Below are 60476 nucleotides of genomic sequence, written 5' to 3'. Positions count from 1 at the left end.
ATTATTATGGTTAGGAAGTGCCGCATCACCAGTGTCAACACTGCACCTGTCTCCTCCACCTGTGAGCAGACAGAGGGCTTGTCTACACTAGGCAGCGATTGATCCAGGGAATGTCGATTTATCGTGTCTAGTATAGAAGCGATAAATCGACCGCTGAGCACTCTCCTGTCGACTCCGGTACTCCACCAGAACAAGGAGCGCAAGCGGAGTCGACAGGAGAGGGTCAGCTGTTGACTTACCGCAGTGAAGACACCGCGGTAAGTAGATCTAAGTACGTCAACTTCAGCTACGCTATTCACGTAGCTGAAGTTGTGTATCTAGATCGACCCTGTGCGGTAGTGTAGACAAGCCCAGAGAACCTGACCATGGAGGCCTCTACCCAGATCCAGGTGTGGATTTGCAAAGACTGTGGCCTACATCTCCCACTCTCAGAAAGCCAGGCTGGGGAGACGATCAAGTGCAAAGAGGTGCCTACTGGTGGAATTTCTGAGGAAGCAGCTGGGAGAGCTACAGGAGGAGGTGACTAGGCTGAAGAGCATCTGTGCCCAAGAGGAATTCATTGAGAGTATTCATATGGAGACATCCAAGGCTGAGGAAGCTATCCACCTAGAGAGGACTGCTATCACACCACCGGGGCAGGAGGATATGGCTCTGTCACAGGGAGGACACTGGCCTCTGGTTACTTCTGGCAGCAGGTGCTCAACTCCTACTCCCAACCCACCCACCACAGTGATAAATCATAGAATAGAATATCAGGGTTGGAAGGGACCTCAGGAGGTCATCTAGTCCAACCCCCTGCTCAAAGCAGGACCAATCCCCAACTAAATCATCCCAGCCAGGGCTTTGTCAAGCCTGACCTTAAAAACCTCGAAGGAAGGAGATTCCACCACCTCCCTAGGTAACCCATTCCAGTGCTTCACCACCCTCCTAGTGAAAAAGTTTTTCCTAATAACCAACCTAAACCTCCCCCACTGCAACTTGAGACCATTACTCCTTGTTCTGTCATCTGCTACCATTGAGAACAGTCTAGAGCCATCCTCTTTGGAACCCCCTTTCAGGTAGTTGAAAGCAGCTATCAAATCCCCCCTCATTCTTCTCTTCTGCAGGCTAAACAATCCCAGCTCCCTCAGCCTCTCCTCATAAGTCATGTGTTCTAGACCCCTAATCATTTTTGTTGCCCTTCGCTGGACTCTCCAATTTCTCCACATCCTTCTTGTAGTGTGGGGCCCAAAACTGGACACAGTACTCCAGATGAGGCCTCACCAATGTCGAATAGAGGGGAACGATCACGTCCCTCGATCTGCTCGCTATGCCCCTACTTATACATCCCAAAATGCCATTGGCCTTCTTGGCAACAAGGGCACACTGCTGACTCATATCCAGCTTCTCGTCCACTGTCACCCCTAGGTCCTTTTCCGCAGAACTGCTGCCTAACCATTCGGTCCCTAGTCTGTAGCGGTGCATTGGATTCTTCCATCCTAAGTGCAGGACCCTGCACTTATCCTTATTGAATCTCATCAGATTTCTTTTGGCCCAATCCTCTAATTTGTCTAGGGCCTCTATATCCTATCCCTACCTCCCAATGTGTCTCCCTCTCCTCCCAGTTTAGTGTCATCTGCAAACTTGCTGAGGGTGCAATCCACACCATCCTCCAGATCATTTATGAAGATATTGAACAAAACCGGCCCGAGGGCTGACCCTTTCTTTTCCCAACACCACCGTGAGAGGATGGTGTACTACTGTCCCCATTATACAGGTGGGGCACTGAGGCCCATGAGATTAAGGCCAAAAGTATCCACTAACTTTGGGTGTTCAATCTGTGATGCCTCGGACCTGGTTTTTCAGAGTACTCAGCATTCTATAGCGCTTTCTATTTGCACAGCACAGCTCCCATTGACTTTAGTTGCAGCTGTGAGTGCTCAGCACTTCTGCAAAGCAGGTCCCAGGTCTCACATCAGGCCCCCAGAAAATGAGGAACACACAATTGGTGAGCACTTGTGAAAAGTCTTGGCTAAGTGACGTGCCCAGCATAACACAGGAAATCTGTGTCAGAGAGGGGAGGACCCAGTTCTCCAGGGCAGCATTCAACTGCCATCACCATGGCACCCTCCTTTCTCTTCCTGCAGTCTGTCTGCCTCGTTCACGATGTGCCTTCCAGGGAGGTAATGGTCAGCACTCAGGGCTTGGAACACCAGGCCTTCGGTAGGGCCCCAAGATTCATAGATTCATAGATATTTAGGTCAGAAGGGACCATTATGATCATCTAGTCTGACCTCCTGCACAACACAGGCCACAGAATTTCACCCACCCACTCCTGCAAAAAATCTCTCACCTATGTCTGAGTTATTGAAGTCCTCAAATCGTGGTTTAAAGACTTCAAAGAGCAGAGAATCCTCCAGCAAGTGACCTGCTATGCTGCCCTGGCAACGAGCAATGAGGAATCACCCCCAAAAGTGAGGAGGAGAAGCCATGTACTTCCAAGGCTGGGAAGACGCAGCCACCACTCCCAGGAGGAAACGTAGGATAGTGGTGGTTGGTGATTCCTTTCTGAAGAGGACAGAAGCACCCATCTGTCACCCTGACGTGGCATCCCAGGAGACTTGCTGCCTGCCAGGGCCTGTATCTAGAAGTTATGGAGGGATTGTTGAGGATCATGCTACTCATCCATGCAGGCACTAATGATACTGGATGAAAGCGTCCAGCGGAGGGCAACAAAAATGATTAGGGGACTGGAACACATGACTTCTGAGGCGAGGCTGAGGGAACTGGGATTGTTTAGTCTGCGGAAGAAAAGAATGAGGGGGGATTTGATAGCTGCTTTCAACTACCTGAAAGGGGGTTCCAAAGAGGATGGATCTAGACTGTTCTCAGTGGTAGCAGATGACAGAACAAGGAGTAATGGTCTCAAGTTGCAGTGGGGAGGTTTCGGTTGGATATTAGGAAAAACTTTTTCACTAGGAGGGAGGTGAAGCACTGGAATGGGTTACCTCGGGAGGTGGTGGAATCTCCTTCCTTCGAGGTTTTTAAGGTCAGGCTTGACAAAACCCTTGCTGGGAAGATTTAGCTGGGGATTAGCCCTGCTTTGAGCAGGGGTTTGGACTAGATGACCTCCTGAGGTCCCTTCCACCCCTGATATTCTATGATTCTATGATTAGGAAAAAATTCCTGTCAGCGTAGTTAAGCATGGGAACAAATTTCCTCGGGAGGTTGTGGAACATCCATCATTGGAGGTTTTTAAGAACAGGCTAGACAAACACCTGTCAGGAATGGTCTACTTATTACTTAGACCTGCCTTGAGTGCAGGGGACTGGACTAGATGACCTTCTGAGGTCCTTTCCAGGCCTACACTTCTATGATCGTATGCTTGTGCCTTGGTTTCCGCAGCAGACACAAGGGGCTAAGGCTGACTTCCTTTGCAAAGCACTACGAGATCTACTGATAACAAGCACTGGAGATGAGCTAGGTAGGCTGCTGATGATTGTTGTTTGTCATCTGTATTATCATAGTACCAGGAGGTACAGGCAGGTGATTGCCCTTAGAAAGGCAGCACTTGTCACCAGGAACCCTCCCACAGCTCTGATTCGAAGTAGAGGGAGTAAACTGGTTAATCACCAGGGCTGAATGGGCTGAATGGCATGTGGGAGAGTAGTTGGGTAATATGGACCCCAGAGACTAGCAGCCAGGGCACGTGGGGCACTGAACAGCGTGTGGGACTGCTTTGGAACTAGTGACCAGAGGTTCCAATGGCACTTGGAGGAGCTTGTGGCTGCAGGTCCCTGCTGGGAGGCTCAGGGGGAGCCACGTCCATGGATTGCAAGGGGACAGGGCTGAAAGAAAGAACCTGATGCTACTTGGTGCCATGGGAACTCCCACAGGGAGCTGTTGGGGGCAGAGGGAGGGCCAGCAGCTGCAGGGCAGCGAGCAGCAGGAGAAGGTTGGTGGCAGAAGTTCAACAGCGGGGCAGCAATTCCTAAAGAGAGCCTGTCACATCACACCCAGCAGCCTGGACCATTCAGGCAGTGGCTAGCGAGGCACTAGCCCAATCTTGCCTGAGGGGTGGAGGCTGAGCCCCAGTGCGAGGAAGCCAGAGGGGGATGGGCTGTCAAAGGTCATGTGCTCACCTCAGCAGACTGCTCAGCCACTCCCCCGGGAAATCATGCCAGCGACTCCATTGCCTAAACCAGGATTTCAGAGCCTGACTTGAGGCCCCCATTTCTGACAGTCCTGGCCAGGCTTTAGCCAACAGCAGCAAGGCCGGTGTTGCCGGCACCCAGTGCCGAGAGGCTGAACAACAGCTTGAGTTGGTTCGTTACCCGGTGTGCTACACCCAATAATCACAACGGGGTGGAGAAGCAGAAAAGTTTATTTGAAGCTTCAAAAAGGTACAGGGAGATTTGAATTTCAAATCCTGTACAACAGAGCAGGAAGTTACACAGGCTTTTATACATTCTTTTTTTCAGCATACTTATCCAATAGCAAGCTGCTCCAAGTATCCATATAGCCAGCCAATCCAGTTTCCAGCTAGTTTCCTGATTCTCTGTATCATTTGTTAAACTATACATAAAGCTGCTTTATTCAGCATTGTTCTTCCATATCTCCCCTGTTTGGCCTTGCTTAGTTTCAGGCAGTCTGACTCTGCAACATACTGTTGCAGATTCTCAGCATAACTGCTGTGTGTGCCTCCAGGCGGGGGGGCCAAGGACACTTCGGCCTACTACGCAGAGCTGCTGCGAGTGCCTCCAGGCGGCGGGGGGGGGGCAAGGACACCGGGGCCTAGTGCAAGGGGGCTTCATCGACACTCGTGGTCTTCCATCCCCTCGAGTTACCTAGTGGCCATGCCCCAGTGTTCCCAACAACTCCCCCCTTTGAGAACACTCAACAGCCTTGGCTCTGAGTTTTCTCACTTGGGCTTGCTACATTGGAGATATTAACTGGACGGCAAGTTACATTTTCAAACCCCCTTTTTGTGGTAAGATTATTTGTAAGTGTTTCCCTAAAAGGGGAGGAACCATTACACCCACACCGTTGGCCTCCCCTGTTGGTCTTTATTCAATACCCATCAGCCCACTGTGTAATAACACAGGAGCTCTTTTCCACAGGATGCCCATAGGGATCAGACTGGTTTCGGGTAAAACATAACACTCCCTCGGTGAGTACTGCAACTGAATACTCCTGGTCCTGATAGGTGGCTTGCTGTAAAGAGGTCTTGTTCCAGAATGGTGAGTTTGTTCTTTTCTGCTCTTTGGTGGCGGCTAATTCTGCTAGGGTCAGGGGCAGCATGTCAAGGGGCATTCCCGTTTTGGGGGGCAGTGGAGCCGGAGCACACACCCAGCAATCAGTCTGGTTTGTTAAAGTAGCAACATGGTGCGCAAGCAAAACAAAGGAGTTATGCTCCCGATATGCACAATTTGGAAATACCAATACAAAGAATAACAATGTTACCCAATTAATTATTACCAGAGTCTTTCCAACCCAGGGTCTCCAGTACCTGGGTGGGCCCATTTTAGCATTAAGGTGCCCGCTATTTGTGTTTTTTAAACAGTAGCTTTAGCCCGAGATTGTCACTAGATGAGGAGTCAGCAGGTTGGACGGTCCACTGTTCTGCTGACGAGGGGGCGGTTACTGCCTTCAGACGAGAGTGATGGATCCAGTTCTTGTGTCCCTCGATCTTTGCCGCTGTATGGGAGATCAGCAGGACGGTATAGGGTTCTTTCCACTTTTCCTGGAGAGGCTCGTCTTTCCAGGTGCGAACAAGCACAGAGTCACCGGGCTGTAAGGAGTGAACGGGAGAGTCCAAGGGGAGAGGCTGGGAATCCTTGGTATACCTGTGAAGAGACAAGAGAACAGCAGACAGGGAACACATATACTGTGACAAAAAAACATTACCCAACTTCCATTCCCCTGACAGAACCGGGGTGCCATTCATAGGCCATGCCCTTCCAAACATAATTTCAAAGGGACTGAGCCCTAATCTACCCTTTGGGAGAACGCGGATACGGAGTAGGACGAGGGGCAAAGCATCAGGCCATCGCAGTGAGGCTTCTTGGCACACTTTTGAGAGATGCCGTTTAAGGGTCTGATTGGTCCGCTCCACTACCCCACTGGCTTGCGGTCTCCAGGGCGTATGGAGTTTCCAGGGGATCTGTAAGGCATGTGAGATGCTTTGAATGATTTTTGACATGAAGTGTGTCCCGTTGTCAGATTCCATCCACAGGGGGAGTCCAAAGCGAGGAATGATCTCCTTAACAACCTTGAGGGCCACTGTCCTGGCAGTGCAGTTACGGCATGGGAAGGCTTCTGGCCATCCGCTGAACCGATCCACTGTAACAAGGAGATATTTGAACCTTTGGGTCCGGGGAAACTCAGTAAAGTCTATTTGCCACACTTGTCCGGGGCCCGGAGTGGGTTCTAGGGCAGCTGGTGGCACAGGATGTCCCGGTCGGGGGTTATTCTTTTGGCAGACTAAGCAGTCCGCTTGTACCTGGGCAGCCAGGGGTTGGAGTCCGGAAGTGATAAAGTATTTTCCCATTAGCTGGATAAGTGCTTCCCTGCCAGCATGAGTGGTTTGATGTAGTTTTTGCAGCACTGGCCGGATTAGGCCCTTTGGTAAGAGGACCTTCCCTTCTGGGGAATGGAGCCATCCCTCCTTTTCCCGGAGACCGAGTTTGTTAGTTAGCTGTCTCTCCTCCCCAGAGTACTGAGGGGTTGGAAGCTTCTCTACTGATGGGTAAAGGGCATGCATATGGGCGTTCTCAGCCTGAGGGGATGGCAGGGTGGCAGCATGCTTAGCCTCTCTATCTGCCCGGGCGTTACCTCTGGCCACATCTTGATCCTTCCTTTGCTGGGCTTTACAGTGTACCACCGCCACTTCCGAGGGGAGTTGTACGGCTTCTAGGAGCCGGAGGATTTGGGGCCCGTACTTGACTGGGGAGCCTTGGGCTGTCAGCATTCCCCTTTGCTTCCATAGGCCAGCAGGAGCATGCAGCACACCAAAAGCATACTTTGAATCAGTAAAAATGTTGACCCGCTTTCCTTTTGACAGTTCAAGTGCACGGGTCAGGGCTATTAGTTCGGCAAGCTGGGCAGAGGTCCCAGCAGGCAAACCTTCAGCTTTCACAGTGTCATGGAGGGTCACAACAGCATAACCCGCCCTCCTTTGCCCATCTATTACAGTACTGCTACCATCAGTGTACCACTTATAATCTGCATTTGGGAGAGGTACATCCTTTAAATCCGGACGGCTGGAGTACTGGACATCTATGATCTCTAAACAGTCATGTTTCTGTTCCTCTGTTTCTGGCAAGAGAGTGGCTGGGTTAAGGGAGGGGCAAGGCTGTAGGGTGACTTCAGAGTTCTCTAACAGCTTAGCCTGGTACCGAGCAATCCGAGCCTGGGTGAGCCAAAGCCCTCCCTTTGCATCCAATAAGGCTCGGACCATATGGGGAGTATAGATTTGCATAACCCCTCCCAATGTTAGCTTCTCGGCTTCCTCAAGCAATAGGGCAGTAGCTGCGACCGCCCGTAAACATGCCGGCCAACCCTTTGCAACGTGATCCAATTGCTTAGAAAAATAAGCCACAGGACGCTTCCATGCTCCTAACAGCTGTGTAAGCACTCCTAGCGCAACCCCCCTTTGTTCATGTACATACAACTGAAACGGCTTAGAGAGATCTGGCAAGCCCAGAGCCGGGGCTTCCATCAATTTTCTTTTCAGGATTTTAAATGCCCTGTCAGCCTCTGGGGTCCAATAGAAGGGGTCATGATCCGCTCCTTTTACACAGTCGTACGGGGGTTTAGCCCACAGTCCAAATTCTGGGATTCATATTCTGCAAAAGCCTGCCATACCCAGAAATGCCCTGAGCTGCTTACGGTTACTTGGGGTAGGAACTTGACATATAGCTTCCTTTCTTTTTTTTTTTCGCTTGAAAGCTGACGCTCCCCTTGCCTTAGCTGTAACCTGATCCCTCTCCACCTCAGACAACAGGGTTCTCAGGAGGATATTACAGTCGTCTCAATCGGCTTGTGACTACTGAGGCACCCCTCAAAGACTGAAATAAACCTGCTTGGGTTCGTTATTCCCCAGCCTGTGTTTTAAAAGCTGCTAAGTCTATTGGATTGAATGGCACATGGATGTAAACTTGCATAGTTGTGGCAGGACGCCTGTCTGATCCAGACCGGGCAACTTTAGTTTCGGTGATTAAGGGGTATAGGCCAACCATTGTGGACTTACAAGGTGTGGGTGTAGGGGCCGAAGGGGACACCGGCTCTGCCATTACAGTGGGGGTGGGGGTCTGGGGACTAACATTAGCTGCTACCGAACCAGTTGGAGTCAGATTACAGCGCTGTAAAATATCTGGTCGAGTACATAAAGTCAGAAACAAATGCGCATACATATGTTCATTCCATTTCCTTGTTCTCTGACAGAACAGGAGTAACTGAAGGATCGTGTTGTAATTAATTGACCCTCCTGGTGGCCACCACTCCTGGTCCTCTAGTTGATATTGAGGCCAGTCAACTGTACAGAATCGTTTTAATTGGCTCTTAGTCATCGGATCCGCACCAAATACCTTCCAGTTTGCTAGAATGCACTCTAGGGGCGTACACCGTGCCCTAACCTCTGAGCTCTGTCCCTGTCCCATACCTACAGGGTAACTCTGGGCATCCCCAGGTTCCAACAGAGCATATAATCCGGATTTTAAAAGGTTCCTACCTTATCCAAGGGACCGGTTCTTCACCGCCGTCCTGCAGCTGCTCCTCCCCCACGTCTAAGGGACCGGTTCTTCACCGCCGTCCACAACTGCTTCTCCACTATATGAGTGCGTTGCACCGTTGTGCCCTCTGGGGTCGATCAAATCGCGTCTCCTCCGAGGCCCCCGATGAACTCACCGGTGCGCGCTGGGCGTCGGTTCTCGCCGCAATCCTCGACCTCCAGGAGGGGTCCGGGCAAGGCTAAATTGCAGCCTCGAGCCCACCCAGGGACGCCAAAAGCTGTTGCCGGCACCCAGTGCCGAGAGGCTGAACAACAGCTTGAGTTGGTTCGTTACCCGGTGTGCTACACCCAATAATCACAACGGGGTGGAGAAGCAGAACAGTTTATTTGCAGCTGCAAAAAGGTACAGGGAGAATAAAATCTCAAATCCTGCACAACAGAGCAGGAAGTTACACAGGCTTTTATACATCCTTTTTCCCAGCATACTTATCCAATAGCAAGCTGCTCCAAGTATCCATATAGCCAGCCAATCCAGTTCCCAGCTAGTTCCCTGATTCTCTGTATCATTTGTTAAACTATACATAAAGCTGCTTTATTCAGCATTGTTCTTCCATATCTCCCCTGTTTGGCCTTGCTTAGTTTCAGGCAGTCTGACTCTGCAACATACTGTTGCAGATTCTCAGCATAACTGCTGTGTGTGCCTCCAGGCGGGGGGGCCAAGGACACTTGGGCCTAGCACGCAGAGCTGCTGCGAGTGCCTCCAGGCGGGGGGGGGGGGCAAGGACACCGGGGCCTAGTGCAAGGGGGCTTCATCGACACTCGTGGTCTTCCATCCCCTCGAGTTACCTAGTGGCCATGCCCCAGTGTCCCCAACACCGGGAAGCCCCTTGCATGTGCACAGAGCCCCTGGCAGACTCAGGGACGGAGGGGCAGACCGTGTTCAGTGTCTCGGCTACAGCTTTCTCTGGGATCGTGGGGGACGTGCACTCTGGCCCCTTCCCCGAAGTGCCTGCATGCTGGACAGTGGAGGAGATGGCCGCCGTGGCAATGGCCTCACCCTGGCTCCTCAGCACAGATAGCACCACTGCCTAGGGCACTCTGTGCAGCGGGAGCGCAGATTCCAGGGCTGGCTGGCCCTTGTGTGAAGTGGGGGCTCTTAACAGGGCCTGTGTGGGCCCGGCCCCAAACATATTTGTGGGCCCTATGACGGGGTGAATGCACCCTGCATTAGATGGGAAGGGTTAACTCCTCACTGTGTGTAGAGGAAGCCACGCCCCCACATCCCTACTGGGCATGCTCCAGATGTGGCAGCAGTATAAGAGGGAGCAGCCCGGCGCAGCTGGGCTGACTGCCAGAGTGGGAGGGCACTCTCAGGGCCTGGAGATCAAGGGCAGCTTGAAGAATGGGGTGAACTCACCCTACACTGGACAGGGTCTCTCCCCCTCTTTCCCCCAATCACAGCCCCCATGGAGGAAATGGAACATGGCACGGGAACGTCAGTCCCCCAGAGTGAGGGGCCAGCTGGGAGCAATGGGGCATGGCTAAGCCCAGCACCCCCCCACAAATGCAGAGCACCCTGCACAACACCACCCTTGCCCACAGTCCCACCACAACCACCCAGCACCCCTCCCCCAAATCCCCACTCCCTAGTGCCCCCAACACAGACTATCTTTCCTGCCACCTCACAGCCCAGCATCCACCCAGAGATCCACTCCCCACCCCCTGCCTTCCAGCCCTGCTGGGAGGTGACTGTGTCTGCTAGGCTGAGCCAGCAACACAGCCAGTCCCGGGGCCGGGAATCACTCCGACCCCTCAAGAATGGGGTGATCAGCTAGACCAGGGCCTGCCCCAGCCAGGCGCTCTTAAGATGCACTTGCCTGGAGGGGCCAAGCAAGCCCCTCACACTGTCACTCCCCCACCCCACCTGGCTGAGACTGGCCAGGCTTCTGCACCAGTCCCAGGCAGCTCAGCTCCGAGGGGCCGGGTGGGCCCCGACAGGTGGTGGGAAGCAGAGACTGCCTGGAGCCGGAGGCGCGCTGGAGTCCAGCCAGGAGGGAGAGAGGAGTAGGGGGGTGGGGCCAAGGGGCCGAGAGGAGCAAGTGATGGGCAGCAGGGAGCCAGTGGGGTCTGAGAACGCAGTGCAAGCAGAGCAGGCTGGTGCCCCTTCTGACCATGGGTGGGAGCTTTACATAACTCACCATCACAAAACTCCTGTGCACTTTGATTTTTATTGGCTTCTGTGCGGTAACATTCAGTGCAGTGATGGAACAAACAAGGAATCTATAAAACTTCTTCTGTTTGTATTTGCTATGTAAAAAGTGCCAGAAGATCCGCTAAGTAGGTTACAGTAACACACATCCCGCCTTTCAGGTGAGACTAACAGGTAACACAGGAGATGCCACACTCCCTGCTACAGTAACATTTATTAGCCTAACAAGAATTGCCACCAGCACAGACACTTAAACTTTACTTTAAAATAATGTAGAAAAAGACAAAGTGCAGTACAGTAGTTCCTCGTCCTTTACAAACCAGCCTTAGCGCAGACTGTGGTAGCACGTCTGAAAGGGCATGAAGAGGCCATTTCCATTTTGTGCCTCTTCTACAGAAGTGACACACAAGTGAGGAGGTGTCTCTTACACCGGAGTCAAAAACACATGATCATTCAGAGCATGTGGGTGGAGTTTAGGCAAACACATCCCTGGAGGAAAGATACACTCCCGCTCTCCATGAGAGGCTCACAGAGAGCATAATTCAATGAAGGGGCACACACCAAAACTAAGGATACAATAAAACTGAGCTCAAGAGGCACCGAGCACCAGCAGCTCGTCTAATGTCAGTGTCACATTCAGGATCGGGATCATAAGAACACACTGACTGATCCTGCCAGCTCCTGGTCTACAGCCAGCTCACTCAGAGTGCACATCTTTGCTGGATGCTGGTGCAGGAAGAGCTAAAGCGATGGGAAAGGGCTGAAATTCAGCAAAACAACATTGTGGTCTAATGTATGAAGGAGACAGGGAGCTCAGTGAGCTAAAACACAGGGTGGGGTGTGTGTGTGGGGGAAATGAGCCATGGCAAAGGAAGGAGTTAGTGCCCAGCACAATGCTGTTGCCAAGGCCTCACATACAGTGGTGTAGGAACACTTAGAATAGTGGGGGTGCTGAAAGCTAGCCCCCTTTCCCCTGTCTGCTCCTGAGCTGGCAGCCCAGACCTGGGGTTCCTAGTTCCCACGCCTATGCTCACACAGTAGGAGTCAGAGGAAGCTGGAGAGAAAAAGGGTGGGGGTGCCAAGAAAGGGGGATTATGGAACGAGGAGCAGCAACATGGTGGGTGAAAAGGCAAGGGGCAGACTAAGGAGAGGGATTATATCGGGGCAGTTCTCTGGCCTGTGCTATGCAGATCAGACCAGATGATTAGATGGTCCATTCTGGCCTTGGAATCTCTCTAGTTCTGCACGTTGGACGATGGAAAGGAGACCCCTTTCTAGAGCTCAGAGAACAAGGAAAGAGAAAGAAAGGCAGGGCTAAAGGGGCAGTGAGAATAACAGGGTCAGAGGCAGGATGGGAATCTTTTGCCTCAGTGCGTGGGCTAGAGATCAGATGCAGAGATTTCCCACAAGGTGGGCTAATGGCAGAGGAAACCAGAGTCACATTAGAAAAGGGGATCAAGAATTCAGATGGTTTGAAGACTGATGAAAAGGGAGCACTCTCAGGGTAGGTGGGACTAACCGTCAGCACAGCAACCCCATCCGCATGGCCTACATTCTGGGGATGAGTTGGATGGATGGGGATAAGCAAAGCCAAACTCCAAATACAGGTGGGATTGTGGTGACTTGATTATTAAACCCTAGAAGTGGCTGAGAAATGGAGAAGGCAGAAGTAGCCAGGACAGTACTGCAAAGTGCAGCTCTGTCACTGCAGGACAAACCTTGGGCAAGGCGCACTGTCTCTGCACCTTTGCTTCCCCTCTGGCCATGCTAACTACACTCCCCTTCCTCAGCAAAGTGCCCCGAGCAGCACAGCTGGACACACGCAGGGTTAGTACTTGTGTATATAGCCCCTTCATCCAGAGATCACAGCACTTCATCATCCCCACTCTGCAGCCAAGGAAGTGGAGGACAAGGAGGTGCAGTGGCTTCTTCAAGGCCATTCAGTGAGTCAGTGACAGCAGGGAACAGACAACTCACTCATCCAGGGCCCAGCTCAGCAAGGTGCTGAGAAACCTCAACAGTCCCTTGCAAGAGGTACTTCTTCCTCACAAGATGGCATCTAAAGCACAGGAGATTAAGAAAGGGAGTGAGATGATGCAGCAGCTCCACCTTAACTAGTCATGTTAGAGAACAAGGGACAACTCTTCTGGGACAGGAACACAAGAACAGTCCTACTGGCTCAGACCAATGATCCATCCAGCCCAATATCCTGTCTTCCGACACTAGCCAATGCCAGGTGCTTCAGAGGGAATGAACAGAACAGGGCAATTATCGAGTGATTCATCTCCTGTCATCCAGTCCCAGCATCTGGCAGGGGCTTAGGAAACCCAGAGCATAGGGTTGCATCCCTGACCATCCTGGCTAATAATGAAAATGGAGGCTAATGGAGACCAGGTGCAAATTTAGGGGATATTTATTTACATAGTAATGAATGTAAAGGGCCAGTAAGAGCAACAGTTATTACAATTTGCCTTTTTAAATGGCCAAATGCTTGTCTAACCTAGACCATAGCCCACAAAGAGCAGAGAAGGGAGGGAAAGGCGGTATTCGTCTGAGCTGACAGTGCTTTCCAAGTCAGGTACTCAGCCTTGCCTTCACTACAGACAGATGGAACCTGGACTTGGGTTTGCTGATGAATGAGGGGTATCTGGCAGGGCCAGCTTTAGCACTGGCATAAGAAGGCAAATCCCATTGCCATCAATACAGATGTGCCCACTGGGCCAGTACAGTCAGACTTGGTGGTCATCTAAGATGATTTCATATTTATTCAGTCTCATCTCAGCAAGAATTTTTAATGAATCTGTAAACTCAGGGGTTGTACCGTATGATTGGAGAATTGCTAACATAGTTCCTATTTTTAAGAAAGGGGAAAAAAAGTGATCCGGGTAACTACAGGCCTGTTAGTTTGAAATCTGTAGTATGCAAGGTCTTGGAAAAAATTTTGAAGGAGAAAGTAATTAAGGACATTGAGGTCAATGGTAAATGGGACAAAATACAACATGGTTTTACAAAAGGTAGATCGTGCCAAACCAACCTGATCTCCTTCTTTGAGAAAGTAACAAATTATTTAGACAAAGGAAACGCAGTGGATCTAATTTACCTAAATTTCAGTAAGGCGTTTGACACTGTGCCACATAGGGAATTATTAGTTAAATTGGAAAAGATGGGGATCAATATGAAAATTGAAAGGTGGATAAGGAATTGGTTAACAGGGAGACTACAGCGGGTCATACTGAAAGGTGAACTGTCAGGCTGGAGGGAGGTTACCAGTGGAGTTCCTCAGGGATTGGTTTTGGGACCAATCTTATTTAATCTTTTTATTACTGACCTCGACACAAAAAGTGGGAGTGTGATAATAAAGTTTGCGGATGATACAAAGCTGGGAGGTATTGCCAATTTAGAGAGAGACCGGGATATCATACAGGAAGATCTGGATGACCTTGTACACTGGAGTAATAGTAATAGGATGAAATTTAATAGTGAGGAGTGTAAGGTCATGCATTTAGGGATTAATAACAAGAATTTCAGTTCTAAGCTGGGGACGCATCAATTAGAAGTAATGGAGGAGGAAAAGGACCTTGGAGTATTGGTTGATCACAGGACGACTATGAGCCGCCAATGTGATATGGCCATGAAAAAAGCTAATGCAGTCTTGGGATGCATCTGGCGAGATATTTCCAGTAGAGATAAGGAGGTGCTAGTACCATTATACAAGGCACTGGTGAGACCTCACCTGGAATACTGTGTGCAGTTCTGGTCTCCCATGTTTAAGAAGGATGAATTCAAACTGGAACAGGTACAGAGAAGGGCTACTAGGATGACCCGAAAAATGGAAAACCTGTTTTGTGAAAGGAGACTCAAGGAGCTTGGCTTGTTTAGCCTAACCAAAAGAAGGTTGAGGGGAGATATGATTGCTCTCTATAAATATATCAGAGGGATAAATACCAGAGAGGGAGAAGAATTATTTAAGCTCAGTACCAATGTGGACACAAGAACAAATGGATATAAACTGGTCATCGGGAAGTTTAGACTTGAAATTAGACGAAGGTTTCTAACCATCAGAGGAGTGAAATTTTGGAATAGCCTTCCTAGGGAAGCAGTGGGGGCAAAAGACCTATCTGGCTTTAAGATTAAACTCAATAAGTTTATGGAGGAGATGATAATGATGGGATAACATGATTTTGGCAATTAATTAATCTTTAAATATTAATGGTAAATAGGCCCAATGGCCTGTGATGGGATGTTAGATGGGGTAGGATCTGAGTTACTACAGAGAATTCTTTCCTGGGTATCTGGCTGGTGTATCTTGCCCATATGCTCAGGGTTCAGCTGATCGCCATATTTGGGGTCGGGAAGGAATTTTCCTCCAGGGCAGATTGGCAGAGGCCCTGGAGGTTTTTCGCCTTCCTTTGTAGCATGGGGCATGGGTCACTTGCTGGAGGATTCTCTGCTCCTTGAAGTCTTTAAACCATGATCTGAGGACTTCAGTAGCTCAGACATAGGTGAGAGGTTTATAGCAGGAGTGGGTGGGTGAGATTCTGTGGCCTGCATTGTGCAGGAGGTCAGACTAGATGATCATAATGGTCCCTTCTGACCTTAATATCTATGAATCTATGAATCTCTGCTTTTGCTAAACTCCACCACATGCAGACAGCCACTGCCGCATATCTTGGCCTAACTTGCAGACAAACATGTCACTCTCCAAAGCTAGGTCTCAAGTGTGACCTTTCTACACTGGTGCAACTTGGAGTCTCCTGCCTCACTGTGCATCCCTTCCAAACACTCCTCTCCTCAGCTCACATGGCAACTCGCACAACAGGGTTTGGTTATCAGGGGTCACCAGCTGGGAGGGAGGGGTTAAGGAACCATGACACGGCCTGAAATGGGCCATGTGTCCCGTGCACTGTCTGGCCCTGGTGAGGGGCACAGTTTGACATAAATCAGAGATGCGTTTTAAAAGACCCTTTGATGTGCTGTAAGTGAAAAGCTGCCAAATTGCTACAGAAAGTGCTGTACACTGATATTAATCCAAATCCCTACAAGAGAAAAGGGGAAAGGACAGATCACTGAGGACAGACATGAAACAACATTACACAACAAGACTATATTACACACCCCAGCAGCCATTTTAACTGGTGGGTATTCAGATAATTTAAAAAAAATTAGTTGGCTCAAGTATAATTGTGCGAAAAAAGTGCCCAGAATCCAAGCCAGTGCTCCAAGAACTACCCCACTACACAGTCTCAGCAGTCTAGGCAGAGGGGACCCAGGGGATGGGCTCTGCAGCGGCATCGCTCCTAGACCTGGCACAAGCACCACATTAGATCACATCTGGGTGTCACTGTTAGGTCGCCCGACACTCTCCATTGGCAGAGGTTCTTGTGACCGTCCTTTGAGCAGCTCTCACACCTCAGCCTCTGACAGGTTTTGTCTTGGAGCTTGAGATGTGCCTTTTGCTGGCTGCACGTAACTCTGATCAGGTCTGGCCCAGTTAGAAGGGGCTGACAATCACCATTTCCCAGCTGTGTTTTCACAGAGCACAGCTCACCTTGGCAGCATGCCCTGCAGATCCTAAAGGACCACACATGCACTCTGCCCCAGGGCCTTATTGCAACACCCCGCAGAAAGCTGGGTCTCTGGGCAAGACATGGACACAGTGAATCCAGGAGACATGGAGCAGGGGAAAATGGAACGTCTTTGGGGGACCACTACAGATGGGGGAGCCAAGGGCACAAAGAACATTGGGAAGCTCAGAGGGTTACAGAACCCTTGGGGAGGGGACAGAGAGGAGCAAACTGTCCTTTGGGGAACACAACGGGGATTAGAGCTCGGGGGGGAAGCGGGCACAGTTTGCTCTGTAATGCCACAGAAGGGGGACAGCCTTCTCCAGCTTCCAGACCCTGCAATTAGCCTTTAGCCCCTGGGGTATCAGTTCCCAATGTGGACCTTTGTAAGTGTTATTAGCCATAGTCACATACGTAGCAGGCAGCTCTGTCAGGCAAGAACTGTGAGGGAACAGCAGCAGCAAGGACACAGCTAATGCTTGTGAACTGGGAGGGTTTCGCCTAATGCCATGATGGAGAAACCTCCCCCCCCAGTCACAGTTCACATGTGCTGAGGGGATCTCCCAGGCCACCCAAGAACCCCAAAGAGGCAAGTCCTTGGGGACCAATAAGGAAGCAACTCAAAATGCCATTAAGTAAATCAGTTGGGAATATTCCAGGTATTTTAGGGATTACAGTGCAGATTAGCACCACCCATTTAATCTAGTTCTACTCTGCAGTGTAAAGAGCAGCCAGACGGCTCAGGAGCCCATAGCCCCAGGGTCCCCTCCCTCCCAAAGACTCTGTCTCTGGAAATGTAGATCTACATAACCTCGCCTCTGGCCAAGGAGTGTACAGCCACATTCAGCAGCGGGAAAGACGGCACCAGCCCAGGGCCAGCTGCCTGCCAGGCCGCACCCCCAACGCAACTCAGAGGACCCTAAGGTAGTGCCAATTAGCCTACCAGCCAATGGCCTGTCCAAGGGAGAATACCCTGGCCAGGGATCCCCTGGCCACACCCCTATGCCACAAACAGGGCGGGGCACAGCTGCCAAGTTTTGTGCAGCTCCACGTGTGAAATTTCTCACCAGTGAGAAGAACAGGAGGACTTGTGGCACCTTAGAGACTAACCAATTTATTTGAGCATGAGCTTTCGTGAGCTACAGCTCGTAGCTCATGCTCAAATAAATCGGTTAGTCTCTAAGGTGCCACAAGTCCTCCTTTTCTTTTTGCGAATACAGACTAACACAGCTGTTACTCTGAAACCTGTCACCAGTGAGAATCACCAATCTCTCCCTTCCAAGCAGTGGGAAGAACACGAGGGGAGGGAGAAGGGGCAATGCAGGGGGTGTCCAAGGGCAGACTAAAGGAGAGGTAATGGGCTCGTTTGTGGCAGAGAAGGACAAGTGAGCCTTAGGCAGCCTGGAGGGCTGTTAGGGGTGGGGCTCTCCATCCTTCTCCTCATTACCCTCCAGCTTCCATTCCTCCAGCTTCCCCTCATCCCACCACAGGCAGGCTGGGTGTCAGCCCGCGGAGCAGAGAAGAGACTCCCTGCCTTTAGTGCTGGTGTCTGGCACCATAGCTGCTCCAGGGCGGTAAATGCAGGAAGAGTATTGCTGAGTCCCTGCAGCCCTGCTGGAAGCCTGAGACTCCACCAGGGCTGCAGGCAGGCATAAGGCAGAGGGAAAATGCACGAGCGTCAGACCCAGTGGGTGACACTGGACAGCACAGTAAAGGAGTGACATAGCAGTTTCTATCTCAGCTCTGTCCCACTGCAGCATCCCCACTGCACGGGGGTGACCCTTCCACGGGCCAGCACCCCTTGACAGCATGGCACAAATCATCCATATCATTTGATCTGGGCCGTAGCTCCTAGTGCCAGGTAATCAAGCACCAATCAAGGATATTAACCAACACAGACGGCATTTTCCAGGCTGCCAGCCAAAGACTTGCAAGCCTCTGCAAACCCCACAGGGGAGCCCGATCTGTACGTACATGGAACTCTCTCAATAGCCTTTCCTGGTGGAGAAGCACCCTGTATTATACAAGCATCCTCTTCAGCCTCTGACAAAGAGGAGAGGAAACATCTCTTGCCTACTTCTGCTCTCATTCATGGCCTCTCAGTCAGCAGTAACCCCACAGCAGCCATTGGAGCTGGCATTGTGACCTCCGAGCTGACTGGATCAGGAAAGGAAGCCTCTGCCAGTGCTGGACAGACAACTCTCCCCAGAACACTGTGAACTTCAGAGCCAAACACACCCATGGAAAGGAAGGCATCTGAGAGCTGGTTACTGACTCACTGGACCACTTTCTGCACTGAAAAGCTGGCTATCACCCTAGGTACCACACCAGGGCAAAAAGGGGCAGGCTGAGACCAGGCAAACTTGTTAAAAACACCCACCATCCCATCTGCAGAATCAGCTTTACCTGGAAGTTAAAACTGTCCCTAACCCCTCTTCTGGGGCTCTCCCTGCGCCACATCTCCCTGAATTCTTCAGCCATGGCTTCTGCTCAACAGGCTGGCAATGTGCCAAGAACATGTCATTATTTCTGCCATCCCATTAGTCTTCTTTATCAGCTTGCTTCTCCCTTGGATTGGGGAGAAACAGCTACCTTCACAGCTGCTGCCAAAGCTTTTGGTGACAGGATAGGAGCGTGAATTCTCTCCCCCTTCCAGCAGGGTGCATGCACACCAGCCCTGGTTGTGGAACAAGCATTCACTTTGGGGCACAGCGTTCAGCTCCATTAAACAGCACCCTGAACCTGACCAATGAGAATGGGGCTGACCTTCTCTAGCCTGACACCTTAGCACGTTCATTCAGTTAGCCAGTCACTGGTATGTACCGAAACAAGCCATTCACTCCACACGCTGACATCTGAAAGGTGGTTTTCAGAACTGTAGCAAGTTTGCTGCTTCAGTACTTGGCTTCTACCCTGAGATAACAGAACGGTCCCTTTGTTCCTCAGTCTGCTACTGCACACAGCATCAGTAACCCAGGCTTCTCAGTGAACCAGACTCTCCCCTGGTGGCGTGACCTTGGGGGTAACAAATGGGGACGCCATCATAACATTGATAAGGGAAGAGGGACAACAATCCATGGTTTTTCCTTACCTCTGCTGACAAGCATCCAAGCCTTCCTTGATAGGCTCTTTGTAACAAGAAAAGCCATGAAACCTGCAGCATAGCAAGGAATAGATGCTTGCACGACAGAATGGAGGCTACCCCACCGTGGTCAGCAGGATGTTCCCAGAAACACACTTCCCTGTAAGCCGGCAGCCTGTTTCAGTAGAGTCTCTTCTTGTGTCTTTCTTTCTCATCTAACCAATTGTTAGACCTATAACTAGTTCGCTTGTGATTTTGTGCATCAAATGTGCAAGGCTCATTTCAAGTTAAAATTTGGCCTAAATGCATCTAGGACTTGGCTTTAAAAATGGATGCAGCTAGTTTCCATAATCTCAGAAACTGGAACCTGATGACCCTCCTGGCTCTGCATTGTTGCTGCTTTGGGGCTAGGGACGTTACAGGTGCCTGGCCATTAAACCTAGTCAGCCGGGAAATTAATACCAGCGACTGAGAGCCTTGTTTACCAGAGAGGCGGTTCCCGCTTTGGATTTTGACCATGATGGTCTGGGGCAGAGAGGGTCACTATGAATCAGAATGTTGCCACCTCCTGGAGCTCCAGCCCTTTAATGCTGTTTATCCTGAGTAAGTGAATTCCTGAGTTGAAGCTGGCACAGAGAAGCGTGGAGCTGTCACAGACAGCCAGGGAAGCAAGGGGTCCGGATCCATCAAGGCACACGGTGGCCAGACAAGCTGTGGAGAGAACAGGGAAGCATCAGTCAGTCAGATGCATTTCGTTGTAATTCAGAAGTACATTTTCACCAGTGAGACAACAAACAACTGACCTACAGAAAACAGTGGCTTTTTAAAGGGGGGGGTGCAGTTACAGGCCCCTTCTACAGACACACAGGGATGACACTCAAAGGAAGCCATGGCCCAGCATAGGAAATCTAGCCCCACTTTGTCTCCCAGGTCAGGCACTTCTCCCACCTGACATTACCGCCACAGCACCCTGCTGTAGGAGCCTTCTTAGGGCTCCTAGTGGCCATGGGCCCCTCTGCAAGCCAGGTGTTAGCAGCTGGCATTTCTAGGATTAAAAAAGGGACATGATCAAGGTTCCCTCTTGCCCCTCTCTCAACCCAAAGAAGTGAGAGCTTCTACTGCTCAACAGTCCCATGACAGATACATGAAAACTAGCACAAAACCAGGCCCCACCTGGGTCACACCATCCCTTTGCTCTTCCACTCCCCCCGCAGTGGCGGACGGGAACAGAGATTAAGGGGAGATGACATGGCAAGCAGGTGCAATCTGTATCCGGAGTTTAGAGACAGCAGGTCACCCAGATTGTGAGCTGGGATTCCAGACTGTTGCAGTGCTTGTTTTGCAGGGGCGGCTCTCAGGATTAGCCCCTGCAGTGCCTCCGATTGGCTCTCTGAGTGCTGATCTGAAGCCCATTCAGGTGCCAACATAGCCTTAAGAAACTCCTGCAAGCCTGGGACAATGGAGGAGTCAGTCCTAATACGCACTGATACAGAAAAACACCTGATTGTGACAGTAACGGGGTTGGCACAGTTTGAAACACATTCTCAGGTACCCATTACACAAGGGGTTGTGAGAATCTGTACATCCTCTCGTAATAGCTGGTACGTTACAATAGCCCGCGGAAGGATCAATGCTTGAGGATTATTTGTTCTGCTTAGGCGCTATCATTTAGCAGATTTCCACCTCAGGACGTTGCCATCACACAGAACATGCTGTTCTCACAGTGATTCGTCTGCAGGGCCCTGTTTCACCAACACATTCATTCCTTTGGCCTAATTGTTGCTGGATTTATTGTTCTCAGGCACGGGGGTGGGGTCACGTTCAGAAAGAAACCTCAGAACTTTAGAGCCTTACTGCTTTGCAGGAGGTGCAACCCATAACACATTAGCCTCAGAGCAGAAAACACAGTCAGCCGTCATATTAATTCAGCATCTCCTGATGATTTTGATCACCACCAATGGACATTAAAACAAGCCTCTCTTCCAATGCCAATTAAATTATTCGTTACTGCACTTCTGGAGATAATCCTAATTAATGCCACACAAATTCCTCGCCCTCCCCCTGCTTATTTCTTTATTACATTTTTTTTGCAATGTACATTTGATCACCAAATTGGGGGTTGGGAAGGAATTTTCCCCAGGTCAGACTGACAGGAACCTGGGGTTTTTCACCCTCTTTGCAGCATAGGGTGCAGATCACTAGCTAGGATCATCTGGGTAATATCTCACTCATTTAATTCCCTGTCATTGCAGGGTCCTTGGGCATGGGCACAACTCGGTCACCCACCTGCTGCCCTGGCTCTCAGCCTGTGGCACACAACAGTTCAGTCTCCTGAGGGCTGCACTACTTCGGTCTGATTCTGGTTGTGGGGACTGGTGTGCGGGGCTGTTTGAATGACTTAGACTTGAACTTATTTCCAACATGAAGGAGGTTTCAGCATAAAATATATTTTAAATGGAGACTAGATCATCAGACATTTGCGTCTATATCTGGAGACAGCCTAATGTCCTGTGTCTTCTAGGGCATTTGTAGCAGCTCCTCCCATCCCAGTGGCACCAGCAGTGATTTTCACAGGGTATTTACGAAACAGGCAAACAGAATCAAATTCACTCAGTGTTGGTCTGTACAGCCCCTGGGTGCTTGGGGTCCTGGGCCATGACTGGGGTCCTAGGCACTATCGTAACACAAATTAATAATACACGATTTTGTACTCAGAGTCTTAGTTTACCTACTATTAAAACAAGTGCAGGTATCAACTGCTGGTTAAGACTGAGGCTAACATACCAATAATGCCATTCAACACACTGCATCCATGCAGGAGGATTAAGGCAGTTTATCGTGGATCCAGCCTGAGCTCAGGTTCCTTCACTGCCAGGGCTGGCAGGCAGCACAGACACCTGCAGAGTGGCCTCTACAACCAGCAGACTGTGGGATGAGCATGGGTGTGTGCAGGAAGCTGAACTGTCTGTGGGCAGAGGGAGAGTCTATGCAAACTCCTGTTTACAGTAGATGCATTGCCTGCAAGTCAGACGGTGGAATGGGAAATATAAAAAGGATTGCCAGTCTCTAGAGAGTCACTTCTGCAGTTTTGTTCACCTCTGCCCTCGCAGCATCAAGCTGAGAATGGGAAGATGGCATTTCTACAACACTCTGAGCTCTACATGTGGGTTACAAAAGTGCCGCATACCACAGGAATTTGTACGTAACTAAATTTCATACTGGTTTATGTACATAGCACTGCACCTAGATTAAAGCTAAAATTCTATCAAGAGGTTCTGGCAACACCACACCCCACATGATCAAAGATCCAGTGCTTTGCTAACATCACCAGAGCTGTAAATTCAGCTGTTTCCCAGAGCTCTCTTTCCTCTCTCTGTATTCTAAACTGGGTGGCAGATAAGCAACAATTAACCCAACCCTCCCAGTCTAATAGTGCTTAGAGGTATTTGCTCTTTGTTCTCTGATCATTGTAAGACCTAGCCTCATCACACCCCCAGGGTGGGAGGGGCTGGGAAGCAAGTAGGATTAACCCCATAATGCCTGTAATTCCCAGTCACAAAAGTGAGTAGGAACATCAACCAAAGTGAGCGGGAATGTTTGGTCAGCAGGCCCTGGTTCCAAAATGCAATTACAGCTTCTAGTCCAATTGGGACAACTCCTTGGCATTTCCTTTCATATGTTATCCTGTATTCCCGGCTGCCGGATTGTCTCATCTGTAAAACTCTATTCTTTATCTTTCATTTTAATCAGGATGCGACTGAGTTCCGAGGCTACAAATCTGAGCACTCATTATTTTTGTGATATAGAAACTGAGTCCAAGCTGTTTATCACAGGCCACGAAATAGCCATTTCTGTCAGAACCCCATAGGCTGGATCTGGGTCAGTGACCTACAGAATGAAGCAGAGGTCCCCAAACTGTGGGGTGCACCCCGCTATGGTGGCATGGAGGAATGTCTGGGGAGGTGTGGTGGGGCCTAGGCCAGCCCCCATGAGGGGTGGGGAGGAAGCACCACCCAGCCCCTCCCTGCCCCCAGCCTCATGCCTGGCCCCGTCCCCAGCCTCGGTGCAGCACCTCTGCACCCGGCAGGAGCTCCACTCCCGGCCCCTGCCATCTCCCAACCTGAGCTGCTGGCTGCGGCTCTGTTCCTGGCCCAGGACCAGCTGCCAGCCACCACTGCAGCCTGACTGCAGCTCCACTCCCGCCCCTGGCCATGGCCCTGCTCCCGGCATGGGTGCTGGCTTCTGCTGGAGGATGCTAGACTCTCCCCTGCCCTGCCCCAACTCCACCCCTGTCCCGCCCCTTCCCCACCCCCGTTCCAACCCCTTTCCCAAATCCCTGCCCCAACCCAGCCTCTTCCCCGCCTCCTCCCCTGATTTCACCCTGTTCCTGCTCCTCCTCCCTCCCTCCCAGAGCTTGTTTCACCACGAAACAGGCAAGTGCTGGGGGGAGGAGAGGTACACTCAGGGGAGGAGGCGGAGGTGAGGTGAGCTGGGGCAGGGAGCTTGGCTGCTGGTGGGTGCAGAGCACCCACCAATTTTTCCCCGTGGGTACTCCAGCCCCAGAGCACCCACAGAGTCGGTGCCTATGGCTCCCAGCACCAGCCTCATCCCCAGTTGAGGCCCCAGCCTCGATCCCCTTAACCCTGTCTGTGTCCCCCCCACCCACCTGGAGCCACATCCCCACTCCTGGCCCCGGGAAGGAGGGGTGTGGACATGGGTAAGGGGGGGTGCGACCCTCCAAAGTTTGGGGACCGCTGGGATAAAGGCTCAGTAGCCCATCCTCAACCATCTGAGAGAGGAATAAAAAGGGATGTTTTAACACCCCGTCAATACATGGTTCCTCCTAAGTCACATTTTGAGGCCATACCTCCGTTGTCTTGGTTCCAGACCTTCACCATGCAGTCATGTGATGAAGTGGCAACGACTGGGGTCAGACCTAGACCCTTGGGAAGGAAGACACAGGATGTAGTGGTTTGGAAATGCCCCTTGTACTCACGCACTTGGCTTCTTGTCTGCCTTAGGTCCCACAGCTGCAAGGGAACAGACACAAAGAGCTCAACCCGAAGGCCACTTCACCAATTTGTTACTATTCCTTCACCACGCTTGGCTGCTTTACAAAGAAAAACCAATCATTACATCTCCCAGGAACCTCCTTGCTGTCCTCACTCAGCACCCGTCACCACACTGATACGGCCACGTATCTTGAGCCTGAGACAAACATACCCACGGAGGTTTACACGAGCGTCCCAGCTTGGTGCTCCGTTCCCCTCATCTCCCCATTGCATTGCTGGCAGACAGCCTGTTGCCAGTCTTAACTCCTTCACACACCTGTTCTGGGTTTGCTCTCCAGCCTTTGTCTTCCACTCCTCCCCGCAGCGGATGTGGGATGGTGTATGCCACATTCCCAGAGCTTCAGGGGTACAGCCTTGCAATCACCAAGACAGTTGTGGGACCCAGCCCCATGCCAAGTTTATTTTTAAATGCAGAGTCAAACTCTAGACTGACCGAACACAATAGGAATTTTGCTACTGGCTTTGGGTGGGATCAGCTCCCCTGAAAGAGTCAAAACCCAGTGGGATGATTTCTCATTAGTACACATTTCAAGAGGTTACATTCTCTCACTACATTCGACGCATCCAGCTTGAACAGACAGGTAATTCTCTCTCTAATAAGTGCCCGTCACTTCTCTCTTCCCTGGCATCTCTTACAGCCATATGTCTCACTTAAAGCCATCATTTAGGCCTGCAATCACTTCCACACGCAGAGTCCCACACACAGAGTCCTGGGGATACACATGTGCAGAGTTACGTGTGGACTGAAGAGGTGGCAGGATCAGGCCTTAGACTGTAAACTCCCCGGGGCAAGGAGCTTGCCTGTGTGTTTTCTGTAAAGCTTGTCCCATGTGGAGCTGAAATCCCAGCGCTATGATGAAGGCAGAGCATTCGTTATCACAAAGGAAAGCTTTTTAAAAGCCTTAAAGAGATGCACGATGCAGGGAGCAAGCCCCAACAGATAATACCAAGGCTAAAGCCAGTCCAGCGTGCAGGCTGCACTTCCTGGCAGGATTGCTCTCAGAGCACCAAGGTGAACCCGCTGAGCCCTGCTGCCCATGAGACAGGCTACTGTCTATAGGTAACAATTTCAGGAGAGGACTAGAACAAGCAGCAAATTGCTGCCCAGCCAGCAAACTCACTGTGGCTTCGCAGCCCTCCCCACCAAAGCCATTGCTGCTGCTGATGCAGTACCGGCCGTCCTGGCTTACATCGCAGTAGGTCTGAATATACTGCTTTACTGGGAACGTATGGGCCACCTGCAGCTCCCGGCTGTCCCAGATCCTGGAAAGGAGGAAAAAAGAACAAGTGAGGGAGAGTTAATACAGTGATTGGAACTCCTAGCAACATCTGGCCAGTTACTGGGGCAGAATCTACAGAAGAGAATGCAAACTGGCTATTTTGATGCATGCTCATGACAATATGCACAACCCAATCTCTTCACTTCTCCAGCCTGGGCTTCTCCTCCTCTATTTCAAGGGTTACCGAGCTCCATGACTCATCCCCGTGTTCTAGCCCAGACCTGCCAATTCTCTAGTTCTTTGTGGTGCTCCACATGTGTGAACCGGAGCTCTCCTTCCCTCTACCCAAGCCAGAGTCATTCCTCCCTTGAGATCTAGCCTGCGAGCTCCATGGGCCTAGCACAACGGGTCAGGTCTGGGTTGGGGCCTTGAGGAGACGCTACTGCAGTACTTACGTTAAACAACAATGCTTCGCCCTTCAGCCCACAACGTGTTTTCAGTCCCATTCCCTTTGCCCCATCCATCTCCCACCCTGTAGCTCGGCTACATGGGGATTTGCATCTTGGCCACTTTGAAATGCTGTTTTTTTTCTTTGCTGGTGGCCCCCTCTGCCTGGGAGAGGGCTGGGCAGCCCTGGACATTGCTCCTCTTATAGCTCGTCACTGTCCTGCTCTGCTGCGTATCATGCACGCTGTCTGCAAACTCCCTGTTTTCTCCAGCAACGGTAACAATATTGATCAGCGATGATAAAGCCACGCCAAAAGCTAACATAGCTTCCAGCCAGTGGCAAGTGGTACTGCTCACAGCACTGGTGTCCTGATCGTGCGCTACCCTGCTGTAGATGATGCTCTCCACGAAATGCGAGGTTAGCACAAGGTTTGCTTCTAGCAACAGAGCTTGGGAGACAACTTCACTAGCCTACAAAGCCACTCCCTGCTGTGGTTTGTGCTGCAGACGCCAAACAATATCCTCCTTATTGCCCCAGTTCAAGCAGTAATGAAGTTCTCTGTTGATGTGTCTACTTCCTCAACAGGGTTAGAAACACCTGGCCTGCCAAAAGATGGGATGAGGAATGACAGCTGCCACGGCCACCCACCCAGTGAAAGAGAGAGGCGCCCAACAGCCATAGTGCACTGGTCTGGGGATGCCCAGGCACTCATCCTGGACCCAAGTGAGCAACTCTGCAGTCCAAGGCCATTAGCAGCCCCCATCCCACCAACAGGTCTAATCACTAGCACTGTCCATGGGATGGTTTTACAAAGCTCTGGGACCCCTCACCCACATTCTCCTGACTACACCAAGTCCCACCTCTGCAGTTGGTCCCCACCACTAGGCTTTACCTGATTGTTTTATCCTCTGACGTCTGGATGACAAACGGCTCTGCAGGAACCCAGCACAGGTGTGTTACCTGCCGAAGGGAAAGTTGTACCAGAAACCTGTCCACCTAACACAGCCCAAACTGACCCCTGCCCACACATACACTGCTCTTGTGGCCCAGCCATCCTCTGTCCCAAGCAGTCATCACTGGAGCCAGGAGGGCTGGGTGGAGCTACCTCTGGATCCCATCAATGCTGCTCCCTTAGTAGCCACTGTGTGATTTGAGGTGCAACAAGGGAGGAGAGGGGACTTGGTCAGTAGGGTACCATGGAGGCCACGGGCTTTGTAGGATTAAACTGCCCTACACAAAATCCCAACGGGACATTTCTATGGGTAATTGACATGTCCCTGGTCCCATTAGATGGGCTACAAAATAGAGGGGTCAGAAACTCTCCTGTCTCAGGACAAAAGACCACCTTTAAGGAAGTCAGAAAGAAACTTCCTCATAGTCAGGTTACACCACATTGTCCTCTCCAGGGATTCCTGCCCCCTCCTCTCAAGTAGCCGACGACAAGCTGCCGACGACAAGAGGTGGGACTAGCTGGACCTTGAGTCTGACCCAGTCTGATGACTTCTGTGCTGTGGAGTTGTAAGCAGGAGTTCAGGGTTCTAGTCCGGACTCATTTCAACTCTCTGCCTTTGGGCAAGTCTCCTGGAGCCTGATTTTGAGGTGGGCTAAGGGATGGCCTTAACCCTTCAGTGCCCCAGCCTGCCCAGTGGAACACAGGGACAGGCTGTACCGGGTTTACCACGGCGCCGAGCCCAGAGTCAGAAGGGCCCAGGCCAGCCCAATCCCCCGGCTGGGTGAGATGGCCAGGAAAGCTGCCCCCACCCCTGTTCCTCCCCCACCCCACCTCTTCCCACCCTTTCTCCGCCCCGGCCCCAGTCCCAGCCCCACCCCCACTCCGCCCCTTGCCCCCCCATGGCCCCTCCCCTGAGCTACATCCCAGGGGACTGCAGCAGGGGTCGGGCCCACCCTGCACTCACCGGGCAGCGGGAAGTGGAGTGACTTGGCCCCAGCCCACTCTGCTCCACCGGCGAGTGCTGGGGGCAGTTCCCGCCTCGCCCAAAGTCCGGGAGCCAGGGGAGCAGAGCGGAGCGGGCTGGGGCCAGGTCACTCCACTTCCCGCCTCCCTGTGAGTGCGGGGCGGGCCTGCCCTGCAATCACCAGACGGCAGGAAGGTGGAGTGACCTGGCCCCAGCCCGCTCCGCCGGTGAGTGCTGGGGGGAGGTTCCCCCCTGCCCCCAAGCCTGGGGAGGAGATGGAGCAGTGGGGAAGGGGCATGGGATGGGGACAAGAAGGGGATAAAGGAAGCGGGACCAGGGGGGAAGCTGGAGCCCAGCATGCTGCATCCCCTTGGTAGAAGCTGGGGCTCCCCTGTTAATCAGGCCCATCGAACCCTCACCCTGACAAGCCCCACCTCCCCTGCATCTGTACCACACCAATGGGCCCCCCCAGACACCCTCCCCACTGAGCCCCTACCACCTGCACCTGGACGTCCACCAAAATGAACCCCACCTCCCCTGTACCTCGACCCCCACGCCGAGCACCAAACACCTTCACCTGGATCCCCTGCAGAGTCCCATTGCCCCGGTACCCCCCAATGAGCTTCTGTGCATCCAGATCTCCCACTGAGCCACCCGCACCCAGACTGCCCCACAGAGAACTCTCTGACCCCCACCTGGATACCCCCACACTAAGTCCCTCTGCACTTGGATCCTGCTGCCAGGCTGAGCCTGCTCACCCACACCTGGTGCGCCTGGCACAGGGGGCAGGGGCCCAGGGTGTTTCTGGGGCAGGCCTGGCCCTTGCACTGTGTCAGGTTCGGGTGCAGCCTCACTGCTGAGTCCCTGTCCCAGGCTGGGATGGGGTGAGGCTGCAGGGTAAACTCCCATCTCCATTTAACCAGTGGCCTGTGCTTCCCACTGCCATGTTGGAGCCTCCAGATTTATTTATTGACAAACAAAATTTGCAAAATTTTAAAATACTGTGCACAGAATTTTTGATTTTTTGGTGCAGAATTCCCACAGGAATATGGGGTGCTGTGCAGCTGGGATGGTGGGACTGTGAGGAAGGTGGTAGGCAGTGGGGAGGTCTACGGGTGGGGGGAACTGGGTGAGCAGTGTGGTGTGCAAGGTGCTGTGCAGTTGTGGTGGGAGGCCAGCGGGGGAGGTCTCTGGGAGGGGTGAGGGCTGGGCATAGAGATCTGTGGTGGAGGTCTCTGGGCAAGGGGGTGCTGGACACAAGTGTGGGGTACTGGGCAGGGGGAGGTGTGGTGCGGGCCCGCCCCCAGGGGGAAGGGGCATGCTGACAACACACGGCTGGGCCCATAAAAAGTTAATCCGGCCCTGGGGATAGGACATACCCTGCCTCACACGAGGAGCCGTGAGCCTTAACTCGCATGCCAGGCAAAGGCAGACAAGGGAGCAACATGTGCCACAGGTTATCACCGGGGTCAGCAACCTATGGCACGCACGCCAAGGATGGCAGGCAAGCCGATTTTTGATGGCAGGCTGCTGCCTGCCGGGTCCCAGCCGCCGGCCCCACTCAGCGCCCGCGGGACCCTGGCAGGCAGCAGCGTGCCATTAAAAATCCTGACCCCCCTGGCCTGGTCTTCTCTGCCCCTCCCCGCGGAGGCAGGATGAAGAAGCTTGGTCCTGCTGGCTGCTGCTGCAGGGCAGGCAAGCTCCCCCCCTACCCCCGCCTCTTCCCCCCCTTCCTGCCCCTCCTCCTCTCCCTCCCTGCTGCCCATCAGCTGATGGCCCTTGTTGGGAGGGGAAAAAGCAGAGCTGCAGCAGGCTCGCTTGCTGCTCCGGGGAGGAGGTGGAGAAGAGGTGGGGAAGGGGCCTGGGGGGTGGAATCAGGGCACATCCCCTCCAGCCCCCTGCTGTGAGCCGTTCTGGGCAGGGGGCTGGGACCACCCGCATGACCCTAGCCCACACGCCCAGCCCTCTGCCCTGACCCCTACACCTCCACACACACACCCAGCCCCCTGCCCTGACCACTACACCCCCCACACACCCCAGCCCTCTGCCCTGACCCCTACACCCCCCACACACCCCAGCCCTCTGCCCTGACCCCTACACCCCCCCACGACCCCAGCCCTGACTCCAGCACCCCCCCACACATGCCCCCAGCCCTCTGCCCTGACTCCTGCACCCTCCTCACTCACCCCCAGCCCTCCCACCCCATGCCCTGACTCTTGCACCCCCCACATTCCCACCCCCACCCTGAGCACCAAACGGGAGCTCCTGCACTCCCCCTGCCCACATTCCCACCTGCACCCCTCATACCAAATGGGAGCTGCCCAGGTAAGCACTCCACACCCAAACCTCCTGCCCCAACCCTGAGCCCCCTCCCTCATTCTACCTCCTGCCAGACCCTGCACCCCAACCCCCAGCCTGCTCCTGCACCCCCAGCCCTGTGCTCAGTGCACTCCCACCCTCAGTTCAGTGCAGAGAGAGGAAGAGAATGGGCTAGAACCAGGGAGAAGGTAGGTCCCCACTCTACATGGGCAGGGCCGGGACCCCAGACCGGCAGCGGGCTGAGCGGGGCTGGCAGCAGGGACCCTGGCTGGCAGGAGCCGGCGGATGGAACCCCAAACTGGCAGCGAGCTGAGTGGCAACGGGCTGAGCCGCTCAGCCCACTGCCGGTCTGGGGTCCTGGCTGCCGGCCCCACTCAGTCCACTGCCGGTCTTGGGTTCTGGCTGCTGGCCCCTTGCCAGCCGGGGTCCCGGCCGCAGGCCCCGCTCAGCCGACTGCTGGCCTAGGTGAACGGAACCCAGGTTGGCAGTGGGCTGAGTGGACCGGCGGCGTAAGGTCAGCGTTTTAATTTAATTTTAAATGAAGCTTCTTAAACATTTTGAAAACCTTGTTTACTTTACATACGACAATAATGTAGAGACTTATAGAGAGAGACTTTCTAATATGTTAAAATGCATTACTGGCGTGCAAAACCTTAAATTAAAGTGAATAAATGAAGACTCGGCACACCACTTCTGAAAGGTGGCCGACCCCTGGGTTATCGCAATCACTGCTTCGTACAATGATCACACTAGCATGAGAGCAAATCAGTGTTGCACTATCACAGCTCTCAGACGCTATAGCAGGGTCTTAAAGGACTGGTAAGAAATGGGTGGAAGTGACAGAATAGCACGTGTGCTGCAAGTAGATGCCACCGGTGCAGGAACTGAAGTGCGGAGATGATGGAATGGAAGCTGAAGCCTGCTTTACCTCACACCCTCCTGCTGGGGTCTCTTCCTGCTCTTGGGATGTGTGCAGGATTACGCTAAAATGCTGTTGTGTTCTTGCTCCTCCCGTTTTGCCTTGTCCACTGAGCACTCTGGGGCAGGGACCTCACTTCTGACAAGTCCAGGTCCAAGGACACATTCAATTTCCTCAGCATGGAAGTCACTGCTGAGTGTGACCCACGCTCCCCGAGGCAGTTGCACCCATTCACTCCAGGCTGCCTCTGATCCAATGGCCTGAGCTCTAGCTTAGGACTTTTGCCGGGATTCCTGGGTGATCAAGCAGGGACTCGGTGTGAAAGGCTTCTTCTAGAATTCACCTTAGTCATTCTGGAAAGCTAGGGCCCATGTCCTGGAGCTTTGGGTTACACCTGCACCACTGGGTTTCCCCAGGGGAATATTAGGCTGGCAGAAGTGGCCAGACAAAGTCCTGGGAAGCAAATGATGCAGTACATCCGGGATAGACACCTCCCAGGTACCAGCCACATGCTCTGCGGTTTTTGCATTATCTGGAGGGGCAGAGAATGCGTCCACTCACCACTGGCCTCCTTGCAGAGGCTGCTTTCAAATACGCTGATCAATGCAAACTCGGCATCTGGTGAGGTGGACCCACCACTTCCAGTCACCAGGGCCCCTGAAGTGCCATCCATTGGGAACAGCTTTCAGAGACTCCTGCCCTGGCCTGCCTGAGCTCAGAGCATTAATGAAACATGCAACTGGAGTTTGTGTGGGGGGCAAGGCCTGCTCTCACCACACACACAAGGAAACCACTGCATTGCTGCTAGGGCAGCAGCAAAAATAGTTTCCCCTTTGCATAGATTCACATGCACACGAGCCACTGGGCAGGGAGCTGCCATTCTAGGACAAACAGGGACATCTGTTCTTACCAGATTCCTGGAGATGGCAGCTCTGCGCACACACTCCCCGGTCTCTATGTCCCACTTGCACATGGTGTTGTCCCTTGAACCTGTGCACAGCTGTAAAGAGTCTACAACCACAATGACTTTATGTAAGAGAGGGCAGGGAAACCAGCATTACTGCAACTGCCAGCAGTAGGAGACAGCTGGGCCTCACCTGGGCTCACCGCCAGTCCAGTTACAACCAAGTCATGTCCTGGGAAGTGCTGGCTTGGCCCCGAGTTCCTGTGTAGCTCCCACATCATGACTGTCTTGTCACGGGAGGCGCTGAAAAAACTGTTGGATTCAAAGACACAGGCCACCTGCACAGAACAGAATGAGAGATACAAGATCCATTTGCCAGCTCAACCCAACGGCAAGGCAAGAAAAGCCCAGCAAGTCTGCAATCGTTTCAGAGCTCAGAGCTGCAGCCATGTGGCCCAGGAAACACACAGCTCCAAAAGGGGGATATTTTGATTTACAAATTCCATTTTGTACTCACATGAAGACGACTCCAGGCCGTGCAATTCAGGGCGATTACTGCATCTCAGTGAATTTATGTCGCTGGCTGCAGACCCTTATCGCTCCCCTCAAGAGTTAAACGACCCCAGAAACACACTCCCTCAACTTATATGGAAGAACTGTGGACAAACGTTAACTAGTAGATCCAGTGATCCAGGTCACAGTCACAGGCAGAGGAGAGCAAGCAAAGGAAGAGATTTAGAATATATCCAGGGCCTCGTGCTCTCAACGATTCCAAGGACCCTATTCCCACCACTGACCCGAGAGACACAATCCACACGCAGGTCTACACTTCAGATGCTGCACTGGTGCAGCTGCCGGCTGTAGTGCTTCAGTGAAGATGCTCCTATGCCAGCGAGAGAGCTTCTCCCATTGGCGTTGTCAGTGGGTCTCAGCCTGTGGTCTGCAGACCCCTAGGGGTCAGCAGACTTTGTCTAAGATTACCAAAGGGGTTCGCACCTTCATGTGAAAATTTGTAGGGGTCCCCACATTAAAAAAAGGTTGAGAACCACTGGTGTAATTAATCCACCACCCACCGACACAGTTCTGTGTACACGGGGGGTTACGTCGGTACATCTGTGTTGCTCAGGAGGGTGGATTTTTAACACCCCGAGCCACGCATTTATACCACTGTAGGTCTGTACTGTAGACCAGGCCTAAGCTTTCATTAACAAAACTAAATCACTCTCCAACCCTTTGGGGTGTGAAAGGAACTTCCCAGGTATGAACCAGGCACAAGCTGAGGCAGCTCTGTTCTCCTGACTCTTCAGAAGCCGGAACCAAGCGCTCAGAGAGGTGCGAACAGTTCCTCCCTGGGAAGCAAGAGCTCTGAAACCTAATGATGGCCATTTAAATGTCAATAACCACTTTGCTGCTGATCATTTTAGCAGAAACCTGCAGAGCTGTGCCTAGCCACCTTTAGTGGATGCAGAGGTGTAGTAGGGAGGCAGGAAGCTGTCACAGGCCGGTAGGGCAGGGAGAAGGAAACAAGGTCCTCGAGCTGCTTCCCCTCCATCCCCAAAAGTCAATGATTGCTGCCATACTCACCTAGGGAGAGGAGGAGGGGAAGCTTACAAGAAGTGGAAATTTGGACAGATGACTAGGGAGGAGTATAAAAATATTGCTTGAGCATGCAGGGGTGTAATCAGGATGGCCAAGGCACAATTGGAGTTGCAGCTAGCAAGGGATGTGAAGGGTAACCAGAAGGGTATCTACAGGTATGTTAGCAACAAGAAGGTGATCAGGGAAAGTGTGGGACCCTTACTGAATAGCAGAGGAAACAAAGTGACAGAGGATGTGGAAAAAGCTGAAGTACTCAATGCTTTTTTTGCCTCGGTCTTCACAGACAAGGTCAGGTCCCACATTGCTGCACTGGGCAACACAGTATGGGGAGGAGGTGAGCAGCCCTCAGTGGTGAAAGAACAGGTTAAGGACTATTTAGAAAAGCTGGACATGCACAAGTCGATGTGTCCAGATCTAATGCATCCAAGGATGCTGAGGGAGTTGGCTGATGTGATTGCAGAGCCATTGGCCATTATCTTTGAAAATTCATGGTGATCGGGGGAGGTCCTGGATGATCGGGAAAAGGCAAATATAGTGCCCATATTTTCGAAAGAGAACCCAGGGAACTACAGACCAGTCAGCCTCACTTCAGTCCCCGGCAAAATCACGGAGCAGGTCCTCAAGGAATCGATTCTGAAGCACTTAGAGGCGAGGAAGGTGATCAGGAACAGTCAACATGGATTCACCAAGGGCAAGTCATGCCTGACCAACCTGATTGCCTTCTATGATGAGATAACTGGCTCTGTGGATATGGGGAAAGCGGAGGATGTGATATATCTTGACCTTAGCAAAGCTTTTGACACAGTCTCCCACAGTATTCTTACCAGCAAGTTAAAAAAGTATGGATTGGATGAATGTACTATAAGGTGGATAGAAAGCTGGCTAGATTGTCAGGCTCAATGGATAGTGATCAATGGCTTGATGTCTAGTTGGCAGTCGGTATCAAGTGGAGTGTCCCAGGGGTCGGTCCTTGGACCGGTTTTGTTCAACATCTTTATTAATGATCTGAATGATGGGATGAATCACCCTCAGCAAGTTTGCAAATGATACTAAGCTGGGAGAAGAGGTAGATATGCTGGAGGGTAGGGATAGGGTCCAGAGTGACCTAGACAAATTGGAGGATTGGGCCAAAAGAAATCTGATGAGGTTCAACAAGGACAAATGCAGAGTCCAGCACTTAGGAAGGTAGAATCCCATGCACCGCTACAGGCTGGGGACCGACTGGCTAAGCAGCAGTTCTGCAGAAAAGGATCTGGGGATTACAGTGGACGAGAAGCTGAATATGGGTCAGCAGTATGCCTCATTGCCAAGGCCAACGGCATATTGGGCTGTATTAGTAGGAGCATTGCCAGCAGATCGAGGGAAGTGATTATTCCCCTCTATTCGACACTGGTGAGGCCACACTGAGAGTATTGTGTCCAGTTTTGGTCCCCCCACTACAGAAGGGATGTGGACAAAATGGAGAGAGTCCAGTGGAGGGCAACAAAAATGATTAGCGGGCTGGGCCACATGACTTACGAGAGGCTGAGGGAACTGGGATTGTTTAGTCTGCAGAAGAGAAGAGTGAGGGGGGATTTGATAGCTGCTTTCAACTACCTGAAGGGGGGTTCCAAAGAGGATGGAACTCGGCTGTTCTCAGTGGTGGCAGATGACAGAACGAGGAGTAATGGTCTCAAGTTGCAGTGGGGGAGGTTTAGGTTGGATATTAGGAAACACTATTTCACTAGGAGGGTGGTGAAACACTGGAATGGGTTACCTAGGGAGGTGGTGGAATCTCCTTCTTTAGAGGTTTTTAAGGTCAGGCTTGACAAAGCCCTGGCTGGGATGATTTAGTTGGGGATTGGTCCTGCTTTGAGCAGGGGGTTGGACTAGATGACCTCCTGAGGTCTCTTCCAACCCTGATATTCTATGATTCTATGCAGTCCCTCCCCAGTGCCAAAGCCTCCAATGAACTCAGGTGGCAAATGCCCAAACTGCCTCCCAGCCCAACTGTCCCCAGCTCCGCTGCATGGATACGGGGTTCACACACCATGAGCGGGAGCGGCATGCAGTCCTGCTTCCTCTGCAACTACTTCAGTCCCCAGGCAGCGCCAGTATAGCATGCCACAGCACACAAGACCCTGGAGGGCAGAGGAAATCAAGACCTCCTGCAATGGAGATGAAACCAAATTATCGTCACACAAGGAAAACGGCTCTGGCTGGCCTGTTCACTTCACATTCAACCCACTTGCCTCCTAGGGCACTCTGGGATTTAGCAATGCCATCCCTCAAGGCCTTGTCACAGGAGTTAGGCCCAGCTTGCCACAGAACGGACAGGGCACAGGACACTTGAAATACTCTACAGCAGCGTTTCTCAAACTGGGGTCCACAAGGGTACTCCAGGGGGTCCGCAGGCCCCACTGATCAACTCCACCCCCTCCCTCCCAGTACCTCCTGCATACAGGTGGCACTGGGAGGGAGGGGGAGGAGTGGGGACGGGGCACGCTTCGGGGAGGGGGTGGAAAGAAGTGTGGAAGAGGAGGGGCAGGGTTGGAGTGGAGATGAGGCTGAGTGGAGATGGGGCTGAGTGGAGATGAGGCTGAGTGGAGATGAGGCTGAGTGGAGATGGGGCTGAGTGGGGGGTTTGGGAGTCTCTGAAAAATTTTAAATCAAAATTTGGGTCCTCGGGTTGCTAAAGTTTGAGAACCACTGTTCTACAGAAATGCCAATGGATTAGGAAGGAGCTGCAGTTTGCAAGAGAGCGTCTTTGGTTTAGTTCCTTACACGCTGAGGGGACTGTCCAGAGTACTCTGCCTCGCCCTGTTCGAAGCCGAGAGCACATTATTAACCCCCGTTTGCGAAGGGGGATGTTGAAGCACATGGAGGGGAAATGACTGAACCAGCCACACCCAGCAAGGTCAGCAGCAGAGCCAGGAATAGAATTTGAGTCTCCTGAGTGCCAGCGTCTTCTCCCATTCACTATTTCCCCCTGACAATCAACAGGGGCTCTTGAAAATAAGGGATTACTAGCAGAGGCTAGAGCCAGGCATGACCTAACATAGTTGCACAGTTTGGCTATGTACCTGCAACACCCCATCTATTTCAGCCCTTCATGTCTTGTGAGCTGTGCAAAGTGCACAGTGGCTTTGTGATGTACACAACTGGGGACCAGGAGGAGGTCACCAAACATCTGTGCTTGTAGCCAGAGCTAGCATTTAAACTTTAGATTACAGAGGTGGTGGGGGGTGGATGGGCAGGCAGAATTAACCTGCTTTCCCAAAAGTGAGTGTGCAGATGAAAAGACAGTTACCTTTTCCGTAACTGGTGTTCTTCGAGATGTGCTGCTCATATCTATTCCACAATAGGTGTGCGTGCTCACCACATGCACTGGTGCCGGAAGTTTTTCCCCTAGCAGTACCCATAGGGGGGGAGCGCCCCCCACGACCCCTGGAGTGGCGCCTGCCTGGGGCGGTATAAGGGGAGCTGTGCGCTCCCCCCACCCTCAGTTCCTTCTTGCCAGACAATTCTGACAGAGGGGAAGGAGGACGGGATGCGGAATAGACATGAGCAACACATCTTGAAGAACATCAGTTACGGGAAAGGTAACTGTCTTTTCTTCTTCGAGTGATTGCTCATGTGTATTCCAAGTAGGTGATTCCAAGCTATATCTGTTGGAGGTAGGTAGGAGTTCACAAGCCCTGCAGAACCCAGCGTCATCCCTGGGTTAGGGGACAATCACATAGTGCGAGGTGAACGTGTGAACCGAAGACCACGTGTCGGCCCTACAAATGTCCTGGATGGGGACGTGGGCCACGAAGGCAGCTGATGAGGCCTGCGCCCAAGTCGAGTGTGCCCTCACAATGGGTGGTGGGGGGACACTCACCAGCTCAAAACAGGAACGGATGCACAAAGTGATACAACTGGAAAGCTGCTGAGTAGAAATTGGCTGGCCCCTTGCGCGCTCAGCTGAGGCGATGAACAGTTGCGAGGACTTTCTGAACAGCTTCGTCCGCTCGAGGTAGAAAGCCAGAGCCCGCCGCACATCGAGCGTGTGGAGACAGCGTTCCTCACTAGTCGCGTGAGGCTTGGGGCAGAGGACCAGTAGAAAAATGTCCTGACCCATGTGGTAGGCGGAGACCACCTTTGGGAGGAACATGGGGTATGGGCGGAGCTGTGCCTTGTCTTTATGGAAGACCGTGTATGGCGGCTCGGAGGTCAGGGTCCTGCCAGCAGATCGAGGGACGTGATCGTTCCCCTCTATTCGACATTGGTGAGGCCTCATCTGGAGTATTATGTCCAGTTTTGGGCCCCACACTACAAGAAGGATGTGGAAAAATTGGAAAGAGTCCAGTGGAGGGCAACAAAAATGATTAGGGGTCTGGAACACATGACTCATGAGGAGAGGCTGAGGGAACTGGGATTGTTTAGTCTGCGGAAGAGAAGAATGAGCGGGGATTTGATAGCTGCTTTCAACTACCTGACAGGGGGTTCCAAAGAGGATGGATCTAGACTGTTCTCAGTGGTAGCTGATGACAGAACAAGGAGTAATGGTCTCAAGTTGCAGTGGGGAGGTTTCGGTTGGATATTAGGAAAAACTTTTTCACTAAGAGGGTGGTGAAACACTGGAATGCGTTACCTAGGGAGGTGGTGGAATCTCCTTCCTTAGAAGTTTTTAAGGTCAGGCTTGACAAAGCCCTGGCTGGGATGATTTAGTTGGGGATTGGTCCTGCTTTGAGCGGGGTGTTGGACTGGATGACCTCCTGAGGTCCCTTCCAACCCTGATATTCTATGATTCTGTGACTCGCCTGGCCGACGTGATTGCAACCAGGAAGACCACCTTCCACGAGAGGTGAGAGCAGGAGCACGTGGCCAGTGGTTCAAACGGGGGCCCCATGAGACAAGCCAACACCAGGTTTAGGTCTCACTGCGGGACCATGGGTCTAGAATACGGAAAAAGACGGTCAAAACCCTTAAGGAACTGGCCAGTCATAGCATGGGAAAATACCGTGTGCCCTTGCACCGGCAGATGGAAGGCCGACATGGCTGCCAGGTGCACCTTGACTGATGAACGCACCAGGCCCTGTGTCCTCAGGTCGAGAAAGTAATCAAGAATAAGCTGGATTGGGGCAGTCACCGGAGAGACACCCTGGTCCGCCGCCCACCTAGAAAACTGGGACCACTTCGCCAAATAAGTGCGGCGAGTGGAGGGCCGACTACTTTCGAGGAGGTCACGCTGAACTTGCTCGGAGCACGTCCTTTCCTCTCCACCTAACCAATGAGCAGCCACGCTGCGAGGTGAAGAGCTGCCAGGTTGAGGTGGAGGAGGCAGCCCCGGTCCTGAGAGAGCAGGTGTCAAGGTTCCTTCCCCACTCTGAACTCTAGGGTACAGATGTAGGGACCTGCATGAAAACCCCCTAAGATTATTTTTACCAGCTTATGTTAAACTTCCCCAAGGTACAAACTATTTTACCTTTTGCCCTTGGACTTTATTGCTGCCACCACCAAGCGTCTAACAAATATATAACAGGGAAAGAGCCCACTTGGAAACATCTTTCCCCCCAAAATCCTCCCCAAACCCTACAGTCCCTTTCCTGGGGAAGGCTTCATAAAAATCCTCTCCAATTTGCATAGGTGAACAAAGACCCAAACCCTTGGATCTTAAGAACAATGAAAAAGCAATCAGGTTCTTAAAAGAAGAATTTTAATTGAAGAAAAAAATTAAAAGAATCAGCTCTGTAAAATCAGGATGGTAAATACCTTACAGGGTAATCAGATTCAAAACATAGAGAATCCCTCTAGGCAAAAGCTTAAGTTACAAAAAGACACAAAAACAGGAATATACATTCCATTCAGCACAGCTTATTTTATCAGCCATTTAAACAAAACAGAATCTAACGCATACCAAGCTAGATTACTTACTAAGTTCTAAGACTCCATTCCTTTTCTGTTCCCGGCAAAAGCAACACACAGACAGAGAGAGCCTTTGTTTCTCCCCCCCTCCAGCTTTGAAAGTATCTTGTTTCCTCATTGGTCATTTTGGTCCAGCGAGGTTATCCTAGCTTCTTAACCCTTTACAGGTGAAAGGGTTTTTCCTCTGGCCAGGAGGGATTTTTAAAGGTGTTTACCCTTCCCTTTATATTTATGACAACAGGTCTGGGTGGAGTGGCAACAGCCACGGCAGAGCTACTGCCAGGCCCGTGAGGGTCCCGTACCAATTCTACCTGGGCCACGCTGGGGCAATCAGGAGGACCTGGGCCTGTCCGTCTTTATCTTCTCCAGGACCCTGCTGATTAGAGGGAACTCAGAAAAGGTGTAGAGAAGCCGGCCAGACCAGGACAGGAGAAAGGCATCGGAGATAGCGCCCCTCCTCAGGCCCCCCTGGAGCAGAACCGGGGACATTGCTGTTTCTGCCGAGTCGTGAACAGGTCCACCTGGAGAATTCCCCACCTTCGGAAGAGCCAGTGGGCCACTTCCGGGTGGAAGAACCACTCGCATTGCTAGGAAAAGTCCCTGCTCAAGCGATCCGCCCTCTCGTTCCGGGCGCCTGGTAGGTTGAAGGTCTTCAAGTGGATGTTCGTGGGCTACACAGAAGTCCCACAGCCTGAGGGCTTCACGGCAGAGGGCAGAGGATCAGGCCCCACCTTGCCTGTTAATGTAGAACATTGAGGCCATGTTGTCCGTGAGGACCCTGACTACCTTGCCCTCCAGGTGTGAGTGGAAGGCCATACATGCCAGTTGCACTGCCCTGAGCTCCTTGATGTTTATATGTAAGGTCAGGTCTTGAACCGACCACAGGCCTTGGGTCTGAAAGTTCCCCACATGCGCCCCCCAACCCAGGTCTGATGCATCGGACACCAGCTCCAACGACGGGGCTCTGTCCCTGAATGGGACCCCTTGGAGCATGTTGTTTGGGGCAGACCATCACTGTAGGGAGGTGATCACAGAGTCCGGCACAGGGAGGACCTTGTCCATCCTGTCCATGGCCTGGGAGAACTTCGAGGCCAACCAGAGCTGGAGGGATCTCATCCTGAGTCTGGCGTAATGGACCACGTACGTGCATGCCGACATGTGACCCAAGAGTTGTAGGCAAACCCTGGCTGTTGTCACCGGGAACCTTGTGACCAAGTCGATGAGACTTTTCATGGTCTTGAATCTGTCTGGAGGAAGAGGGGCCCTGGCCGACACTGGGTCCAGGAGCGCCCCGATAAACTCTAAGCATTGGACCGGGACTAACGTGGACTTGGTGTTGTTTACCAACAGGCCCACAGCAGTGCACATGGACAGGAGGAGCGCCACGTGATCCCCCACCTGCAACCGAGAGGTGCCCTTGACAAACCAATCGTCCAGATAGGGAAATATCTGGACCCACCGCCATCTGAGATAGGCCGCTACCACTGACATGCATTTTGTAAACACCCTGGGGGCAGTGGACAGACCAAACGGGAGGACTGTGAATTGGTAATGACTCTGTCCCACCACGAAACGGAGGAAGCGCCTGTGCCCCTCGAATATGTGGATGTGGAAGTACGCGTCCTGTAGATCGAGGACAGTGTACCAGACCCCGAGATCCAGGGAGGGGATGATGGACACCAGGGAGACCATGCAGAACTTGAGCTTCACCATGTACTGGTTCAGACCTTGGAGGTCCAGGATGGGCCTGAGGCCCCCTTTGGCCTTTGGGATAAGGAAATAATTTGACCATGAACTCCTCAGGCACTGCCTCCTAGACCTAGGAGACACCCCACCTCCTGCTCGAGCAGAGCTTCATGCGAGGGGTCTCCCAAGGACAGGGAATGGTTGGGCGGGGAGGAAGTAAACTGCAGGGTGTAACCCTGGGAGATGGTGTTGAGGACCCATCGGTCCGAGGTTAGTCGCGACCATTCCAGGAGGAAAAACTTCCCTTCTCCAACCGGTTGTGTGCTTATCAGGGGTGGATCCCTGATGAGGACTGGTGGGGTGCCCCTGAGCGTCCCGTCAAAAACGCCTTTTCCCCACCTTCTTGCCCTTGGAGGACCCAGGCTGGGGGCAGGCCAAGACTGCCTCTGAGGGCGTCTCTTATAGTCTCACTGATTCTTATGGGAGGTCTTGTACGTCGGGAGGACAGCCTGGGTGGGAGCCTGCTTCCGTTTGAACTTAGGTTTTGCCGGAACCGAGACATAGAGGCACAGAGTCTGGAGGGTCCTGCGGGAGTCTTTCATGCCATGCTGTCTTGTATCTGTTTCCTCTGCAAACAAAGCTTTCCTGTCAAATGGGAGATCCTGCATGGAAGACTGTGCCTCGCTGGACAGCCCAGAGAGCAGGAGCCATGACGCCTGTCTCATGGACACCGTGGAGGCCACTGATCGTGCGGCCGTGTCCGCAGCATCCGAGACTGCCTGCAGGAACGCCCTAGCAGCCGCTGCCCCTTCCTCCACTAGTGCCTTGAACTCCTTCCTATCACGCTCCTGGAGGGAGTCCTCAAACTTGGGCAGGGAGCCTCACAGATTGAATCTGTACCGGCCCAGGAGAGCCTGATGGTTTGCCACTCATAACCGGAAGCTCGAAGATGAATACACTTTCCTTCCAAAAAGAGTCCAGTCTCCGAGAGTCTTTGTTCTTTGGGGTCGGGGCTGGCTGACCCTGCCGTTCCCTGTGGTTGACTGACTCGACCACCAAGGAGTTGGGCGCCAGCTGGGTATACAAGTACTCATGTCCCTTAGCGGGTACAAAGTACTTGTGTTCTGCCTTTTTAGAGATGGGGACCAATGAGGCTGGTGTTTGCCACAGGGCATTTGAAATCTTTGCCACCCCCTCAGGGAGAGGCAAGGCCACCCTGCAGTGCAGGGTGCAGAAGGGGATAACACGTTAACCAGGCAGTCTGAGGGCTCCTCCATCTCTTCTGCCTGGAGGTGGAGGCTTGCTGCCACCCTCTCTAAGAGTTCTTGGTGGGCCCTGAAGTCCACCTGCGGGACGGAGGGGGGCAGGGCTGCAATTGCCTCCTCCAGGCTGGGCAAAGAGGCTGGTGTGGTGCTCTGGGTGTCGGCGAGCACCATCTAGTTGGACTTCAGGCACAGTGCCGAGGACACACTTCCCACTGCCTCCTTTCTTGGGGGTCTGGAGAGGGAGGCCGATGGTGCCTCCAAAGCTCTGGCCACCGAGTGAGCACCCACCGGGGGCTGCGCCAGAGACCACGGTGCCCACTGGTACCATTGGGCCGGCCACGATGCTCGGTGCCACGGCACTTGCTGTTCGGGTTGGCTGGCCTGGGCCATCGAAGGACGGCTATGAATGGAGACCGGGCTGGTGTAAGATCTGCTGTTGTCTTTGGACTGGGAGGAGTGGCAGTGCCGGGATATACGACGGCCATGGGACCGTGATCTCGATGTGGAGGACCGGTACCGGCGGTAACAGCTGCTCCGAGAACGGCCTCGACGGGCAGACCCGCGACGGTGAAATGCCGGCGATCGACACCCGGGGCTGCGATGTCCTGGTGGAGCCTTAGAGTGGGAGTCTGAGCGGGAACGGCATCGACAACTGTGCCATGATCGACTGCGGTACCCTCTCTGAGACGAGGACCGATGGCGACGCCCGCTGCAGTCCCACTGATATTTGCTCCTTGAGGAAGAGTGGTGCCGCGAGTCCCAGATGGACGGAACCCAGGCAGACAGTCTGGTCGGCGTCAAGGGCGATCCACCTGGACTCTGCCCCAAGCAATCGCTGGGCGGTGATCGGCGCTGGGAACGTTCCCGAGACCGGTACCGGGCCAGAGGCGACTGCAGAAATCCCAGCGGCGGCTTGCCTCTGGAGTGTGGGGCCGACATTGGTGTGCTCCGAGCAACAGCATGGACATAACGTCCCAGGCTGCCTGGAGGGCTTCAGGAGTGGATGGCATCCGGACATCCGGAGAGGCCTGTTCTGAATGGGCCAGGCTACTCCGCTCAATGTGAGTTGGAGGCCTGGGGCCCGGTGGGGATTGAGGACTGCCTGACATGGGCCTAGCCTCTGTCCCAGACTTCCCTTGGTGCCGCTGCGAAGAGGTTGTATTCCTGGCCCTCTTGGCGTGCCCTGTGGACTGGGAGCGGTGCTGACGAGTCGATGGCACCAGAAGGTTGCTGCGTACCGGTGCTGCGGTGCCGGGTACCGGTTCGGAGCGGCGTGCCAGGGTCAGGGTCAGGGCCGACTCCATCAGGATGGCCTGGAGCCTAATGTCCCTTTCTCTTTTGGTCCAAGGCTTAAACGACTTGCAAATCTTGCACCTTTCGCTGATATGGGTTTCTCTCAAGCAGCACAAACAATCTGCGTGCAGGTCACTTCTTGGCATAGAACACCTACAAGAGCCACACGACTTAAACCCTGAGATGCGGGGCATACAGCTATTGCTAACCGACTAACTAAACTAACTAAAGAGCTAACTAACTACAGGTACTAACACTGAACGAACGAACAGTTCTGGGGATGAGCTACAGCCAAGCTGGAGCAGAGCAGTTCTGATGCACCTCCCCTGGCGGCAAGAAGGAACTGAGGGGGCGGGGGGCGCGCAGCTCCCCTTATACAGCGCCAGGCAGGTGCCACTCTAGGGGTCGCAGGGGGCGCTCCACCCTATGGGTACTGCTAGGGGAAAAACTTGCGGCCCTGGAGCACGCACACCTATTGCGGAATACACATGAGCAATCACTCGAAGAACTGAGCTCTCCAGATCCAGATCCAGTAAAGGGATTGTGTAAGCCAGGGGGCCAGTTTAGTCTCCATGGAGTAAACTGCTGCCACGATACCCCTGCAGCAATCACTTCAATTTAATGTTTTCTATATCTGCTGTTACTTCCTGTGACCTTAGTGGTTAGTTACTATTCAGGCTCCTAAAGGTTGTTTCTGCTAGGGGGAGAAACAGATGATCGAATCAGGCATTTCTTGATGCAATCATATTTATTTACAAGAATGTACAAAGGTTGTTTCTCTGAACACAGTAGGAATCATACAGCAGGAGACAGTTTATTTGTCCACAGCTCCAAGCCTCCTTCCAGGCAACACTGTACCCCAAAACTCACTCCCCTAGCTCAGGGTCCTGCTACAAGTACTTCTATGGCTGTCTCTGGGGCTTGCTTGCTGCTTCTCTGACAGCTTTTGTGGTGTTTCTGCTGCTTTTCTCCATATGCGCATAGCTTCCTCAAACAGTACACAGCCGCCCATGTCTCCATCCAACCCTGAGTCAAACCATGTTACCCACACGTAGCTCAGACTCCTGAGCAGCCTTGCACACGGCCTGTGTTTTGGGCAGCAGCTCCTATTGTTTCAACCATCTATTCCATAAAGGAGCTTAAATGTTTTGTACATTTATTCTGAGTGAAGGGCGATGGTTATGCCCCCCACTTTCAAAAAGGTTTCACGCAGCATAACAATATATCACACACAAATCTACACTAAAAGAACATATTCAGGTTGTGAGGCAAGCACTCAAAAGTTCGCAAATGCCACAATTAAGGTTGCTCATGCAACCTTAATTCAGCTCCATTGTGCATATCCATTATGATCATCTTTAATTACATGAGCTCACATGCTGGTTTTTGCCTCACTCAGAGCAGGGTGCTCACTTAATGAACAGCTAGTCAAGGTTTTGTTTTCTCCTCCTTGTTCAATGGGTGGCCACACCCTGCACTGACGACAGAATTATTATTTTCTCAAGGGCTTTCTGATGGAGCTCATCGCTATAGTATCTGAGTGATTCACCAACATTCATCTTCACAACACCCCCATAAGAAGAGGGGATGGGATTATCCCCATTTGACAGATGGGCCGCTGAGGCAGAGAATGATTAAGGACAAAACTTCCCACTGATATGAGGCGCCAAATTTGAGACACTAAGGACCTGATTTGCAGAGTCCTTAGCATTTTATAACACTTTTTATGTTTACACCACAGCTCGCAGTGACTTCAGTCCCAGCTGTGAATGCTCCACATTTCTGCAAATCAGATCCCTGGGCGCCCAGAGAATAAGAAAACCCCACAGGGTCCCAGTTCCAATCTCCGTGTCCAGCCAATCCCAGCTCCCCCCTTCCCCTAGCTCCTTGTCTAACCTCAGTGTTCTCCTCCTCCCACACCAGCCGGCTCCCAGTCCCCCCCACCTGTTCCCCTCCCCAGCTCCCAGTCTCCTCCCCTCCAGCTTTCAGTATACTCGCTTTCCTTCCCCCCACCAATTCCCAATCCCAGCTTCCTTGTTCCACTCTACTTCGTTCCCTCTCCCCCACCAGTCTGGCTCTTATCCCCTCTGCATCTGAGGCAGGCGGCTTCCTCCTCTACACTGCCTGGGTGCTGGCAAGGGGGTCCTGAGAGTACAGGAGAGACTGGCTCCCTGCTCTCAGTTCCAGTGCCTAGGCCTTGGCCTATCTAGGAGGCGCAATTACAGGGAATGTCCAGCTTTGCCCCCTAGCCCTGGGTTAAGGCTGCTCAGTCACTCTGTGGGGATGGTGCATGCGCAGCCCGGTGACACAGAGGGGCAGGAATATGCTCAAGGAGGATGGTATCTTTGGAGATTTAAGTGGCTAAACTCTAGGAAACTTTGAACATGAGCAAACTGAGATTTTTTCCAAAGGCTTATTACTAGGCCAGATGAGGGCAGATTTTCACAGGAACACCAAAACACTCATCCCTGACACAAAGGCCATCCTCTGCCAAATTTTACATTCCTGCTCCAATGCATAGGTGCGCTAGAGCCTCTCAATGAAATAGTCACCAACATTTCAACATTTTGCAAAACAATGTATTTGCCCCAGCCTCATTCACAGAAATGGCTGACCCATTTTGGCTGAAACTTTGCAAAACAAGTTTGCCTGGGGCCAGTATGGAAAATTTCAACCAAAATGGTTAAAGTTTGGCAAAGTTATAAGCAATGGAAAAATTATCTTATGAAGCAAAGTCTTAGGCAACCTTAATAATAGGTGGTGCTACCAGTCCTGCCTCACTTTATAACAAAGGGGGGGAGGGTGCGTGCATGTGTGTGCACATTCACATGCAATTTGCTACGAAGAAAGCCTAACTGGCTTCACAAATAGGATACCAGGTCTCCGATCAAAGCCCTCTGGTGGCTGTGAGTAGCTATTAGTCTGTACCCATAATCTAGTAGCATAAGACTTGAAGACAAACTGATATCATCCCTGAAATAAAAACCTGACCCAGCAATTCATCCTGCTGTCATGGTCTCTTGATGTGGAGGCATGAATACATATTAAAGCTGCATAGAGCCAGTGCTGTTTGGATGTTGTCACTTTGCATATTCATCTCTAGGGAGCAGAAACTCACTCTTCCTAGTCATGAAAAATCAACTCATATTATGCAGCAACAGGCATCCCTTCCTTGCTGACCAAGCAAAGTCACACCAGCTCTGGATGATGACCAATCACTGTCCCTTGTTATGTCTGCCTTTGACGGAAGTCAGTGATCCACATAAGACTCACCCTGCACTTTTGTCAAGTCTGATATTTACCTTAGTCACTTCACGTTGATGTCCCACGAACCTCTTCAGCACTGCTCCCGATCTCCAGTTATACACGACTACAGTCTGAAGAGAGAAACATCTATGTGAATTCAGCCAGCACATCTGTGCGTGAGGACTGACATTACACAGACTTGTCTGCAAGGTGACAGAGTCTATGATTTTTACATATTTTTTTTCCAGACAAATAGCTTTTCCTGCTATAAAGGGGAGGGCACAGCAAGGGTGTGTACTGGGTGAAGAGCATCAGGAAAAAATAGTCCTCATTGTGTGAAAACCTACATGTCTATTGAAATAAAAGAAACATTTTCTAGATCAAAAAGCCATCCACACCCCATTTCTATCAGGTTGGACAATACAAACTATGTCAATAAAGGGAGCATAATTTGGACTCAGCAACAGGGAATAAAAACATTGCTTTGTAATATGTGCAGCCTGGGTATGAAAACATGTAGCACACGGGCCGCCACCACACAGTCCATGCCTAAGTAGTCAGCTGATCTTGTCCTGAGCACCAGCAGCACATTTAGACCCCCCCTTTCAGAAGCTCTTCCCTTGTAATATAAAAGAATGCATCACAGGTTGGCTGATGTGAAGGCCAGAAGGGAGAACTGTCTCACCTAGTCTGACCCCCTGTACATCACAATCCAGAGACTTCCACCCAGTTACGCCTGTGGTGGGCCCAACATCCCTTTGCTTGTTACAGTCTCTCTGGGCTGAGTAGCTTAGGTGCTGTTTGGAACACAGGACAGGGGCTTGCTCTTAAATGTATGGACCAAAATGTTCATAGAATCATAGAATATCAGGGTTGGAAGGGACCCCAGAAGGTCATCTAGTCCAACCCCCTGCTCGAAGCAGGACCAATTCCCAGTTAAATCATCCCAGCCAGGGCTTTGTCAAGCCTGACCTTAAAATCCTCTAAGGAAGGAGATTCTACCACCTCCCTAGGTAACGCATTCCAGTGTTTCACCACCCTCTTAGTGAAAAAGTTTTTCCTAATATCCAATCTAAACCTCCCCCACTGCAACTTGAGACCATTACTCCTCGTTCTGTCATCTGCTACCATTGAGAACAGTCTAGAGCCATCCTCTTTGGAACCCCCTTTCAGGTAGTTGAAAGCAGCTATCAAATCCCCCCTCATTCTTCTCTTCTGCAGGCTAAACAATCCCAGCTCCCTCAGCCTCTCCTCATAACTCATGTGTTCTAGACCCCTAATCATTTTTGTTGCCCTTCGCTGGACTCTCTCCAATTTATCCACATCCTTCTTGAAGTGTGGGGCCCAAAACTGGACACAGTACTCCAGATGAGGCCTCACCAATGTCGAATAGAGGGGAACGATCACGTCCCTCGATCTGCTCGCTATGCCCCTACTTATACATCCCAAAATGCCATTGGCCTTCTTGGCAACAAGGGCACACTGCTGACTCATATCCAGCTTCTCGTCCACTGTCACCCCTAGGTCCTTTTCCGCAGAACTGCTGTCTAGCCATTCGGTCCCTAGTCTGTAGCGGTGCATTGGATTCTTCCGTCCTAAGTGCAGGACCCTGCACTTATCCTTATTGAACCTCATCAGATTTCTTTTGGCCCAATCCTCCAATTTGTCTAGGTCCTTCTGTATCCTATCTCTCCCCTCCAGCGTATCTACCACTCCTCCCAGTTTAGTATCATCCGCAAATTTGCTGAGAGTGCAATCCACACCATCCTCCAGATCATTTATGAAGATATTGAACAAAACCGGCCCCAGGACTGACCCTTGGGGCACTCCACTTGATACCGGCTGCCAACTAGACATGGAGCCATTGATCACTACCCGTTGAGCCTGACAATCTAGCCAGCTTTCTACCCACCTTATAGTGCATTCATCCAGCCCATACTTCCTTAACTTGCTGACAAGAATACTGTGGGAGACCGTGTCAAAAGCTTTGCTAAAGTCAAGAAACAATACATCCACTGCTTTCCCTTCATCCACAGAACCAGTAATCTCATCATAAAAGGCGATTAGATTAGTCAGGCATGACCTTCCCTTGGTGAATCCATGCTGGCTGTTCCTGATCACTTTCCTCTCATGCAAGTGCATCAGGATTGATTCTTTGAATCTGTGAATTCTTTTGAGTCTGTGTTCAAATGCAGATGCCTGGAATTAGAGTCCGGGGTGACATGCTGGCCACACTGAAGTCAGTGGGTGATTTGCTGGGGCCAAGATTTCAAGTGGAGCCTGTGGAGCCTAAATTTGGATTTAGGAGTCTAACTTCATGAACACAGGTTTGAAGATGTATGCCCTGATTTTTAAAAGAAACAAAACACGTTCCAAACACATAAATACTTAATAAACTGCCCAGATTCAAAACCATCAGCTTAGTGTCTGTCTTCATGTAGGGCATGAAGGAGTGTTATCAGGAGGGCCAAATCGCACCTGGAGCTGCAGCTAGCCAGAGATGTCAAGAGTAACAAGAAGGGTTTCTTCAGGTATGTTGGCAACAAGAAGAAAGCCAAGGAATGTGTGGGCCCCTTACTGAATGAGGGAGGCAACCTAGTGACAGAGGATGTGGAAAAAGCTAATGTACTCAATGCTTTTTTGCCTCTGTTTTCACTAACAAGGTCAGCTCCCAGACTGCTGCGCTGAGCATCACAAAATGGGGAAGAGATGGCCAGCCCTCTGTGGAGATAGAGGTGGTTAGGGACTATTTAGAAAAGCTGGACGTGCACAAGTCCATGGGGCCGGACGAGTTGCATCCGAGAGTGCTGAAGGAATTGGCGGCTGTGATTGCAGAGCCATTGGCCATTATCTTTGAAAACTCGTGGCGAACCGGGGAAGTCCCGGATGACTGGAAAAAGGCTAATGTAGTGCCAATCTTTAAAAAAGGGAAGAAGGAGGATCCTGGGAACTACAGGCCAGTCAGCCTCACCTCAGTCCCTGGAAAAATCATGGAGCAGGTCCTCAAAGAATCAATCCTGAAGCACTTGCATGAGAGGAAAGTGATCAGGAACAGCCAGCATGGATTCACCAAGGGAAGGTCATGCCTGACTAATCTAATTGCCTTTTATGATGAGATTACTGGTTCTGTGGATGAAGGGAAAGCAGTGGATGTATTGTTTCTTGACTTTAGCAAAGCTTTTGACACGGTCTCCCACAGTATTCTTGTCAGCAAGTTAAGGAAGTATGGGCTGGATGAATGCACTACAAGGTGGGTAGAAAGCTGGCTAGATTGTCGGGCTCAACGGGTAGTGATCAATGGCTCCATATCTAGTTGGCAGCCGGTATCAAGTGGAGTACCCCAAGGGTCGGTCCTGGGGCCAATTTTGTTCAATATCTTCATAAATGATCTGGAGGATGGTGTGGATTGCACTCTCAGCAAATTTGCGGATGATACTAAACTGGGAGGAGTGGTAGATACGCTGGAGGGGAGGGATAGAATACAGAAAGACCTAGACAAATTGGAGGATTGGGCCAAAAGAAATCTGATGAGGTTCAATAAGGATAAGTGCAGGGTCCTGCACTTAGGACGGAAGAACCCAATGCACAGCTACAGACTAGGGACCGAATGGCTAGGCAGCAGTTCTGCGGAAAAGGACCTAGGGGTGACAGTGGACGAGAAGCTGGATATGAGTCAGCAGTGTGCCCTTGTTGCCAAGAAGGCCAATGGCATTTTGGGATGTATAAGTAGGGGCATAGCGAGCAGATCGAGGGACGTGATCGTTCCCCTCTATTCGACATTGGTGAGGCCTCATCTGGAGTACTGTGTCCAGTTTTGGGCCCCACACTTCAAGAAGGATGTGGATAAATTGGAGAGAGTCCAGCGAAGGGCAACAAAAATGATTAGGGGACTGGAACACATGAGTTATGAGGAGAGGCTGAGGGAGCTGGGATTGTTTAGCCTGCAGAAGAGAAGAATGAGGGGGGATTTGATAGCTGCTTTCAACTACCTGAAAGGGGGTTCCAAAGAGGATGGCTCTAGACTGTTCTCAAGGGTAGCAGATGACAGAACGAAGAGTAATGGTCTCAAGTTGCAGTGGGGGAGGTTTAGATTGGATATTAGGAAAAACTTTTTCACTAAGAGGGTGGTGAAACACTGGAATGCGTTACCTAGGGAGGTGGTAGAATCTCCTTCCTTAGAGGTTTTTAAGGTCAGGCTTGACAAAGCCCTGGCTGGGATGATTTAACTGGGAATTGGTCCTGCTTTGAGCAGGGGGTTGGACTAGATGACCTTCTGGGGTCCCTTCCAACCCTGATATTCTATGATTCTATGATTCTCCCCAGGGCCACGGCTCTTGAAAATGAGCATGGCTACCCTCACCTGTAATATGAGGCACTTGGGTACCATAGTGATGGGCATGAGCTAAATAGATGGATATGTCAGCAATGTGCTGCTATTGCAAAAAATAGCAAATGCAATTTTAGGGTACATTAACAGAGGTACGAGGAGTCCAGTGGCACCTTAAAGACTAACAAATGTATTTGGGCATAAGCTTCTTTTCTGAAGAAGTGGGTTTTTTACCCACGAAAGCTTATGCCCAAATACATTTATTAGTCTTTAAGGTGCCACCAGACTTCTCATTGTTTTTGTGGATACAGACTAACACGGCTACCCCTCTGATACTTAACAGAGGTACGACATGCAAGTCACGGGAGGTGATAGTACCAAGCTGCTCAGCACTAGTTAGGCTTCAACTGGAGGACTGTGTCCAGTTTTGATCACCAATGGATAGAAAGGATGTAGAGAAACTGGAAAGGATCCAGAGGTGAGCAACAAAGATGATCAGAGGAATGGAATGCAAGCCATATGAGCAAAGGCTGGGTATGGGTAGTTTGGAAAAGAGGAGATTGAGGGGAGAGATGAGAGCGGTCTTCAAATACTTGAAAGGCTGCCATAAAAAGGAGAGAGAAAAATGATTCTCTTTTGCCAAGAGAGCAGGACAAGAGTCATTGGGTTCAAACTTCAAACAAACGGATTTAGAATCTCAGGAAAAACTTCCTACCTGTCAGAACAGTACGACAATGGCACAGACTGCCTAGGGAGGTTGTGGAAGCTCCTTCACTGGAGGTTTTCAAAAGGAGGCTGGATAGCCACCTGTCTTGGATGGTTTAGATACAACAAATCCTGCGTCTTAGAAGGGGCTTAGACTAGATGACCACTGCAGCCCCTTCTAACCCTGTGGTTCTATGATGCCCTGTGAATTGGAGGATTGCACAGCTGTGTTGTGTGGCATCCCATGTGCCCTGTCAAAGGGGCAGTGATTTAAAAATAAACTTTATTTGGAACACTATTGCCACATCTTAATGTCCTCCTGACTTCACAGCCTCGCTCAGTCTCTGCTCTGGCAGTGATCCCCCTCTGCCAGCAAAGCCTGCATGCTCTGTGCCATCAGCCCAGCCTCCTCTAACTGCGTTAGCATCACAAGAGAGACACAGTGCTTATGGCTGGGAAGGTATATTTATTCTAGAACCCCTCTTCAGAAGTGGGCTGGGTAATCTGTTGCCCACAAAGGTGAATTTCATGGAGCCACAATGGTTGGTTTTGAGTTCCTCACTCTGAAATAAAGGGATGGTTGATGGTTTGAAACGCTTCAGAGCAAAGGAATTGCCCCACAAGAGCTGTTTGTCTACAGGTGCCAGCAATGGCTCATGGCCACTGTGTCCCTGCCCATCACCAGTACCTGGCACTGGGAGGAGCACTTCTTCCCCACCCTAGCTAATGGGCAGTCGGTGGCTTGGAGTACTGACAGCCTTTGCATTTTTATTTTAGCCAAGTGTTGGTCTGATGCCTGTGAACACATAAACCCCGTTGTTTGAATCTCGCCACGTCATTTGCCCTTATCTCTATGGCAGAGAGTTCCAGACACACTTGATTTCCTTGTGAATTTTGACCCACCCTACCTTGTCATTTCCTCCCGACACACAGAGATCCGATGTTAGAGCAGCCACAGAAGTGACGGCGTCAGTGTGAGCAGGGATGTATTGCTGAACAGCCTGGGCAGGACTGTCGTCTTCTACATAATCATCAGGCCTGCCAAAGAGGGAAAGACACACAGCAGCAGGAACTTCAATACACATTACAGAGAAGTCATTGTATGCCATAGATCACCCATCCCACGTCTCAAACCACATGGCATTGGCTCCAATTAAACTGAATGTAAGGATAGCAGCGCCTTGGTTTAGGAAGAAACGCTGAATGCTGAGATGCTGGAGAAAGGCAAGCCAACACGCAAGCTCTGAGCAATGCAGAGATCAGCTCTCCGGGGACATAAATGTATTTCCTAGATGTGACATAACAGGTCTCTTCCACCTCTAATTCCTAAACCTGCAGAACAGTTACTCACCTCCACTATGGTGCATGGGACTGACTTTAACAGAACTTCACCAGTCTCCCGGCTACAGCTGGCAGATGATGGTCTGACTCAGCCACTATTCTAACAGTTCAGACATTTTCTGCTCTCTCAAATGTCCCTCACAATAACATTCCTGTTCTCCTTTCTGCTGCTCTGTGCCCTTGGCTTATCTCCAGTACTTATGGGCCAGTACTCCCATCTCCCTACTCATGGAGAAAGGGAGATTTTAACCCTTTCTTTGCAGGGGGAGCCACGCATGTCACTTGCTCAGGATATTCAGGGTGTCTCTCTCACTCTCAGAGACTAGATTGCTCACCATTTCTCCCATGCTTGCCGTAGCATATCCCCACCCCTCCAGCAGGAGTGCCCCTCTCCCTCCCACACGAATAGCTTGCAGCACATAAATCCGGCTCAGGAACTGCTCCCAGCACAGGCTGTCAGCACCACCACGTGGTTCATTATGAGAGCAAGACAAAGCTGAATGTGTTGCTGTTAGGATACTCTCAAACCAGAGATCCCCTTTTTTCGGCCAGATACGTTGATACATCTCCCAGACCATTCAGTCTGAGGAAAGCTTTCCATTTCCATGTGTGGCTGGGGGAGGGAGGTGGGGAACTGCATCAGAAACTCTCTCTGATCTCTTCCATGGTGGCACCAGCCCCTCTCTTGGATTAATACTGGATTAATACCTGGCTAATACCTATGAAAAGAAAAGAACGTGTGTGACAGTGCAGCTATTCGCATCCCAGCTGTACTGGTAGACACTATGCTGCAGGGCTAAGGACAATTGTTTGCTAGACGGCCCAGGGTGCAGGACTAGCAGAGCAATATCTCCTTTGTCAAGAGGAGCCATTTTCCACCCAAGATAGTACACCCAGGTCCTTTGCACCCCTGCCTAGGAACAGCCCAGGTGGATGCCAGTGACACTCTCTGGAGAGAGAGGATGGATTAGTTTGAGTGTGCTGCCAACACACTCCATTCACTAAAGCAACTTCTTATGTTCAGGGCTACAAGCAAATACTGAATGGGGGTGGAATTGCCATTTTAGCCACACAGTCATTGCAGTGCTGGGATCTAGGCCACTGCTTTTGAATATATGTGGAGGCAGAGACAGGTATTTTAGACCATTGAGAAATTAAGCAACCTTTAGAATCAAAAGACAAAAGGAAAAGTTACAGTTCATAAAACCCAGATGATTACATGTGATCACTAACCTCCCAGCCATAATCGGTGGGGTTTAGTAACTTTACATGAAGCTGGCATTCCCAGGAGATTGTTTACCTGTATTTGGAGGTGCTGCAGTTGATTTTACTCTGCAGTTTCCCCATGATATTGCACATGAGCCAAGGTGAGCAGCTCTGTAATCCAGCATGTAGTGCTCAGCTTCGAAACCTCAGCATCTCAGGCAATCTCTGGGAGCTGGGGGATTAGGAGAGGACACGTTATGGGGAATTTATAAATCAGTTCTGATCTTTACATCCATTGGATCCAATGCCGAGAATGCAGCACTTTCACTACAGTCCCAGTCATTAGCTTCCCTGCATTTCCCTTACTCCTCTTCCCGCCCCCATACCCATCACTCCAGATAGTATATGCTTGTTGCTTCTCTCTGCGCAGTGCCAGTTGGGAGGTGTGGCCAGCGGATGCTGCTTTATGGGCAACTCAATCAGCATCTTATTAGCAAACACCCCAGGTGAGAATGGCCCGTAGCACTATCTGAAAGGAGAGTTTCAGAGTAACAGCCGCGTTAGTCTGTATTCGCAAAAAGAAAAGGAGTACTTGTGGCACCTTAGAGACTAACCAATTTATTTGAGCATGAGCTTTCGTGAGCTACAGCTCACTTCATCGGATGCATACTGTGGAAACTGCAGAAGGCATTATATACACAGAGATCATGAAACAATACCTCCTCCCACCCCACTCTCCTGCTGGTAATAGCTTATCTAAAGTGATCATCAAGTTGGGCCATTTCCAGCACAAATCCAGGTTTTCATACACATTGTGAGGAGAGTGGTCACTTTGGATAAGCTATTACCAGCAGGAGAGTGAGTTTGTGTGTGTGGTTTTTGGAGGGGGCTGGGGGGGTGAGAAAACCTGGATTTGTGCTGGAAATGGCCCACCTTGATTATCATACACATTTTAAAGAGTGGTCACTTTGGATGGGCTATTACCAGCAGGAGAGTGGGGTGGGAGGAGGTATTGTTTCATGGTCTCTGTGTATATAATGCCTTCTGCAGTTTCCACAGTATGCATCCGATGAAGTGAGCTATAGCTCACGAAAGCTCATGCTCAAATAAATTGGTTAGTCTCTAAGGTGCCACAAGTCCTCCTTTTCTTTTTGAAAGGAGAGTGTGTTTCCTGGGAGTGTGTTGGCTGGGTTTTACTGTTGTTTTGTTGGTCTTTATGACTGTTGTAATAAACTGAATTCTGTGCTGGTGCCAGGCTGGCAGATTGATCCCCTGTGGCCTCAGAACAGGCGTAGCACGGGAAGTGTCCTCATTATGTACCTCAGTCCCTACCTGAACTACCTCAGCCTTACCCAGTCAATATACCCACTCAGTCCTTCACCTCCACAGTGCCAGTTTCTGGCAGGTTTTATGATGTGGACAACTACGCACTCACTTGTCTGTCTGAGGCTCTTCAGCAAAGCAGCACAGGGAAGCCTACACTGTTGTGCCCGTGTTCTAACTGTTCGGGGGTAAAGGCTCCAGTCACTCCACTGCCTTTTACTAGCACTAAACTCACTAAACGCATTCAATCAATACAGGAGAGGTGCAGCTGTCTACAGGCTGGTGTCAATGGTGGTGAATTACCAGGTACAGTAATCGGATTCTTCTCAGCAGGAGATGCTCTAAATGGATTGATTTCAGTCTGACCTGCTAAAGCTCCTGTCTTCCGGGTCAGTAGGAGTCTGCTGAAAATTTAATGACTGCATTTACCTGTTTGTCAGAGCAAACAAATCAAAATAACCTTCATGTCACTAATCACAGAAGCCTGAAGCTCAGATGCTAGAATTGCTAGGTCAGAAAGTGGACTGGTTTCCTGGCAGACATTCCCCTTCTAATTTTACTCTGCTGTCCTTTGCAATTAGCAATGAATATAACCTAGTTAAGCTCTGCTTGTTCAATCCAGATGTTTATACAGCCAAAAGTTTTAAAGTGTAACCAATCTCATAGGCCAGGGAGTGTATTAACTGGGTAACTGACTTTCTTTCAGTCAAAACAAGACCAAGTTCGCAAACTATTTCAGTGTCCTAGGAACAGAGGTGACTTTTTTTTTTTTTTGGCAACAGGAAGAAGCTGGAAACTCAGTCTGTATTTTATTTAATAGAATTTAACTTTATTTCCTTGGCTTTTAATTAACCTGATATTGCAAATATTAAAATTAACTGCATGAAACAGTGAACTGGCAGAAAGAAAGCAAAATGACAACAGTGCCTTTTCCTGGGGGTTTGCTTGCATCTGCAAAATGCTTTGCAGATGTGAAGAGACTGTCATTTACTATATGTCTGTATAGTCCCTATTACAATGTGCGCCCCTGAGCTGGTGTAAAAAAGTAATAATGGTAACAGTGCTAAGTGTTATTAATAAAGAGAGTCTGGGAAGTCCAGCATATTTATAAGATTTGATGTAACAACCCCTCTAGCAATCTATTAGTAGCAGACATTCATAGCCATTTTACAGACCAGTTTTCCAGACAATCAATGGTAAATTTTTCTTTGTGGCTAATTATTCCTCATTACATGCAAGCAGCACAAGTTTTCCATTCATAAACACCTTCTGATTTTAATTGCACTATAGAATCAAGGCAGATAGTTAGCACTGTGAGAAAAGAATAAAAAGGAATAAAAATACAAATTACATTTTGTATCTTGAGAATGCTTCCCTACAACTGCCTAACTATAGCATAAATCTGCAGCTCCCTCTGCAACTTTGAATGCTTAATAAGAATGCAAGCTTCCAGAGTCTTGTTGCATTTTGGGAAAGCCCTCTGATACCCCAAGATGTCATCTCTTGGCAGACTTTCCAATGCAAATTTACCATCCTCCTGTACGTACGCCACTCACTATTGTGACAGTCTACTAGAATGAAGTTCTACTGTCAGGGCTCCCATTGTAATTGAATGACAACTAGGTATGCTTCAAAAAGAGTGCATTTCATCGTAGGGATTTATTTTTTTAAATGTACATTGCTCTTTAGCAACCCGTTCCTGGGAGCAGAAAGTATTTGCATTTAAACAAGTTTTAATCTCCTCAGTCTATTGTAACACAGCAGTGAAATCTGCATGCTGGCTTTGGGAAGCAACAATATCCCAAATAGCAAACAGTCATCATATAACACACAGACGTGAAACTAAATCATAAGATCACACCCCGACATCTGACTATCCAGCGTCACAGCCAGGGCCGGCTCTACCGTTTTTGCAGCCCCAAGCAGTGAAAAAACCTGTCGCCGCTGCATTGCCACCGCAGATGGCAGGAGAGAGAGAAGCTGCTGCCGCAGAAACTCTGCCGCCCCTTTCTGACTGCCACCCCAAGCACCTGCTTGGAACACTGGTGCCTGGAGCCAGCCCTGGTCACAGCACTGAGCAACATGGCTAATATCTGTCACCTGTGGCTTGTTCTCTCTCTCTCATCCTCTCCCCAAGGAGAGCTGTACACACAGTGGAGTGTTTTGATGATTTTTTTTTTTTAAATATGTACACACTGATTGGACTAGGCCATGAAAGAGAAGGTGCTTGGTCAGCCAGATCTCTTTGGAGTTTATTTCCAAGCACCGTTAATGGGACTTGCATATGATTATGAAGGGGAGAATCAACACAAAGTGAGGACATATTGTATGTGATTGAAAGAAAACTACTCTGTTTAAGCTAATCAGTACTGTTTTGCTTTCCTCCGGCTATGCAGATGCAAAACACCCATTTACAAAGCCGATAACATCACTTGAAGATTTGGGGAAACCCTAAGTAAATTCTTTGGGGTTCTTAAAGGGCTCCCTTGACCCATTTTACAGTGGTGCTGGTTAGCAGAATCCTGGATTATTCTATGTTCCAGCAAATACATTGCAGTGTTAAAGCCTCTTTAACACATTGCACTATTTTAAGACAATTAACCAGACATTTTAAAGATATTATCAGCAGTACCATACATTATTTAGACATAGAAGGTTGGGATTTTCAAATACCACTGAAATCTGGACACTGAACTTTCTCAAAGCACTTGGAAAATTCCAGCAAAAATAAAAGCCTCTTTGTTTAAATTAAGTTACAGTGGGTTTGCATTTCCTCTTGAGCAGCTAGCGCAATGTCTCTACTGCAACAAAAATGGCTTTTTTACACTGTTAGCTATCGCACAGTAAGATGCTAGTGGACACAAGGCATCGTCACTTTTACTGCAAGGTTTTATTACAATGCCATCCCTTCACTGAGATTGTGCAGTAGGATAGCTAACATGCATTCATTATTCCATGGTAAAAACACACTGGTTTTGGAGGTGAAGACAAAGCCTAGAAGTTTGATTCCTGCTTTTTTTCCCTCTTTTCAATGCTTGTCTTATTGTAATGATCTTCCCACTAGACCCTGGGAAAGTATGGATGGGATTGTGAACAGTGCTAACTACTAGCCATTTGTTATTAGTTAACTGGCCTTATTTTTGTTAAAGGGAATATTCCCTCTCTGCCCAATTACATGCGGTTTCCCTAGGAAAATGGGTCCCTCTAGTCTCCACTTCACATGCCCCATATTAATAACCCTTATATGTTAGCAACTACACTAAGAAATACAGGGCCACAATTCACTGTTTCCATGTACCTCGTGCGATTGATTCACCAAACCAGAGCCCACGGAAAACGCTAGCCTGGCAGAATAGCACCGCTTTGCACCAGTGCGAATGACTCCACAACATACAAGGCAGCAGGAAGGGCTTGTCTGCTCATGAGGGGCTGCCATAGCTCTTCGCGAAGACAGGAGAGCTTCTCCCGGCCGGTAGGAACTCCGCCTCCCCACGAGGCAGTACTGTAGCTGCGTCCCCCCAACAGAGCACTGTCTACAGCAGGAGTTCGATCTGTACAGCTGCGTCGCTCAGGGGGTATATTTCCACACGGTTATATCCACAAGGTTATATGCAGACCCAGCCTAACTCAGGACCGACAACTGTGCTGACCCAGGGATGCATCTCTCACTATCGCTGGCCAATACCTGTCTGGGAGGACGCATCAGGATTTCTTGACCAGTGCCCTAGGCTGCTCCTGACCTGTACTGAACGGATACCATCCCAGGGCACCTTCTTCCCCACAGCCCGGTCTCATGGACCTTCAGAAAGGGCACTGGTGAGCCCTGTTGTTGCCCCGCAGGACCAGCCCACCCGGGAGCAGGAGGAGCCGGGTTCTATGCCCACCATCGCCTCGCAGGGCCAAGCCGGGGTGTGCGCGTTGGGAGCCGGGCTCCGTGCCCCCCATCGCCCCGGGGAGCTGGCCCGCCCGGGGGGGGGGGAGCCGGACTCCGTGCCCCCCATCGCCCCGGGGGGCTGGCCCGCCCGGACGGGGGGGGAGCCGGGCTCCGTGCCCCCCATCGCCCCGGGGAGCTGGCCCGCCCGGGGGGGGGGGGGGGGAGCCGGGCTCCGTGCCCCCCATCGCCCCGGGGAGCTGGCCCGCCCGGAGGGGGGGGGGAGCCGGGCTCCGTGCCCCCCATCGCCCCGGGGAGCTGGCCCGCCCGGAGGGGGGGGGAGCCGGGCTCCGTGCCCCCCA

The 60476-nt window shown here is 51.1% G+C and overlaps 1 protein-coding gene across 5 annotated transcripts; it reads right to left on the bottom strand.

The window, feature by feature from the left end:
- Positions 1-4352: 4352 nt before the first annotated feature.
- Positions 4353-60170, bottom strand: WDR31 (WD repeat domain 31). Of its 5 annotated transcripts, XM_078849062.1 has the most exons (12): positions 59542-60170; positions 55015-55152; positions 53282-53411; positions 47398-47472; positions 32557-32701; positions 32370-32470; positions 27198-27265; positions 25759-25900; positions 24433-24595; positions 20131-20276; positions 8711-9103; positions 4353-5825 (listed from the first exon to the last, which is right to left on the bottom strand). In XM_078849062.1, the coding sequence occupies exons 2-11, from the start codon at positions 55071-55073 to the stop codon at positions 9053-9055; spliced, it is 1080 nt and encodes a 359-aa protein (XP_078705188.1). In that variant the 5' UTR covers positions 55074-55152; positions 59542-60170; the 3' UTR covers positions 4353-5825; positions 8711-9052. The 5 variants fall into 5 exon arrangements, with proteins under 5 accessions (XP_078705188.1, XP_078705189.1, XP_078705187.1 ...); XM_078849063.1 differs by having other exon boundaries at positions 4353-9103; positions 20051-20276; XM_078849061.1 differs by having other exon boundaries at positions 4353-9103.
- Between the last annotated feature and the right edge of the window lie 306 nt (positions 60171-60476).

The sequence above is a fragment of the Lepidochelys kempii genome, chromosome 16, assembly GCF_965140285.1.
Source record: "Lepidochelys kempii isolate rLepKem1 chromosome 16, rLepKem1.hap1, whole genome shotgun sequence".
NCBI lineage: Eukaryota > Metazoa > Chordata > Testudines > Cheloniidae > Lepidochelys > Lepidochelys kempii.
Note: the sequence above shows the minus strand (reverse complement) of the source record. Positions and strands in the feature narration are given on the sequence as shown.

What these genes read in the sequence shown, in the direction of transcription:
- WDR31 (XM_078849061.1), bottom strand. Translation starts at nt 55,073, where the DNA reads ATGTGCAATATCATGGGGAAACTGCAGAGTAAAATCAACTGCAGCACC. An exon ending in TGCAGCACCTCCAAATACAG is followed by an intron (nt 53,412 to 55,014) that starts GTAAACAATCTC and finishes CCTCTTTGGCAG; the next exon opens with GCCTGATGATTATGTAGAAG. An exon ending in AAGGGCTGGAGCTCCAGGAG is followed by an intron (nt 9,104 to 20,130) that starts GTGGCAACATTC and finishes ACCTTTTTGCAG; the next exon opens with CTGCAAATAAACTGTTCTGC.